General features: G+C 43.2%; 1 protein-coding gene across 1 annotated transcript; it reads right to left on the bottom strand.

The window, feature by feature from the left end:
• Window positions 1-1,598: 1,598 nt before the first annotated feature.
• Window positions 1,599-34,669, bottom strand: TBX20 (T-box transcription factor 20). Its single transcript, XM_065752359.1, is given in 9 exon segments — window positions 1,599-2,849; window positions 6,694-6,803; window positions 18,257-18,333; window positions 21,827-21,985; window positions 26,611-26,719; window positions 31,628-31,792; window positions 32,944-33,067; window positions 33,070-33,177; window positions 34,467-34,669. Coding segments are annotated over 9 exon segments (1,320 nt in total). The 5' UTR covers window positions 34,594-34,669; the 3' UTR covers window positions 1,599-2,508.
• Window positions 34,670-72,089: the final 37,420 nt, after the last annotated feature.

Raw genomic sequence — 72,089 nt, forward strand, 5'->3', positions numbered from 1 at the left:
ATAACTTGAACAGCTTGTCTAAAGCAGACTACCTGTAGCAAATTTATTTCTGAAGCCAGGTGAAAGCTGCCTTCCTACTTGACTACTTTCTAGTGTAACAGCATTAAAACTACTGGCTTGATTTCTGGATCTAACCATATTCCCTGCAGCTTCAGATAAGTTAATGGAGCTGTAGAAGGAAATAGATGTGAGAAACACAACTTCCCCATAGGCTGTAGTGAACTTCACCACAGGACCTTCATACATCTGGGCATACCTTTTTACAGAAGTCAAGCAATTGAAGAAGAGACATATAGATTTCCTTCCAAATCTCCCCTAAAATTCTCATGTATGTAGAATTGGATATGTACTTGAAGAGGTATTTTCTTGCAGCGCTTTTCTAGTATCATCTAGATTTTTCTAGTATCACATAATTTCTTCAAAAATAGTATTTTTATATTAGAACAGGTCGTGAGTATGCACAACCTTGCACTGTGCACTTTCCAGGTGAATTGGTAGCCCAGAGCAAAATTTAATGTTCAGATATATCAAGATAGGGTCTGATTCTAAACTGCTTAAATACTGCAGAGTGTGTGTCACTTTATGTTTTTACAGAACTGCTTGTAGTAGCACTAAACTCAGAGACTGCAAATAGAAGTTTGGTTTCATTCACGTGCAGAGCACAGACATTGCTGATTTTGCCAGGTCATTTTTTATTAGCATGCCCAACTATGAGTAAAGGGAAATTAGGATGATACTGCAGATAAATAAGGTGAGTGTAGTGGCCAATTTGCAAGATCTTAAATTCAACCACTAGAAAATACACGGGTGGTCTTTGTCTTCGAATGCATGCATTGGTCTATAATAGAAGCCAGAAGAAGTCGGGGATGTTCTCACTGCTCTCTGGGACTGGGCTGGTTTGGTGAGGCACTGGGACAACAAAAGCTGGTGACTCACCCTGCACTTCCCTCAGTGTACTGCACTGTACTTCTCATCTTAAGTCGCCAACACCCTTTGGTCAAGAGTAGAGTAGAAGAGTGCCAAAATGTCTCTTTTTCCATCTGTTCCAGCTCTACACAAATCTTTTAATATATAAGATTGGATTGCAAGTACTTTTTTTACTAATAGATGCTTTACCACCTATAACTTGAATGCAGCGAAACAGAAAATCTGTGTTGACTTCTTATTTACAGTGAAATCCTATTTCCCACCAGGCAGTCAACCAGCATAACACCAGTTTTCTTTTCAACAGTGCAAAGGAGTCATAATAGCTCTCTACAGAGTTCAGTTTTTCCTATGAATTCTCAGATCCTCTGCTGCATCAGACACGACATGCTAGAAAAAGTAGACATTATTTTCAATCAGAACTCTAATTACTAGCTAAAATAAGGCAAATATGAATTAAAAAAAAATTATGGGCAAATTTTGGCATTGATATTTTCCCAAAGAAACTGGAACTTGAAAAACCAAACAGTACAACTCTTGTTTTCTGGCCAAACAGATTGTCTAGTAACAGCTATGACCAAACCCAAGAAAACAGACTAAGTAGAAAGATACTCCAAGATACTGCTGATTTTATATGAATCTATTGATTATAGTTTGATCTAGAGTCTAGGTATAGACTGTTCTAGCGTGAAATTCTGCTAATTAATGGTACCCATTTGCAGCTGGAAACAGATGGCAAGGACAGCAGCAAACAGAAGGTTTGGTTTAAAAATTTAGTATCTTAAGTTTCTAAGTTTAAAAGCAACAGATTTTCTAAAACTCAACATTTTTCTTCATTGTATCTTAATGGACTGCTAAATTGCTCCTCCTAGGATATGAGACAAGCAGGACAGAGTACATCATTACAGCTACCATCCAGTAACACAGTTCTTCTTGGAGCTGTTAAGCTTTTTGTGAAGGAAACAAAGATAAAAGAAAGAAAGAAATACTTGCTAATGATTTTCTCTATGAGATTACAGTAGCAATTATGAAATACTGCTCTTGGTGAGTATAAGCCAGACGTTTTAAAAAGGACAGTGGCCCTCTCCATTTTGTCCCGTTCCCAGCAAATGCATACTGAGATAGCCTGAAACATGCTCAAAATTACAGTGATACATTTTTCTGTTTAGATGCTCATTAGTCACAAGAAGAGATGAGGATGAATAAGAGTATTGCCTTTTTCAGAATCCTTCTACCATATGGAAAAAGACTTATACACAATTAATTTGTACGCTGCTCCATAAGCATAGTATCTTTCCGCTAGGCGTTAACGAACCTTTGGAACAACCTGCACATGACCAGAAATCCTGGGAACTTTGGGATATGTTTTGACTGTGTTACACGTAGGTCTGTGAGCAGCTCCAAGCTGCATGCTCTCTTCTTGTGATCCCTCAACGGAGGAATCTATCTCCACAATGCATTTTCTTGGCTGGTCTGTTATGAGATCGGCAGTCTCCCACCACAGGCCTTTTAGGAAGGTCCCTTGTGTTTTTTCATACCAAGGTTGCACATTTAAAATCTTACGTTTCTGTCACCTTACATCAGTCATACAAATGGTGTCATCACTGCGGAGGAGTGACGTAGTCCCTGGATGGCTGCATAAGGACCCTGCTGAAAATAATGGTGGTACCTTGGCATGTGGAAAGATGGGAAAGTAGGGCCACTACCTTGCATGGAGCTGGCGATCGCAGAGGGCGTAAGAGGCATTCCCAAGCGGCTGTACGGAGGCAGGGATCCTTGGATTGGGTGAGGAATAGGTGTAGCAATGGATGAAGTGCTGGTACCCAGGGCACTCAAAGACTGGGGATGTTGAAATCCAGGAAAACTGGTTGAGGAAGATACCCAGGAGCTGAGGGACAGGTTATCAGATGCTGTAAAAGCTGATCCTGCAAATGAAGAGAAAGAACGATGACGTTTGCGCTGCAACGTACAAAGCTGGTGGAAGAGCAAAAAGAGGAAAATAATTTTTCACAGTAAGGCTGAATTTAATTACAAGTTGGCACTGGAAATATTTCCCAAATATTTCTATCTCTTCATCACATCTTTCTTTAGATAATTATTTGACAGTTGGTCTTCTTTATCCCTAAATCTTAGACGAACTTAAGCTACAGGGAGCTTGTAGTTGGCTTGAACAGTAAAATCAGTTTTACATCTTGGACAATTTTCATATTAGACACCTTGCAAAGCTGACATGAATAAACACTGACCCATCTACTCTGATGTGGAATTACACTGCAAGTTGCCTGTGGTGAAATGCTTTTTTCAACACACCTTCAGTAGAATTGATGAAGTTTTTCTAAAATTTCAGTCTGGTAAAAGTGAAAGGAAAAATCATTTGCACTGCAAGTTTTTGGGCTTTGTTTTGTTTGTTTTAGTGGCTCTTCTTTTTTCCTTTAGCACCAGGAAAGCGTGTCGACACTGCATCTTTTCACTCAAATTTACATTTTCCAAAAAGCTCTAAAGTACCAAAACGTTGTTTTTCCAACCACGTATAGTGCTCTAAGAAACAGCAGCAGTACTGAATTGTATTAAGAGATGCTGTTTTTAAAGTGAAGTACATAAAAATATGATAAACTTATTCCCAAGTTAAATATCTACTTTTGATCCAGTGAATGTGGTTTCTTTGATATTTTTTCCATCAAAAAAGTTCCAAAATTTTCTGTTTTCACAAATTTTTCCCCTCTAAAACTTTTTTCTTCAAAAGATGGCAGAATCTTATTTATTTTGACAGTATATTATTTTTTCTGGGAGGGCATGGGGGGGTGATTCAGTGGATAATTTGTTTTGATGATTATACATGGTCATTTTCAAATACTCTGATGAAGATATTGCCCCTCACTTCTGCAGTTCTTCTGAGCATCTGGTTATCATCAGATGTCTGGCTTCTAGAGATGGGGGGATAAAACAAAATCCTATAAATACGCTCTTATTTTTATTCCTATTCAAACAAAAGTTCAACTTCTGTCCCTTCTGTATTTTATTTCTTGTCCAACTGCATCCGTTGAGAAAACGTTTCTTACTTTAAAAAAATAAAAAATTGCCAGTACATTGACTTTTTTTTTTTTCTTTGCCAAAACATAATTTCAAGCCAGTAATGCAAAACGTCCAGAGACAAGAATTTTTGCAGTTGTTATTACAGGTATTAGTTTCATAAATCTGATTTTTAGAAGACAGGTTCATCCAAAGAGTAAAAAGAAAGACTACGAAGACATCCATTTTTAAGATGCCTGTCTACCAATCATGTACTCAAAATCATAGCAAACAACAATAGAAAGAAGAAACGTAATACCGTGTTGAAAAATAAAAATCTCTTCCTAAATCAATTCTCAAATCAGAGAGTGCTGCTTGTGATTAATTCCTTCTCTGCTTAATGGAACAAGTGAAATGGTGCAGTAACAGGAAGAAGAAATTGTGTCAGTTCAGCAATAGGAATGGATTTGAACCAGATCCTGAACCCACCACAGAACCAAATTTAACTGCTGGGTAATTAGAATCCAGAGCCAAACTGTACAGATAACAATGCACTCACAGGCCAGAGCAAAACCCTTTACAAAACAAAGAGTATCTGAGCAGTATTGCACTATTGAGAAAGCTGGCTGCAAATCCAGATTTCAGCAGAAGTTGTACATCTGGCTCTGGTTCAGGTGGCTACCATCAACCCTGAGTGTGAATGCTGGAGTCCAGGCACCAAGACACTGTGTACTGAAGAGTTTTAATTTGATTTATTTCATATCTGTTAATTCCTTTGGAAACAGACTTTGTGTGATAAATATACTACTGAAGGATAGCCATTTCTATTTTTAGACAGCTGCAGTGGGCTGAGATGAGAAAGCTATGGAAGGGTGTTGAAGTAATTAGAAATAAATAGCAGTGATAAACTTTCTTCTTTCTATAGAGAATGAAGTGTATGATTGCTTCTCCTGAGAAATATCCAGAAGTGCCCTTTCCTTCTCCAACTACAATGGTCCCCAACTGCAATTTAGTATTCCAGAAAGTCTCACATATCACATCTGCTGTCACTGAAGAAATGTTTTCCAATAACTCTGCAGAGAGCTACTTACACGCACCACCCAGCAGCGTGCATGTATTTAGCTGTCAAATCTCACATGTCTGGAAGGACACACCTCCATTTTTCATCCCAGGTAGTTTTAAGCTGCATCAGAAGAAATAAAAATGTCTGAAGAGTTTCAGTGAAATAATTATTTCTCTCTTTTCATCTTGGAGGACTTTTCATTTTTAAGGATACCAGACCAAAACAAAGAGTGAAGGCAGTACAAGTTAATTGGCTAATTGTTTGCAAAAGCAGCATTGAGTAACCGTTCCAGTTGCCCCAGAAGAGTCAGGCCCTAGCATATGGGTACCACATTAGAAAAAAGTTGCTTGCCACAACTCATCGTCTTCCTCACATATCTGTCATGCAAGCAAATGAAGTGTACCCTGCATATATTTTACATAAAATAAATATTAATTAACTATTCTTTCCTCCTGTTATACCTTCCCTCACAATTCTCTTCAGAATAGAAAGGCTTGGACTGCCAGCTCTCACACTAACACTCACCTTTCTCACTTTGTCAGTCGCAAAGATATCAAACTAGGGAGGAACAGTTCTTGGAGGGAAGATGCCTTGTTCTGCACTGTAGGCCAGGGAAAATTTAACTGTTTTCAACAATAACTGTTTTAGGATCTAAGCTGACAAGGTAATCCCCAAAAAGTATCTGGGAGGATGGCAGAGTACCAGCTAAGGAGTTGCTCTAGGAACTCCATAATCTATGGAACTACACTCAGAATAGATGTGTGTGAACACACCCAACTAATCACATTTCGTTGAAGAGTGAGTTGTAGTTAAAAATAAGTGTGTTTTCCCTGCACAGGTCTAAATAGCTTATGCCCAGAAATAATGCTCTTATCTTAGCAACTCTTTATGAAGTTAGAGGACAAGACAAGGGCACAGCCAGTCAGAAGGCAAATAGAACTGCTTTACCTCAAGTGGCTGTTGCATATCAGACAGGTCACAAAGTCAACATGCAAAACATTGTAGCACAAGTTTATGCTAGTCAGCAATCTCACGGGATGGATCTGTTTCCAGTGGCAAATTATGGCAGATGCAATTTGTCCAGCATGTAACCTCACAAAGAACAACTTTGTGTTACTACTACTTTTGTGACTGGTAAAAGTGAAAGTATTTGAGGTGAAACGCCCAAGCAGTAAGGACACATTTTAGAGATCACTGGACAAATAATTACATGGCAGTTCTCCAGGCAGCTATGGACTTCTCTCCCTGAGGAGACAAAGGAAACTAACCACAAGCTGGTTGGAAGTGATCTGAACCAAGTCTTGTGTTGGCAGCAAAGGGCACATTCACATGGCACTTTACAGCTGATGGTGAGCCACAGCTTATAAATCCTATCAAGGGATGGAAATCTGAGATTGCACTCAGCACCACAGCAATGAAATTGCCTGTTTTTCAGCTGTCTTGAAATGGAAACAGCAACAGTTTTCTTCTGCTGGCAATTTAGATATATATGCATTTCTAGAGTTGTCTCCTGAGTGAGCCACCCACTCCAGTGCCATAGGCATATAAATGTCCAGTAGAGCAATAAGGGAATAAGTGTTCTTCTTTGTGGATTTATAGCAGAGACAGACACCAGAGAAATGCTTCCGAGTACCACAGCACTGGCTGTGATCCTCCTTTTCTTAAGCACAGTTTACCTCGTGAGTAGATTTTCCTACCTCTGCTTTGCGTTGCCTGACTGTCATCTCCCAGATCATCTTCTCCACCATAGGTTCGGATTGGGGATCGGGCGTAGGAATGCTTTTGGATAAGGCTCTCCACACTTTCTCTGTGAAAGGAAACAATGTACTATATCAATAACATCCTAAACAGCTTCTTATCTGTTTTGCAGGACATCCCAAGTAGTCAGCCTCTGTTTGGTAGTGGAAGTTTAACCCTTGGAATATGAAAATAATTAATTAGCTTAAAAACAGTGATCTTGCTGCCTTTTTCCTGCCCAAGTCACACCTTTCTCACACAAACTCTCAGAAATAATTTACCTAAAAGGTTACCTCACAGCATGCTTCTGGAAGCACCATAGGTGGCCTGTGGTGTTTTAGCATTACTGATCACCCATTACTGCGTGGTGCTGCTACTTCAGCAGCCAAACTGGAGTAAACTTCTTGCTACAGTACCAGAGGAAGGTCTCAGATAGCAAATACAAGATCAGAACACCTCACTAGTGTGAAAATTCAAGCAAGAAAACCTGTGCCCTGGAGGTAATAAAGCCCAGTGATCAGTCAGAGTTCAAACACACGACTCAGTTCCTTTCACAAACAAGTGTTTGTGTAACATGTGGCCACTTCATCTGACATCCATTTTTTCTGAAATTAGGAACACAAAACAGATGTGTCCAGAGACAGCTCACCTCTGAACATGTTCTCTGCACATCAGGACCCAGGCCAATTTGCAGCAGGAAGCCTACAGACACCACCGATCTCGTGCAGCATCTATTCTGGGAGGGTAGAAATGTCTGCCAGGTCCATGCCTTGCCAATGGCACAACACACTGAAGTCACCCACACAATTTTTTAAATAGAAGGAAGGCATATCTGGCTGATAAGCCATAGCAGTTTGTAAGGAAGATCCAATCACATTCCCAGCATGTTTCCGTGTAAGTAGGTGGCATTCTACCAAAGACAAATCTAACCAAGGCACATTCTAAAAACGTGTCTGACTTTCTGTTCCCCTGTAAGAAATATAAGTAGTGACAGCTGGTTAAAAATGCTGCTCCATGAAGATCTGGTTGAACTCACCATTTGTTTGGTCATATTTGTTAATGCCCTTCACTATGAGAGAGTGGCTGCCACAGAAATTCCAAGGAAAAACATTTTCCAAGTAACAGGGTAAATCACAATGGCACATGTTTTTCTCTCCTGCAAAAAGCCCATTATAGTCATTTTGTCCTTGGTCTATCACTGCTATCATTACTTATGCTAGTCTCCACGGAAAAAATATAAATAAAAAGTGGATCTTATCAAAGTGATTTACTTGTGTCAGGACTGGAAGGGGACTGAAAGCAATGGCAGTTCCTACATAGAGGATGATATAATTAAATTACTGCCTTTTAAGTGATTGAAAACAGTAGGCATATCAGGGCTATCTCAAAGAAGATTTTACAAAGAAAAAGACAGATGGTATTGTTTACATTATGTACCAAATGCCTCTTGAAACTTTTTTTGCAGCACAATGTGAAATGCAACGAATTTTAATTAACTAAAAAGACTATCTCCGATGAATACAGTATTAATGAATAACGAATCATAGACCAGTATCTAGATCAATTAGAAAACACTGGTCTAAGCGTATTCAGAACCCAATAATTACTGATCTTTAAAGATCTGAAAAATAACTGTACTCAGGTGATTGTCTGTATTGTCTCTATTGTCTTTATTTCTAGTAAGGGTTTGCTTATAATGACAGGCATTACAGCAATATTCAGCTGCAATGGAAAGACTTCATACTCTATTTTAAGTGCAGTGGGCCAAGTTCATCTCTAACTTCATTGGATCCAAAAGCAGTTGGGGGATAAATTCACCCCAATAAATTTATGTTTGAATTACCTACAGGGATTTAGAGGTAAATCAAATGCCCATGATTATTGCAGACTAAATTCTTTCCAGATGAGTCTGTATGTTAGACAGAGAATTCTATTATTCTATATGGTTGTCTTGTTTTAAAGGAAGGAGGTGACTTCTTAGTGAACCCTGTATCTGCGAAGTCTGAAAACAAAGACGTATATGGTTTGTTTATTTATTTATTTTTAGTGTTGTAATGTTGCAGGTAATATGCTAGAAGTTTTAGAAGATTAATGGCATTCATTGGCACAAGAAGCTAGGATATTTATGGCAGAAGGAATGGTTTGAAGATCTTGGACAAAGGAAAGGAATTCACTTCACAAAGGCAGCTCCCTTTGTGCATGTGGGGTTTAAAGATTTAAACATTTAATACGCTTATCTAGCCTAACTATGCTGGTGCCTTAAGCTATAACCTCATCACACCTAGTAATTTTTCATTTTGGAAGTTGAGACTTTGATTTACGTCATGGGTGCATGAGATTCACACAAGGATTTAGGTACCTGGCCTCCACAGCCTTCAATTAGACATTCTCCTTTTGCACACACGCCTGCTGCATTTACAACTCTAAATAGACCTACAGAATACAAACATATGAGCCAGAGAAGCAAGAAGTGGTGTATATTTCCACACACGAAGCTTATCTCTGAGTTCTCCAATCTATCAAAACAAGAGCTAAAATGTGCACTCATGTTTCCTCATCTTGCACAAGTGACCTAACTGCCAAGTCAAGGGATAACCTGTGCATTTCTCTGTGTTTCAAAGGAAAGAGGTGGTTATATTTGCACAGGGCTCAACTATTTCATGTTCGGAGACCACCACTCAAAGATGAAGCGTTGCCAGAAAAGAAAATGGTTGGAACTCACGTAACCTGAGGAAATATGTAAAGTTTCCCACTTTGGGAAAAGTGGGATTGGAAAGAGGAGATTGAACTTTTCAGCTCATTTAAGACAGAGGTACTTTTAAACTTGCTCTGAAATAGATGTGTAAGAGAATGCAAAACTTAAACAGCAGGTTTTAAGTGGCTGTGAAATCTTGTTCAGAATGCACCCAAACAAACAAACAAACAAACAAACAAAACCCTGACAATGTGAACTACAGATTCCTACTTATACCGCTTTGTCAGCCTGGACCAAAAGGACTGAAATCTCAAAATTTTCCTAAGTATTCTTTTTATGAAAGTTTGTACTGCTTAAAATATCTAGAAAATTGTGGCTTTCCAGTACTTGAAGGGATAGTATCAACATGAAGGGGATGACTGTTTACATGGGTTGATAGTGAAGGGACAAGGGGGAATGGTTTTAAACTAAGATAGGGGAGATTTGGGTTAGGTGTCAGGAAGAATGTTTTCACTCAGAAGATGGTGATGCACTGGAACAGATTGCCCAGAGAGATTGTGGCTGCCCCACCCCTGGAGGCATTCAAGGCAAGGCTGGGTGTGGCTCTGGACAACCTGCTCTAGAGGTTGGCAACCCTGCCCACACAGCGGGGTTGAAACAAGATGATTTTTGAGGTCCTTTTCAACCCAGGCCATTCTATGATCCTACAAATATGATGCCCTATAGAATTAGTAAATAAAAAAATATTTAGAAGTCCCAAGATATAATAAGAATAATATGGAAAGACCTATTTGTTTAAACCTACGGCTTTATAGTTCCCTATGCAACATCTTCAGATATTTCAGCACATTTCAAAGGATTTATGTAAATAATTTAACGAGCAATAAATCAGTATATGCCATTATGGGTCTGCAAGGAAAAGAAAGGGAAAGGGAAAGGGAAAGGGAAAGGGAAAGGGAAAGGGAAAGGGAAAGGGAAAGGGAAAGGGAAAGGGAAAGGGAAAGGGAAAGGGAAAGGGAAAGGGAAAGGGAAAGGGAAAGGGAAAGGGAAGGATATAAACAAAAATGAGATTTGGTGGAGATTTCCAGAGCTCTCCTTTGTTTCTTCAGACCTGATCCACACTAATCTGCCTGATGGAGAAAGTGATTTCCAGTTGCTCAATGGTCCATTTCTTTACCTGGACTATTCAATTTGTGATCCCTTGTTATCTAATACTTAGATCTAACAATCTGCATATTTTAATGTAACTTAAAATGATACTGTTTCTTCTATGAACAATGATCTTGATTTTTGAGCAACCCAAAGCTACCAGCTGATAACAGAAGGATGTTTTCTTTCTGTCAAACACTTTTGTGTGATCTACCAACAATTTTCATTCTTCCAGAATCCTCTTCAACTCAGAGTTCCTTCATGAATACTCGAGGGAGGTAAAAAAATAATATGCAGGCATAATATACTGCTATGATTTTAGCTACATTACATGTGCAGTTGGATAATAGTAGCAGATGACAAACTGGAGAAGAGCAAGTTAGGAGCTGAAGGTGTTCAAGAAAAAAAGAAGAAAACCGTGTGCCAAACAGAGAGGAAAAGAACAAGCGCTTATTAGTAAGTAAAAATCCAAGTAAATACTGAGGCATGATAAATATGAGGAGAGGTAATAAGGAAAAGGAGTTTAGGCTGATTCAGATGATCTGCTTTCTGACAGAATCACACCTTGAGCCCAGTACTCTTAACAAGCCCGAGCTTACTAGCAAGAAAATGAGAAGGAAACCAGGAAGTTCTGGACCAGAAATCTAAGGAAGTAAAGAACTGGGAGAAGCTATAAGTTGGCACAGTTTTAGGGTACGTAGGCAGGACATTTTGCATCTTGTAAATACTTGCAGAGTCTTTGCCTACACCTAGTTAGCATTGCACTTTACATACAAAGTATTCTGAGAGGGTCAAAAGTAGAGAGGAATGCCTTGATCTGCCTGATAAATAATTCACTAACTCTTCACAGATTAAACCCAATATCTTGCCATGGTGCTGGATACTCACTGAGAGACTGCAGGAAGCATACTTGGAGAGCAGCAGAGGAGCAAGGCCCTGTGTAAGGAGGCTCACACCCTAGTGCTGTCAAATCCAGATCACAGAAGTTCTCTGGAGCTCATAGAGACCAAGATCACACTGAGCAGGATCTTTAATCAAGACAAAAGAATACTGTTTCTCTGTAGATGGAAGCAGGTATTTGTTTGGTGCTTTTTCAGTATCATTTTTCTGTTGCTTTTGCTGTTGATCTGCTTCAGCTGTACATTCACAACAGCCCACTGATTACCATGACCCTGATCCTGAGGTGTGTGATCATGAGCCCTGCTGTTATCAGTGAAGGCTCACTTGGCCACAGTGCCCCATAAACACAACACCCCTATAAACACTTGCCACATGTGCCTGAAGTTATGGATTTTCCTCAGTTTGGCACAGATAGCTCCAAAGAAATGGAGACAGGAAGTCTACCTTTTCCTTTTGGGATGAGGGGGCTTAAGGCAATATATTTGGTTTTGGCAGAAGGTGTTAGAAAATCTAATCCAGCGTGAGTTTGCTGGAGACAGGCCAGGGTTGTTATCCATCTTAAATCTATACCATGGATTCAGAAAGGATGGAGTTGATATAATATTCAGGTACCATTCCACCACAAGCCAGCTTCAACACCCACTGAAGACAAAATGCAAAAATGATAAACAGCAGGTGGTAGATCCAGGGACTCCAGACTCATATCCTCTTCAAAAGTCATTGTCTCAGTTATGTATGGCTAAAAGGACATCCAATTTCAGAGTACAGCAACCTGTTAGCCTTTCCTCTATTCGTCCTTACTATCCAAGTGATAGGTAAGCAAAATATAAGGACATCCTCAAAATCTGCTCCCTATTCCCGGTGTCATGGTTTTTGTCTCATTCTTTGCAAGAAAAGCAATGCTGAAGAAAATTAATAAAAAATAAAATAAAGTAAAACTGACAACTATGTTTTGCTTGGCCATTCCATTCAGCGCTAAGAAAAATACAGAACAGGATATAAAGTGTATGAATTATCAGTTTGTGGCCTGAATGACTTCTTTAGTTCTGCATTTCAAAGGTTTCCTTTTTTTTTTTTTTTTTTGTAGCTGCCAGTTAGGATGTTTGGAAGAAAGCCCAGATAACAGAAGACATCAGAAGTGAGGTGAGGTGAAGACAGATGGGATAAATGGACTGAGAAGGCATAAAAATAAACTTGTCGGAAGTCGCACTGTAGTAGACTTCTTTTTGTAAAGGAAAATATGACTAATTTGTCCAAGATGCAAGTGCAAAAAGCAAGTACCAAAAAAATTAAACAAAACAGAAAAAAAAAGATAACAGCAGGAGGAACAAATACATTTCTATAACAGCAGCTAAGGGTGAACAATAAAAACTGTCAGAAGCACTGTTCAGTTATCACTCAGCATTCGTGTTTCCGTGTCTTATAGCTGTTACTTTATGCATGTACAAACATACAGACACAGATTAATTTTTTTGTTCTACTGATAGATTAATACTGCAGTTAGACCTTACAACCTAACTCAGCTCCAACAGGGTATGGACAACCAGAACAGAGCAGCACCGTTACACTGCTTGTGTCAGTTGAACCAACTCTAACCAGGTAAGAACCAGGGGCTCATCAAGCTACATTGGCTCATGTGTACTGAAGTATAATTTGGCCCAAAATGTAGCACAGAAGCATAACCACTACAAATGCCTATCACATATCAGAGCTCCTTCTCTGTATCTTTTTCCCTGCAAAATATGATGACACTTAACAGCAAATTAGCAGCCTCACAAAGCTCCATTTCACCCAGTGAGCGCTACCAGATCTTTGCAACTGTCAGGCAGAGGATGCAAAGTAAAGACAGAGCAGCACCGTGGCATTGGAGTATGGGGAAATCTGGAAAATTTTTCCTGGGATAGAAATAGTGGATCTGATTTGACATCATCCCATCTGCTTAGCATACACTGCATCTGTGTGAGGTAAGTGGAAAACACTAGCGAATTAAAATGTTTTATACAATTTTGTACAAGAAGGAGATAACAGAAAAGCAAGCCTAACTGAAAAATAAGTTAGGATATGAGTGCTTAAAATCTGAAACTGAAGAGGTTTTAGCTGGCAAGGAAGGGTTTCTGCTGGAGAAAAGGAAGAGCTGACTGCCAGCAGGAAGTAGAGTTGGAGGAACCAGATTTGAAGGGAATATTTCTGGTTTCAACTATTCCAGGTGCCTATATGTAGGCAGGTAATGCTCACTACATGTCCCAAACCATTCAAGCCTCCAGAAAGATCTGTAAATGTTGATACAGAAGCTACGAATAATCAATCCATCCTTCTGCAGCAGCAGTTGCTGGAGTAACCTCAGCACATCTCTGACAGTATGACACACCAGACATTTAGGCACTGCTGTACGCATTCCCTCCTTAAGCTCAAAACATCACTTCTCGCCACTTAAACAACAGCTGTGGGAAAGCCCTCCTCAACCATGGACAAAGGGTACACATTTCTGGCAGCAGATTGGAGCCTTTCTTCTGGACTAGAAGTAACCAGTGGGAGCAGGGAGGAAGGTAGGCTATGTAGGGTGAACAAGGATGGGATGGGAGCAAAGACAGCTTCTGAAAGCACATTTAGTACATGGTTTGTCTGCTACTTCAGCAAGGCAGTACCTGCATCTGAGCATTAGCAACCATTTCACTTGCAGCCTTGTAAGACAGTACGATGTATCTCTACGTTTCAGACATGAAGCTCCTCAGGGGAAAATTCAGAATCTGATTACTATGCAAATCTAGCTTGTATGCTGGGTTGCGGCTCTCTTACTTCCCCCAGCCCCCAGTCCTTGCTTTCTCCGCCTAGAAATCAATTGGCTGTGCAGCCAGACTTTCCCATTAGCTCCTTAAAGCATGTATCTATCTCCCAGAAAGGCTTGTGTGTATGAGTACACTCCCTTAGTTGTCTTTAACAGTTTCAAGTTCACAACCTGAATTTGCCTACCATATACTGGAGAAAATAGGCCAGCAGTGTTCAAGTCATAATTACACTCCGTCAATTCTTGTTTGATCATTAGGTTGGAATTCAGTAGTTCAGTTGACAGTTCAATCACCCATTTTATTGGACTGTTTGAATGACACCTAACTGTAATAGCTTTATTTAATTACTTACTTATTTTTGAAAGGCTACCTTCCTCGTCGTAACTCAGAAGACAAATTCTGAATCTATTGTATCGAGTTTTGATTTTGCACCCGTTATGAGTTTGGCAATTTTACTTAAGCAGTAGCATAAAGACATTCTTATCTGCTGAGTGAACTACTCATAAAACCTGCATTAGTTTTTTGTTTGTTTGTTTGTTTGTTTTTGTTTTGTTGTTTGAGTGTTTTTGGTTTTTAATTATTATTATACAGAGATTGCAATTAAAAAAGATTTCTCATCATCTGCACCTTGCAGTCAACACCACAGAACATCAAGTTGCACAATCTGGTAATTGCAGCTCAGTGTTTAGTTTTTCAATCACAACCACTGCAGGAGCTTTTTTATAATAGAAGAAAAGTAAATACCACATAAAAAGATCAAAAGGTGAGTCAGAACTTATCTAAATCTCAGTAGCCATAGATAAAGCCTGTCCTGTTGCCATAAATAGCTTGCCACAAGTAACGTATGGAAAGAGTTGATTGTAGAAGGAAGGAATCTCACATCCTACTGAAAATTCAATATGTGCCAAACTAACATAAGATTTTTTCTATAGTTAAAAGCTTTGTATAGATAGCTATGAGTACCAGTAAATGTTTGTAAGGCAATTAGACAACAAAAGAAAATGTAGGAACTTGAATAGCTTCACAAGTGTCGAGCTCCTTTACCATTTTGCAAACCTGACTACCTTTACATACTTTAACTCCAACACGTATAAGGCAAACAAATTTAATCCTAAAGCCATTTGCAGCTTGAATTTCCTACATAGGGATCGTAAATCTAGAATGGGAAGCTTGAAATCGTTAAAGTCACATATTTATAAAATCATATTCAATTAGGTTAAAAAAGTGCAATTTCTGTCATCATGTCATAAAAAGATGTGTTTTTCTCTCAGATCTACTATAAAGAAAAGCTCCCTATATTGTTACAGATAGGGGCTGTTTTCAATCAGTTACAAGGAGCAATCCAATTACCGGATGGTTTAGTGCAGTAACTGACTCCAGACTAATTTAATTTCTTTAGGTCTCTAAAGATCAATTGATCTGATTTGTTTCCCTCCCCAAAGGCTGTTTAGGAAAAAGCAGGCTTAAATACCTGGAAATGAAATACAAAGCTCTGTACACTTTCACACTACTTAGGTCATTCTGAGAAGCTGGAACTTGTGATAAATTAGTGTTCTCTTGGCCCTAACATTACAGGCTGCTTTACAGGAGACTGTTAAGATCACCTGACAACACTGCAGATTATGCATGCACACGCTGTACACAAGCTGTGTTAGGAGGAACTGCATGGAAGATAGGTTCACAGCTTCTGGGTAAAAATTTGTTTTTCAAGACCTGGATAAATGTGCAGTTCAACAACACAGTCTTTTCCATGGCATATATATATTTATATATGGTGTATATGGTATGTATCTACAAGTATTTTTTGTCAGACAGTCGTCTTACCAAACATAATACATTTCCAGCTCGACTGAGTGAGAGTCACACTGCTCTATCCAGCATATCCCCTGCATCTTGTAATGCTCACCTCATTGGACGTAAGCCCGGAAACCCTTCCTGTGTCATACCTCACATTGCTATCTCTCCTGCTTCACATCAGATTTATTTAAGTAATATTGCTGGTGCTAAGATGAAAGCTGTAGAAGAGTGGGCACTTTGAAAATGACATTCTTATGTGCCTGATTATTTAATGCTGGAAATGAATAAAACCTTTGGTATGTCTGGACTGTATCTGATAACTTAGGAAATTCTCAACCTCCTATTAGCTAGTCCCCTTGGGTATCATGCATTTACTGTCCTATTACTTGATAAACAGTGCAGCAGTTCATTTTTCTTAAACACCATTGTACCCTAATCAGAGCTAAATGATCCCATTTAAGTGAAAATAAGGCTTTATACAAACCTAGACTCTCAAATACAGAGTTTTAATGGGATTTCAATACTTTTCCACAGTCTGTTTTTGTATTTATTGTAGGTTTCACATTTGGATACCTTATCTTTCATGGCAACATTCATGCCTGGGCTAGGCTGCCTGTCTCAGGCTCTATTCTTATCAATAAACAAAAGGGCACTGCGGTTTATGCTCAGCATTTCTGACTTCGTGCCATGTGCTGTTATAATAAGATGTCCTCTGGAAAAATTCCCTTCATACCCAGCACCACGACAGTCAGTTCATCAGCACAGAGGTAACTCAGTTTTTCTTCCAGCTTATCTGTTCAGGCTCTCTCAGCCCTTGCAAAGCTGTGTCATTAGATGTTGCCTATCTGTAAAACAAGGAAACTGAAATGTGAAGATCAAGGTCTCTTCCTACAGCTCCTGTCTTGACTATTTACTGCATTCAGGACTGAGCTTTGGACATTGTTTGCTTTCTAGTGCTCTGTTCAGAAACCGGGCTATGCTATTTTAGTTACGTTTAAGTTAGTTCTCACCATTTTCATCTGAGACCTTCATCTAGAAAGATTTTTTATTATCTTTGCAAGCAGGGATTATTGTTCACAGGCTTTTTTTTGTTTGTTTGTTTGTTTCTCAGAATTACTTAATTTCACCCAGCTACTTAACAGATCCCTAATGTTCCAGTCACTAGTAAGGTGTAAGTTAAATCGACATTTTCCAGCCATAGTTCTGTTGGGCTTTATGTGCTTTTGCAGTACTGTAAGGAGGTTTTCTAGCTATATGCTCAATAAAGTCATATTCCATTTGTCCCCTATATGCACCCATGGAAAATGAATCACAGATACATCTGGATATCCCCACGTAGGAGCCTGGAGGGTTTTGGCCTTTCCCAATTTACTTTCACGATCATATACTCATAGGAAAAATTGGATGTGCTATATCCATCTCCATCAAGTTCTCTTCCAGCCTACAGGACACGGGCTGCTTAATTTACTTCATTTGCCAAACCATTCAATACGATATCATAAAAATGTGATGCACTGGAGAGCTACCAAGAGATCGAAGTTTATTTCCTACTCAGCTGTGGGTTAATGCTTCCGTCCCTATGGCAGCAGTTGCTTATAATGAGCTGTACACACAAAACTCCACAGTTTGCAGATAAAGCTCTCCCCCAATGAAGCCTGCAGTACAGTTTTGGTGAAACAAAAATGGCATCTTTGTCGTCAGAGTGGGAGTTATGGGATTTGTCCCGATGGCAATAATTGCTGACTTCAGTGTCTGGGACTGCTGAAGTGTATTTTGGGAAGCTCCCCTCTCTCTTTTTCACTGTGTGAAGCAGTGAGGAGCTATAAAGATGTTTTTCACAGGACCACTGCCCTTGTTTCCCAGTGACCCAATTCACAGCCCTCAATAGGATTAAATGGCACGATAAGAAAAAAGCTTTTCATTCTAAAGTTTTAAAACCAACTGTCTCCCCCTTCAAGAAGTCCCATCAGGAAGATGAATATATCATCCCCAACTGTAACAGATGTCAAAACTCAAAACAGCTCTTTCTTCATAAAGTTTGTAAGTATTTTTAGAGGAGGTGCAGGAGGCTTACTATATGCAACAAGATAACTTTAAAATGCACAGCTTCTCAAGAGTTGAAAGGATGCTTTTCCTACAAACTCTCCCTTCTCTTTATCTTATCTGCATGGAAAGTAAACAGAAAGTCCCCATTACCTCTCGATATCAGTGAGTCTGGAAGAGTCGCGGAATCCTTTGGCAAAAGGGTTGCTGTCAATTTTCAACTTGGTTATCTGGAAACACAGAAAAAAAGCAATGCAACATGAAAATAGTGTTGAAGTATGGCACTGCACAAAGTGTTTGCCTATCCGTTCTCTTGAGTTCACCACTAATTTTACCCGTGTTCTTTGCATGTATGCACCACTCTTGAGGTGCTTCAAAGCTGCGTATATTATCTATACAGGAATAGAAAGACCAAAGGGCACAGCAGGCTCAGACTATGCATTACCCAGAGAAGGAGAAACCCACCCACGTGAGACATTATTGCTTCCAGACAACACAAATCAGGTAGGTTTTTTTTGTTGTTTTTTTTTTTTTTCCATGAGAAAGTACAGCACCCTACGAATATCTGAGCCTCTCAAGTAGAGCTGCACATCAGCTGTATTTAAACCATAGAGGAGTGCCTGCAAACTTCAGCACCATTTTTTTTTCCTTTTTTTCTTTTTTTTTTTAACTGTCATGTAAATATTCTCAGCCAGATTTACCTCCCATCGCTAAGGGGCATTTTAACTGTTTTTGCATGAAAAGATGAAGGGAAGGGAAGGGGAAGGGGAAGGGGAAGGGGAAGGGGAAGGGGAAGGGGAAGGGGAAGGGGAAGGGGAAGGGGAAGGGGAAGGGGAAGGGGAAGGGGAAGGGGAAGGGGAAGGGGAAGGGGAAGGGGAAGGGGAAGGGGAAGGGGAAGGGGAAGGGGAAGGGGAAGGGGAAGGGGAAGGGGAAGGGGAAGGGGAAGGGGAAGGGGAAGGGGAAGGGGAAGGGGAAGGGGAAGGGGAAGGGAAGGGAAGGGAAGGGAAGGGAAGGGAAGGGAAGGGAAGGGAAGGGTTAAAATAGTAATCCTGTTAAAACAAGCAAGTCCTATAAAGCCAGATCTCTTCTAAGAAAAACATCTTCAAATGCAGCCCTACAACCCTGTACAGTGCACTTTGTCAGCATTTACTTTCTGACAGAGTAACTGCAGACCAGGACACCCTGTGGCTCCAGGGATGCACTGAACTTTGCAGTGAAACTTCCCTGGAAGAGAAGGGGGCTTCCACTATGTGTTTGGGAGTGGTAAAACACACTATTGCACCTGGTAGTTTTCTAGCTGTCCAATCAAATGAGGTTTGGTGAGTAACACCTGAGACATCCAAACAATATTTGGATTTACCAACTTTACTAAACAGCAGGTGGGAGTTTTTCTTGGAAAAAAAGGACAACATGGGGTCTGTTCTGAAAAGCCAGCAAATGCCACCAACTTCAGCTACAATTGATGAAAATCAACATTGACTACTGAGCAGTGGTTTCAGCCTGACTTCCCTTACAAAAATAAAAAAAACCCTGTATCACAGGAGCCTCATTTTTTTTTTCAGAAGATGGCCCTCCAGACTCAGAAAGGAAAAGGATCTTTTCCAAGTCCTGAGACAATCACGTTGTCATCAAGCAAATGTACTCCAATTTTGGTGGCCTTTTCTCTGAGGCACTGCTCAAGAGATACCACAGCCTACCAGTTGTCACTGCAGGCTGATCAAACAGCACAGGACCTCAGAATTGGCTGAAGTTTTGGGGCTGTCCTGCCTTGCAAGCACACACAGTGACAACTATCCTCAACACTAGCTTTGTCACAGGGTCCCACAGCAGCTCAGAAAGCCAGGTGCAGTCTCCTCCAACTTCTGAGAAGTCTATGTCCCAGATTTGCAACAATTTTGGGAAGAGCAGCAGGTTGGTGCCTCACGAACAGGGAACATTTTTGTGGCAGCACTTGAAAGCTACCTTGCAAAAAGACAAGCTCTAACTAGTTCGATTGACTTAGATCACCAACACACTGAGCCAAGTGTACTGCGGAATCATAGGGATTTCTATTCATCTCTTGAGTGCATTTTCACCAATCAAACTTCCATTTTCCTAATATTAGAGATTTGTATGACATCACAAGAGAAACTTTTTGTATTCACCGAAGCCAGATGAGACTCACAATCATTTATGGCCATATTTTTCCTGAGAGACTGTCTCACAAACAATCAGAGAACATCTGCTAGAAAGCATTTTAAAATGAAATTTGACCTACAATTCAACTCTGTGGCAGTGGTTTGACTGTTTAAATAAATGCATGCCCTTTAAATCTTAAATTATGAGATAGTTTGTTGAAAGTGTAATGTATTTAGCTTTTATCTAATAACCTCCAGAAATGTAATCAACCCCTCCTTAAAACAGTTCTGAAAGAAATGGCAAAAATGAAAAAAGGCTCCATTTTCATTAGTCATAAATAAAATGACAGCATCAACCTCTAGGGGTTCCGGAGATGTTCCATTGAGAAATTTTCCAGGACTCAATGCATGTGCTTTGGGAAGGTTAGTTTGGAAACATCTCTGATATAAATATCATCAGTAAACATAAATCCATCCTACAGAAATAAATGCCAGGTTTCGCTGGTTTTGTGCCTCCGGTGTTCTGCTGATTTCTACAGAAAGTTAAAAGGAAAAATCTAATCCAGTCTTCAAACTTTATATTCTCAAGATTGTCATGTGCTGAACCTGAATGTACAGTCAAGACATCAGCCTTGAAGCTGGATGTGGGGTCTTGTCACAAGAACTAACTTAACAATACTACTGCTGCATCCACAGCTTATTTGAACCCTTATGCTGCAGTTTCATTTTGTCTATGGCATTTGGAAATGAGATAGTTTTGCTTTGTATTAAGAAATGCAGGCTTCTTTAAGAAAACAGTGGGTTCTTTGACTTTAGGATGCTGCCTGCCCACATGTTTGGACAGTACTTGTTGCATTTTTCTTAACTTGGGGGAATTAGAGGTGGAAAAGGTTGTCTTTTTGAAATGGAGTAGACATTAATCCTTTTAAATACACTTTGAATCACACTGAAGCCAACGACATATTTCTACTGACTTAAATATTAAAGCTCTACCCACTGTTAAGCAAAGCCTCTGCTTTGCAATTGTTTATATACTTCCTAAAATTACTCATTAGCAATCCATTGTTTTGATCTCCTCCATTTTGTATACATTATTCACTGGCATGCAAATTGAAATTCAAACATCTGGATGTAATCTGGGCAGCCTCTGAAAAGTGTATCTCTGGGTGATTTCCCTTACATTTGAGCCTTGCAGCTTAATCAGTCAACTTTTTGAACCCACGAATTCATGATGTGCAAACCAGTGTATTGTGCAGCTAATTGCTCATGGCATGAAAGATCACTTCGAATAAGAACGGTTTCTTAATGAACTATAATTAGAAAAGGACAAAATGATAATATGCAAACTGTCTCGATAGAAAGGGGGAAGAAAAATGAAAGCCCCTTTCATGCCATCTTTATTCCCATGAATAATCCTTATGATCCTTTGAAGTTAGCAGAACTATCCATACACATGACTTCCGAATATGAATTAAGCCAGCCAAAACCACTACAAACATTGGAATGGAAAGGTAGGTTGTGTCAGAAATTTTCCTAGATTAGACTGGGGAAAAAAATTGAATTTTTAGCAGGGTGAAAGTTAACTATATCTGTGCACCATACTCACCAATTGATTCTGGTAGGCTGTGACAGCAGTAAAAACTGTCTCTGGAAATATAAACGTCCTGAACTCTTCAGATTTCAGATTTAACAAAGAAGCAGTATGGTCTTTCTTCTTAATGATGTGGACTCTTGGCTGGTACTTGTGCATGGAGTTTAAAATGATCTGCAAGAAAAAGTTACATGGCACTGTCCTGAGGGGAATATTAACAAGACCCTTAAAGACTATAAAATTGGTCAGGGGCTGATTCTGGAAGTGAGCTCTTCAGATCCTTTGCAAAGGTCCTGACTTCAGAAAATGAAGCTGTAGAAGAAGTCAGTCCAAGAGCTGGTTTCCTCTGCCTCCACTGGTAAGCATCCATTTTTGAAGCATAGGTGCCTATTCCTACAGATGAGGTGTGTTACGTATGTGGCATTATTGCTTGTATAGGAACCAGTTTGCAGGTTGCACCTGCAAATGTAGGTATTTTATTCTTGAAAGTACATGACCAAGACTTAACATTTACAAAATAGTGCAGGTGCAAAATGAAGAAAACCAAGAATCAGCCCCCTCCAAAAAAATTAAAACCCACCAGCACCAGCAAAAAGTGTCTGACCAAAAAATAAAACTTCCCAGATCTTTATATTGTAGCAAGCTTTTAAAGCAACCTACATGATAGATGTTCTTTACCATAAACTACCAAAAATGAAAGGAGGGAAACTGGTACAGAAACATCAAATGACCAAGTTTTTCCATTTTGTCTCCTTAACTCTTGTTCATGGGCCCCCAAAATAATTCTAAATTTAACGTACCAACTAACCAATTCCAATGTTCACTGGCGTCAAACAGCGATTCCATTTGCTTCAATTACCATGGGATGGAGGCCTTTTTGGCTGCCTCTAACCACAGCATTACAATATAAGAATTAAATACAGAGTTCGGCTTGCACCAGTCCTTGTTTTGGATATAATCACAGTCACAAGACTAAATTGGCAAAGGAGTGGGTGGTTCTATTTTACAGGGGCCATAACAACACTGCAGCCAGCTCTGTACATCTGGAATAGCTAATGTGCATTCCTCGGGAAGCGTTAACTTCAGCTGAAACACAGCAGAAACAGGGCAGTACGTTGTGCTAGCTCGGTAAATAGGAAAGGTTGCACGTCTTTGTTTTTCCTTCGGGGCCAAATATTGCTACGACATGCACTGTGACTTCAGGGGTAAGGAGTGTACATCACAAAAGTCACTAATGGAGCCACTGTCCTTTAAAGTGTTTCATGTCAGCCCCTACCACCTCAGATCCTTTTTCAGATCACTTCACTGTTTTATGCACACAAATGCAGACAGTGGTCACTGACTTTGCTGCTAATATCCTCAGCAGGTTTCTGTTTCTCTGTAAAATTTTGTCTTACCAGCCTGGTCTCAGACTGTTGTAGGCAGCTGGAAGAGACATTTGGAAGGATGGTGTGTAGATGGTGTGAGCTCACCAAGGGCTCGGCCCACGGACCATGGTTTATTATCATGGCCACAATACCCAGGCTCCAGCACTGCATCTCGGCAGCAGGCCGCGGCACAGCAGCCCCACACGTGCATCTTCCCCTCATTCCTCTGTGACCATCAGTTGTGACAAAGAAACTCTGTTTCCCATACAACATCATGTAATTCTGCGTGAGAGCTTTACACATCCAAAAGCACACAAGTAACAACCTCTGCAACCGTTTTCAATACCCGCAGAGGCAAATCAGGTCCGAAACAACCGAATGCAGACAGAAGGTGACAGGAGACCCACGGCCAAGGTGAAGGTCACTATTTTCTCTTTGTTATAGGCTCTGCATGCAGTGCTCCACCTGCACTCCTGCACAGGCAGCTCTCACTGCAGACTGAACGAAGGTACCATCTTAATGCATTGTTGAGTGTCAGGGCCATACAAACAGCCTCGAGGAGCTGGCTACATCAGGAGTTTACTGGTCATTCAGCATGACCACAGGCTGCCAGCCATGCCATCTGCCCCTATGCTGACTCCTCAGCCAGAGAGTTGGCCAAGACAGGTATTTTTTTTAGTTTGCTGCAGGGCCAGGTGGGCCTTGTGGACAACTGGCTCCCACCTATGGCAGACTGGTCACCAGAGGCAATCTGGAAGCCAGATAAGAAATCACTGAGGTGGCTTAGAATTTGAGAACTGTGCTGGGAATTCAGCTTCCACATTTGCTCAGAAAGAGAGTTGCTGAGCAAGGTTAACTTTTTAAAGCCTATAGGTTCCTAGCATCTGCCAGGTTAACTTTAAGAAACACCTAGGCGTAACTGCCTGTGGCTATTCTGAAATCCCAGCTTTCACAGTTGCCTGTGTTCACACCTCCATGTTTGCTTTTGCAAACATTCATCTGTTTAAGTTTTCCTATCATAAATGCCAGAAAAGCAATTATGATAATGCATACACTCGTGATTCACCTCACCATAAACCAGAAATAATGCCACCACAACTGAGTGCAACCAAAAGTCCCAGAAAAAGCAGCCAGAGTGAAAAACATCATCAGAAATCTGAAAAATATTATGCTCATCTGTGTATCACAGCAGAAAAAAAAAGGAGGAATTACTTGCTCGGCTGCAGAAATCCAGAGGGGAGAGCCATTTCCTTTCTCTGGTAAGGATATCTGCAAGTGTTTCCATGGTGCAAACTGTATGTCATGCACACAGAGATAAGACTTCTGCCTGATGCTTGGGGAGAAAATGTACATAGCTATGGGGTTATGTGTGCTGCTGAAGATACACAGCAGAGGTGCTTGCCAACTGCAGAAGTCTCAGAATAAGAGAAAACAAACAAATGCTAAGGCAAACAAATGCTTCACTTTTCTTCAAATTCCTTTTCAGGAAATGAACCACTCTACAAATAAAACACCACAATTACCTTAACAACCAAAACTGTCTTGTGGATGATGGAGAAAGCAAGCCACTGGAACAAAATGGGATTGGGCTGGTTTCAACTGCATAACTAGTATTTAAAGACAGGTTTTAGGTCATTAAAGCTTCCTCAGGAAGTAACACACCTTATCAAACATAATAAATGTTTTAGCAGGTCAATTAAAAATATCTCATCAGCAATGCACAGTTCTTTGGAACAGAAAGGGAAATTTTGAGAGGCATTTCCATTCCTCCCTTCTCTCGGACCTCAGCAGCTCCACTGGCCATGCCACAGCAAACGTCCTTTAAAGGCTTCAGAAGAGGATTGTGCTCCTTCATTCTATAGAGCATCCAGAGATGATATTTACACAGCTTCATAAGGCAGCACGTACAACCTGGCACCCTCATTTTGCCACATAAAATGTGGCAAAACACTGAAGAGGGAGTGCTCCGTGATAGCATATCTGTCAGGCAAATCTCAACACAGGATCAAGCCTTCCAGGCTTATTCTTAACCAAATGTGCAAAACTTTCCATTGACTTCAGCCATCCAAAGACTTCGTGTAAAGAAAGTGTTCCACCTCCGCCACTTGGAAAGTGAACCAGCAGCCACACCTCACCCGCTGCAGGCCATGTTCCCCCGCTGCCTGCCTGTGAAACACTGACATCTTGCTCTGTTACGTGTCCCTGTTCCCGACAGCTTTGCAGACCGACTTCTTTTTTATACTCATCTGTGCTTCTGGGAACTGCACAGCTCCTAACTAGTGTGCGATATACTGCTGCAAGCCCTTTATTAGAGGCACACATGGCCCCTGTTATGATGAAAAATGCTTCTTTTTAAATGCGCACGTATACTGCTCTATCATCACTCGGTGAAAGAGCTCACAAATCTTCAGCTTTGCCCTTCTACAGATTATGAAATAAGAGGGGGAAAAAAATAAGATAGCCTCTGCTAGTCAGGAAGGGAGCAGTGCTGGGAACTGGATTAAAAATATATATATCCACACACAGAGCTTTACAGAGAACATCTAGCTGAGCATTTAAAAAAATAACAAATAAACTTTTTTTTTTAATTGTTTGTTTCCAGGAGGTATTTTAAATACAAATGACTGTGGTTCAATTTTTTGAAATGATCACAAATCCTCTGTCAGATGAGAAGTATTAGCACCAAGAGCATCTCAGGTAGTCGGCTGCCACCTCAGCCAGCCTGAGAAGCAACAGGCAGCACAGTGTGGGGGCCTTGCTGACACCACGGGCACCACTGTTGCTCTGCTTTGCAGGTCAGCTACCCCCTGGCGCATGTCAGAGCTCAAAATGAGCCCCCTCATCCTGACACCTCATTTACTGACCCTGCATTTAGGCTCTTTCCTTTTAACTCCTCTGTTCCCAGGCAATAAGCCTGTCCACCAGGCTCCAGCTAGGTCTCATGAGACCAGCCTGGTACCAGCAAGACCAAGTTTCTTTTGGGGCCAATTTCCTTCAGAGCCCCAAGCAAATGCCATGGTACACTGACTTTCAGACATCCCACAGTTATTTCAAGAGCTATTAAGGCACATTTCTTTTTAAAATCCCAGATCCCTTCTTGTGGCGTCTTTTCTGCTAACTCCACACCCAACTTCTGTTAAGTCTGGAGGTAATAAGAGCTCCTGTGGAAGGTCCCAACCCTAAGAGATGGCCTGCAATGAGGAGCATCTTCCAACCACACAGAGACAAACATACAAGCCTTCAAGCCAGTGCGGGTGGCTAAGCCTGCTGCCAAGTCACAGCAAGGCAAAGGCAGGATCACAGCACAAAGCCGTCCTCCCTTCTCTCCCTCACTGAAATGCTCAGATCCACCCTGAGTGTTCTCCCATCCCTAATGGATGTGGTGGCAGAGTGCTGTTTCTGCTAGTTCTTCCCCCTAGAAGGGCTACTCACGTGGCCATGCTGATCCAGCTCGTTGTTTGTGAGCTTCACTTTCTCGAATGACACCATCTGCTTCAGCAACTGCTCACCCGTGAATGGGGAGTCAGGGTGCACATACAGCCTAAAAGACACAGGGAAAAGGCCTCTGCGTGAAAAGTCAACCCAAATAGGTTCCATCTCCACAAGAAAATGCAGAGCAAAATTTTGCTTTCAGGATATGCCATATTTTCACAGCAGTGGGTTTCCTGAGAGCTCTTGGCAATACAGATCTGCTAGTCTAGCAAGAGGCATGCAATCCGCCCAAATGAATGAATGCCATTAATGAAAGACAGTAAAGCAGATGACTGAAGTTGTTTAGTTCACAGGAACATAATGAAGAATTCTGCGACCAAGTGCTAGATTGCTCTCTGGCCATAGCTATTATTTTATCTAGTTATCTAAAATGGAGACATTAACTAACAGTCACTGTTGCGTCTTTTCCCAAATGAAAAATTGATCGTCTTTCCCCACAGCTGTACTAACAAGCACTTAAAATAACAATGACTACAGCTCCAAGAGAAAAAACACAGTGTCATTAGAGAGATAATGGGGGAATGCAGATAAAAATGCATTTTTCTTTATATGTAACATTAAGCCGTGATAATGATTTTAACCTGCATTCGATCACACGTTGGCTGTGGTGACGTGTGTTTATAAGAGGTTGAGGGCTGCAGTCCAGGACAGTGGTCGGACATGAAAGAAATTAATTACAACTCTGTAATTAACAACCCATAACTTGGGAAATTAAGCAGAAGCAAAGGAAGTAAGGAAGACATGTAGATAGAATGGCATACATTATGACTAGACACAATGCAAGTGCCAGGCTATTTAAAAACAATAATTTTGTTGATAAAAAATGATTTAACTTGAAAGTGCTTTTGAGATAGCAAATTAAGCACCAAATTAGAGCTTCAGCATGTGCAAACTGGGCTGGTTCTGCTGCTGTCGGTGCACGTTATCACTTGCAGAGGGCCTGGCTCTCTACAGGCAATGTGTTTGGCCACAGTTAAGAGATACCCTCCATCCAGCAGGGTTGAGATGCTGGCTGAGAGAAAGAATTTGTTTGCTTTTTTTTTTTTTTTAAGTTGAGCCATGGTTCTATTTAAGCAAAAGGAGAATGGAAAACCCACAAAACGATGAGGCGTAACTGCCTGATGGACCACGCAGGTCCCTAATCAACGAGTGGCTGTGCTAAAGCCCCCTGAGGCACCGCTCTAGTGCTCCAAGAGGAAAGAGATGTGATTCCAGGCTCTCTGTTTTGCCAACAGAATCCACAAGGCACAGTCCTGCTGGTGAAACTGAAGCTTTACTGGCGTGGCTCGCTCCAGGCGGGCAGGATGTTTTCCTTCTCTTGATCCACAGCACTGCTTGGCTGGCGCGGTTGCACCCATGGGAGGGATGCTGTGCCAGCAAGCCCAACGCACAGGGTCCTCTCTGCTTCAAGCTCCCTGACTGTAGAGTGAGGCTCGTGAGGAAATAAGTGTGTCTGAAAACCTAATATCTTTTATGAAAATCCACTTCGCTTTCCTGTTTAAAACAGTAAAAACGTGAATTTTCAAAGCCTCAAATTACAGAATGCAAAGAAAAAAACAATCCTGATCATATCGCTTCCAGCCCCTCTATCTATGCAGCCAGTCTCATGATTTTTTTCGGAGCCTGACTCCTAATTTTGCATGTCTGGATAGCTAACACTGTTTACTGTGATCACAGAGCATCAGGCTCAGCAAGGTTTGGCTAATTGGGACCAAAAAGCCAAACTATTTCAAATATGCACTTGGGGAGCGAGTAAGGATCTTTGTGTGCCTACAAGCTGAGCACCATTGTTTTATGCCATATGCAGTTAATGGCTGGCACAATGCTCATGCTGTGAATTGCCGGGATGTTAGCAGCGAGCTAGCAGGGAAGATGCAGAAGGATTGGCACTCAAATAGTGGTCAGGCACACATGCATTAGACCTGGTTTTCCATGCTGATGTGCCGCATGCCTCCAAGCCCGCTGCACGCGTGGCTCGACCTGGCTGACAGCACCTCCCTGCACGCTTCTCCTGCAGCCCGACCCTGCAGCAGAGGGCTCAGAGCTAAATGCATTGCCCTCTGAGGCAGGGAAAGCCGATGCGAGTGGATTAGGGAAATAAACGCACGCATTCCAGCGCCGCACGCAAAACAGCCCCAGAGCCGCGCGAGCTCTGCTGCCCACGGCCGGATGCGGGGATCGTTCACACGAGCTCACTGCAGCTTCAGGAGCCTTATTTGGTTGCGAGTTTGCTCCAAGATGTTTCATGATACAGCCCAGGTTTGGGTACGGCTTCCTTCTTGCATAGTTGGGAGTGCTGCAGTGCTCTGCTTCTGTTTAGTTTAGCAGCTGCTCTGGTCCTACAAGCCCTAATGCTTCTACACATGCTGCTTTTCATTACCTTCATATCCCAAGCAGATAATTTTCAAAATACGATGCCTTTAAAAAGTTTCCTCCGTAAGTGTGCAAACACTGCAATTCTATTAAATATACGGTGATGGGCAGCTTACTGCAGCCAAATAAAATGTGTATGTGGAGGGGAGAAGGCGGGGGGACAGAAGAACTTTATGAGTGAAAGAAAGGAGATGAAAAAGGAAGAGGGGCAAACAAATGTACGTGCTGAAACTTATGAAACTGATGATTCTTTCTCACAGCCTTAGCAATTTGGAAGAACAAACATAAAGCATCACACAGGAATTCTATTTCCAGTTAGCACTCTAGCAGATTTACAAAGGACTCTCTGAAAAGTAGTTTTATTCAAGTGTTCGTTGCAACACAAACTTGTCTGACAGCAGGAAGACAGGGATATAACTGCTTCTCACAGCAAGTTCCCTGAAGGGCTCATCTTTCAGAGAGAATCACAGCTTACCGTTCAATTCTGAAAGTTAGTTTTATAATCAGAAAGAGCAGAACAGCTCACGGGTTTGATTCTGCAAAGCCTTACGTGTACACGTAAAGGGACTCCTAAGCAACCCTTGGATTGCAGTGGTATCCATACAGGTACAGGCAGTGAGGTGCACAGGGAAGCAGCACCTCGGGACCTACTCAGGTAAGGAGAGCCACGGCCGTGTGCTTGGGGCACAGGAGGCGTGAGAGAGCGCTGCTGGAAGGGCTTCTCTCACCAGAGCAGGAACAGACCCATTCAGGATGGGAACAACGCTGCTTTCTGCCTGAGTAAGAATGAGGCCTCCCACCCCAAAACTTGTACCAACACTCTGCAGACAGCACGCTCTACCTCTTGCCAAGCTTTCCTTACCAAATAATTAAAGGAGCGGAAAGTGCATGTACATGTATGCAGTACCGTGCACGCAGTGGAGAAGTAACCTGTGTCTGTGACTGGGCTGCTGGTTGAACATCCCGAAAAAGAAATGGGATGTGCAGCAGAGGTGCACGTTTGTGCAGAGAAGCACTGACCCAAAGAGAATGTTACAGAGCTGCCACCACACGGTGGTAATTAACATTAAATTCCAGCAAGGTTTGACCCCAGCTGTACAGCAGCTTCCAGGAAAGTTGCTCGCTATTTCAAAGGATCGATCTCTTCTCTTATGCTCTTGTGAATATTTCCTCATTGAGCTAGCTGATGTGCAGGTTAGCAGCCTATGTAGGGGTACCCCCAAAAGGTGCATGAACAAATGCTAAAGGGAGAAGCCTGCCCTGAAACTATTTCTGTCCTTCCCCTATTTTTTTTTCTTTTGGTGCTGACTCCTTTGGAGCAGGACCCATCTATTTTCTGTGGGGTTTGATCAGTGCCCATTACGATACCCCAAATGAAGCCCTCTGACGCCAACCACGCTACAGGAAGGAGCTTTTGGCCACGAAAACAAAGCTGCCATAACTCCTGGGTTGCTGCTTTAATAACAGCTTCTCCGTGCACGCCTCCTGCGTACTTCCCCGAGCCTCCTTCAGAGACGAGCAGTCAGCAGGATTTCAGCGGAGCTGCTCCGACGAGGAAATCGCTCAGCGTTCGGTCCCCAAACAAACCCATCAAAACAAAGCGCTGCCACTCCTCGCTTCACTCCTAACGTCTCTCTAATAAGCAAGATCTCAGCCCCGGGCTAAAGCACCTGGCGCTGCCCACGGTTCCTGCGCGGAGCTCTCCGCCGGCGTTACCCCCGTACCCCCGCGGCTCCGGTCGCGTTGTGTCCCCGTCCTCGGAGCTCGGGGACCGCAGCGCGGTGCTGTGCCGAGGAACTGCCGCGCTCCACACGGAGCATCGGCTTCCCCGTGCCGGGAGGAGTCACACTCATCAGCAGCAACAAGGGAATGGTCACTGAGATTCGTTTCCTACTGCATTCCACTTTTGTACAGAAGAGGTGTTGCTGCAGAGAAAATAGCTTTGCTTGCTGGAGGGTTTTCTTATTCCCCTTAAGATCTGCCACAGTTCCTCAGCAATAAACTCCCTGTGCCATGGGACTGTGCTCGTTGCATAACGGGCAACAGGAATCGAAGTATTGGTCAGTAAGCGCTGGACATGTTTTTAAGAAATAATATAATGTTAAGCATAAGCAGCGCTGCACTGTAACGTGGCATTTCTGCCGGATTTGGATTGCATTAAATTATAAGGTCAGACGTAGCGGGGAGGGCAGAACAAACTCAGGGACAAAGCAATGGGTTTTTTAATTTTTTTCTGATCTGAATTGAGGTAAACTTCATTTAAAAATACACACACATGAAAGAGCCTTCAGCCAGCAACTTCCTTTAGAAACGCACGCGTATACATAAGAGCCTTTGGCCAAACCCCACACGCCCTCGAACACTCGGTATAAATCAGCCCTCGAGCAGAGATCTGAGGCCCCACTCTGCACCACAGAAATTAATCAGAGTTCCGAGATCGAGTTTGTTGGGCACGGACTCGAGATCTCAGAGCAGTGTTTGCAAACAGCATCGAAGATTAATAGCAGGTATTTCAGGAAGAAGGAAAGATAAATAAATAAATGGAAGGGAAGGGAAGAAATCTAGTTTTTCAGAGCCCACAAACCTTGCTGGGAGAGGAGGGTCGGCTTTCCCAGCCACCAGCCAGGAGGAGCGGTGATAGGCGTATCTGTATCTCTTATTGTCCACCGGAACGATATCCATCAGCACAATGTATTTGGCTTCAGGATCCACTCCCGAGAAAGAAACCCTGATAGTGGGAAACATCCTCCTGGAACAGAAGAAATCAGGAAATAAATATGGGGACGGGAGGCAGAAAGAAAAGCTCCAGAAAAGCTGTTACAAAGGAAATTTCTATCCAAATCCCCTGGAAAAATAAATGAAAGCATCAACCGATGCTGCTTCGGCATGACAGAAATTGCATCCTGTGCACCTCTACAGTACGCACAGGAGAGCTGCTTGAAGTTCAAACGATTTCTTTCAAGCCAAAGGAGAAATGGCAAAAGTGAAAAAGTAAAGGAGAAAACTATTTTTGCCCGGTTATTAGCAACATGCAGTGTTGTCAGAAAATCAGGACAACAAGTAGATGTGTATTTTAATGGGATACGTCCTGGAGCTAGAGCAATAACACAGCAGTTAATTCAGTGAACGTGCTCACCGATCTCAGATAAATTCCTACAGTATTTCTGAGAGGTATTTTGAGAATTGGGCTCTCCCTTCAGCGCTAGCATGTTGATAAACTTCGCAGTTTAAAAATGCAAGCTTGTTTTGTTGTAGACCAGAAATAGCTTTAAACAACTTCAAACAGATTATTATTTTTTTTTTATGAGCTTCAAATTCCAGATTTTAGACATTCGTTGGGGTTATTTATTTATTATTATTCTAACAGATACTGACGGAGCCGCTCTTTAGAAAAACCATCAGCAAACTGCGTTCCGAGCGAGTCGCTTCGGGACAAACTCCGAGCAGACTCCCGGCTCCTCCGGGCTGTCGCGACCCAAACCCAAAAACCACCCTGGAAAAACGGAACGGTTTGAGACGACGGCAAAGCCTGGAGTCCTTCTGCGCGCTATTTACAAACGAGAGAGGGGATAATCCCCGCTTCCCTCACCGTATCCGTGCCGGCACAGCCCTGGCTCACAGCCGGGAGCCCGGCCTCGCTGCGTACGGGCATCTCCGAGCGCAATCACAGCTCCGCCGCACTGCTCTCCCCTGCGCGCCCCGCGCAGCGCAGCGCGCACCGTGAGCGAGCTGCTCCCACCCCTGTTTGCGCTGCGCTCTCGGGTCACAGCCGGGAACTGGGACTTTTTAATCTCTGTTTACCCCCAGCCCTTATATGTTTTTTTATTTCTCTTCTTGTTTCCACCGCTGTAACTCCCTCTTCCCCCCCCCCCCCCCCACCGCAACGGTCGCCTGGCGTACCTGCCGGATTTGGTGATGATCATCTCGGTGCCCAGCTCGTGAAACTTGTCCCACAGCTCCTTGGTTTCCAGGCTGCAGGAGATTTTGGCCATCTCCTCGCTGGGGATGATGGGGGTGGTGGGATGAGGGGCTCGGTACACAGGGCTGAGGGGCTGCCGCTGAAGTCCCCGTGGGGCTCCAGGCCGGACAGATCGCTCAGTGGCTGCGCGCAGGAGGACTTCTCGACGAATTGCTCTGCGAGGTTTGGGGAAGAGCAGACAGAGAGGGGACGTTGAGCCGGGGCGGTCTGATGGCAAAAAAAACGCTTCCCAAAAATGAAGCATTTCTCGCTCGGCCGGGCCCCTCCTTCCAGCGCTCCCGCAGATCCGCGCTGCTCCTCGGGCCGGTGATTTGAGCGAGAATGTGGGGAGGTTGGCTCCAGCCCTTCATCCACCCCAAAAGAAGGGAGTGTGGTCGGAGCCGACCCCGGCTGCGGGGCGCGGCGGCTGCGGGCTGGAGGCGGCCTCGGGGAGAGACTGGAAAAGGGATTTCCCCCAAATCTCTGGGTAATAGAAGCTGCGTTACAGGCAGTCGTTTCGCTTGGATTTTTAAATGAACCGCGCGGGGAAACAGGTTTAAGAAATGGAAAATTGATTAAGCCAGCGTCTCTAAAATTAAATAATAGTAATCGTAAAAAAAAAAGAGAGAGAGAGAGAAAAATAGCCACATTTAGCCGCTTAAATATCCCCAACAGGCGCACTGTGATACATCCGGCCTGCACTGTGCCTCAGCAAAGAAATAAAGTTCGCGATGGATCCCCGGAATACGCGAGGTCCGTAGAGCGGGGACTCGGGGGCAATGCTCAGAGAGCAGCCTTTCCCGGCCCCCCAGCACAGGGTCACGTCGGGCAGTGTCCCCGAGAGCGCAATGCTGATTTCTTGTAGCGTTCTGCACTCTCTTGGATACACACAACGAGTGCAAGGCGTACAGATTGGAGAGGGGAGATCGGGCGTCTTTATAATATCCTTCGGGAACGGGATGCAGGCGACCGTAAAGAAGCCAAATCGCTCGCCCAAAAGTCACCCGGAATGGCCAGCACCAACATCCTCCCCAAAGCCCTCCCGCCCCGGATGCCGCAGCCTGACGCTGCCGCTCGGGAGCCGAGGGGCTTTGAGGCTGCGGACAGTTTTGTCCTCCCCTGCGAAGCCCGGGGCTTCTTTTCTTGGACTTTGTGAACCGTGGGTGATTCGCACTGAATATTTAAACTCTTTATAACGCAGCAGAAGAGAGAAACGCAGCTACCTCGAGGCGTGAGGTTATTCTACGAATGGAGAAGCCCGATAGAGAAACAGCGGAATGTAACCCGGAGAGACCCACAAAAGGAGTTACGCTCTGAGCAGTCTCTCCCGAAAGCGACTAAAAAAAAAGCCTGAAGCGGCTTTTGCGGAGCCGGGAAGAGACAGAGCCGGACCGGAGCGTGGCCAGACCCCGTACCCCCCGCCGTCCCCGCCGCCCACCTGCGCCCGCCGCCCGCCCGCTCTCACCCAGCGGCTTGATGGTGCTCTCGGCGGCCTCCTTGTCCTTGGAGCTGCCGCTCGACATTAGGGCGGCGATGGAGAAGGCGTTGGCCCGCGACGAGAGCTGCGGCTTCGGGGGAGGTGTGTACTCCATGGCGAGCCCCGCCGGGGCGGCGCGGCTCGGCTCGGCTCGGCTCGGCTCGGCTCGGCTCCGCTCTGTCCTGTCCCGCCCCGTCCCGTCCCGTTCTGTCCCGTCCCGTCGCGACGGCTCTCTGCGGCCGGGCCCGCGCTCTCCCCCGCCTTAACGCGCGGCCGCCGAGATGCTATCGGCCGGCGGCCAATCGGCGGCGGGACACGTCAAGGGCCCCGGCTCGGCGCGGCCGCGGAGGAGGGGGCGGAGGCGGGAGGAGGAGGAGGAGGATGGAGCCGGAGGAGGATGCGGGAGGAGGAGGAGGGGTGGGCAGAGGGCAGCCTCCCCCACGCGCCTTCCGCGGACGCTGAGCTCCCCCGGGCCGCTCCGCGCTCGGCGTGGGTTTTCTCGCAGCGTTTTGCGCCGGTCCCGCTCAGCCCCAGCGCGGCCGCAGCTCCCGGCGCACCGAGTGCTGCTGATAGCGCACAGCGCAGAGATCCAGAAGGGGCACAGCTGAGGGCTGATCCACGGCGACGGTGGGAACGGACTGTGCCCCGTGCTCCCTTCAGAGTCACAGCCACAGAGACACAGAGCCACAGGATGTCCCGGGTTGGAAGGGGCCCACGAGGACCGCGGAGCTCAACACAGCACCACACAACCGTGTGAGCGTTTGTCCGTAAATAGGGGATTGTTAACCGAAGTATATCGAATAAAAGAAACGGAACGGCTTCGGTCCCCGAAACGACCCAAGAGTAGGCGTGAGTTTGTCGCTAAGTGCCACTTTCTGAACCCAAAACTGGGTCCGGGACAGTTGCAGGGGCGGCCGCGCTCTGCTGGGATCAGTGAGGAGCACTCGTGGAGCTGCCCTCGCATCAGCGAAACTCCCTCAATGCACGAACACACACTTTCTGACAAATGCGTATTCAACACCAAAAAGAAAATAAAAAGGAAAACGTGTATGGAGGAGATCTCGCTTTGCCTCGAAGGAGATCCGGCAGCTCCCCGGGCCGCCGCCAGCACGGAGCGGTTCTAGGGGCTGTGAGCTGCCCCGGGCAGCGCAGCACGGATGGGGGGAGCAGCACTGCCGTCCGTCCGCTCCGCTCCGCCCCGGGCAGCCCGGCGGGGGCTGCCGTGCAGGTGCGATGCTGCCCGCAGCTCACGGTGCGGGGTCGATCGTCGGCCCTACCCGCGCTGTCCCGTGGATCTGGAGCCGGGACCCCGCCGGTACAATGCGCGGCGTGCGCGGAGAGTGGGGCTTCGTTTTGTTTCAAACCGGGTCTGTCCCCGAGGGAGAGAGAGAGGTTCTGCGAGCCGGGCAAGGTTTCGCTCCGTCCCGCGAGATCCTTGAATTTCTCGGTTTTGATAAGGATAAGGGAAAGAGGCCAGTTTGGACAGCCCCTCCCCGAGACAACGGACGGCCCCACCTAGGCCTAGCGGAGACGCGCGTGGAGCGGGGCCGCGAGTGGGGACCCCGGGACTGGGGCTGGGGGTGTAGGGGTCAGCGCTGCCCGCCGCGCCCCGACCCAGGAGGATGTCACTACTCGTTGCCGCTGCCCCTCTCGCAGTGCCGCTCCGTCCGAGCGGGACGGAGCGCTTCGCCTTCTGCGAACCCGTTTGAACGAAATCCTTGGGTGCCGCAAAGAGCACGGAAACGAGCACTGCAGCCCTTTCTGTCTGGCACATGCAGGGGCTTCGCTTCTGACGCCCCTCGGGTACACGGCAGAACCGTTTCACTATACTTCCCCCCCCCCCCCTCACCCCCGAAGTTTTACAACGCTTCCCCTTCCACATCCGCCCCCTGAACACGAAGACCCTCCACTGCCTTTTGCCGTGGAAAACACGGCCGCCACCGAGAGAGGCGGCCGGTACCTATTCAGTATCTCCTCGATGCAAATCCAGGGCTGGAAAGAGAAAGCCTTTATTAAGACCCGAGGGCTGGCAATGAGATTAGAGCCCAATAGCCGGCGGATAATGTGCTAAAAGCTTTCCCGCTCCGTGTTACTCCGCGACGAAAATTATTCGCACTTCGCAAGCGGCAGACGGGAACGACTTTGCGCGCGGGGAGCGGGCACGGGCACGCAAATGTTCGAGGTCTCCCAGGAGGGTAGACCACCAAAATGCCTCCAACCCCGACCCCGACCCTGACCCACGCATCAGACCCTCTCCCGGATCAGCCCCACGCGTGGGTACGCTCCGTGCCTCCCGCGGCCGCACAGCGCTCGCTCCTAAGGAGAGGGATGACACTTTGACGAAGGGTTAAACCTCCGTCCGCGTGCAGCTCCCGTTTGTTTCAGATCGGGGCGAAGCAGTCGCTGCACACCGTGCGGACGCGCACCCGGCGTTGCCCTCGCAGCGCTCCGCCGCCGTAACCCCGAGCAGCGGCGGCCGGCGTGGGGGCACGGGCACCCTCGTTTAATTCAGTTCTGACACTGCGGGATCATTTTGCGTTGCTAGAGTCGCGAGGAACGGCTGCAAACCCCTTTTCCCGGCCCGAGCGCGGCAGCACCCACGCTGCACCCGTGGGAACCGCATCTCCCCTGGCCCCGCGTCGCTCCCACCCCCCCGCTCCCGGGACGCACCGCGCTCCAAAAGAGCTCAGTGAGCGTTAAAGAGACGCATTTTCTGTGCGCTGTCCCAACTGCTTCGGGGGCAGGCTGTGGTATTCTCCGAGAGGATGTTCGCGTGATTTCTTTGAACAAAATAAAGCATTTTCCATTTCTTGACACAGAAAAAAAAAAAAAAAAGGCGTTGAGAAATGTCTTTCAAAATCACAAAACGCGGCTCGTTCACTTAGCGGGTGGGAATAGTATTCAACGTGAAAAAAAAATCAACAAAAAACACAACTATATGCATAACTATACATACATCTCTGTCCATCTACGGATACATCCGTCCACCCGTATGCATCCGTATGCACATCATAGCTGCTCCCCACAACCGAGCTTCCCAGAAGCTCTCTTAGTTGCGTCCCGCGGAGCGCAGCCCCTGCGCGCTGGAGCCGCTCCTTCGCACCATTGTTTTCCTGCAAAACAGACAACACTCATTCCAGCGCTCATCTTAGAGACATAAAAACGGGGCAGCTCCCCCTGCCCCGGCCGTGTCTCGATCCTGCGGCGGGGATGGAGAGGGCCGGCATCGCGCTGCTGCGCGCCGCGGGGCTGCCTGAGCGGGGCTCCAGTGCCCGCAACAGACACCGCTTCTTTGGGCTTGTTCTTATTTTCTGCTGATAGTAACAGCTATTTGACGGGGAGCTTCGGAAACTTGCTTTTCAAGCTCCCTTGACTATTTCGTATTTTCATAGCGTCATATTTTCGTAGTTGCGTATTTTCCTATCTTCACACTTTCGTATCCTCCTGCCTTCATACCTTCATATTTAATTTTAAACTTAAGAATTATTTAACAGATGCTTTAAAACTGCGTTACATAACCGGCATAGAAAACTTCTGTTTCCTTTGTTGTTTTGTGTTGTGGTTTTTCTTTTTAATAGATTGCATATTTTAAAAATACCAAGCAACGTGTTGCCAATTGAAAGTATCCAGAACAAATTCAGCTTGATGCCATCTCGAGGAGCGTGTTTAATTCTTTAGAACCAGCATCAGCCTTTGCTCAGAGCCACTCCTGTGATGGTCCCTAGCGCACTCAGAGAAGCGGCGAATTTTCTCCCCTGACTTCTGCAGGCCGTGGATTGGTTGCTGAATGTCAGTGCTGTGAGCGACGGTGATACGAAAATAGGAATAGCGGGAAGTGTGGGGAAGGACAGAAACCTCAGGAACTAAGAAAAACAGCGTCTGGCAAATGCTAAAACTCTTTTTTTTTTCTTTTTTTTTTCTCTTCTAAATAGAAGCGTCTCTGGTTTTAGGTCTTCAGCTCGCAAGGTGCTGGGTGTTGCTCACTTCATCCAGATTTATGGCTCCTCAACACTTCTTCTGCTGTGTCCCAAGTTCCGTCCCAAAATATCCGAAGCTGAGAACCTAAAATTAGAGCCTGCCTCTGAAACTGCTGACCCCTGCACATTTTCCCTCTGCAAACGCACAGCAGCAGGAGCACACCCAAAGACAACGGGTTTGCTTTGGGGCTGGCAGTAGGAAGAATTAAGAAAAGACTATCGTCTGTTTCTTGAAAACTTTCTGTTTTTACACAGTGATGCACTACGCTCACTTTGCATCCCCAATCTCATCCGAGTGAGGCAAAAGGAAATGTTTGTTTCCAAAAATTAAGGAGTGAGAAAGCACAGAGATGCAGAGAGCAGCCCCATCTGCTGCCCGAAGTACCACGGTGGTGACTGCAGCCCCAGCACAGAGGGCACGACCAGAGCACGGCCAGGCACAGCTGGTGTGATTCCACCTGGGAACATGGGGAGAGCATTCCCGCAGCACAGCGAGAGGCAGCACTGCTGCTCTGTTAACAGTATGGGGAACTCCAATGGGGTGTTCTGGCATGAAAATGATTTTGTTTAAAGTGTGCAGTGCTAAGGCCTGCTGTTTCAAAAAATATTCGGGATTAGGGCTTGGAAAACATATTTCAGTACCCATAACATACTGCTGATTTATCTGGCAATGGCTGAGCTTGTTGGGTGAAACAGGGCTTATTTGGAATAAGCTGGTCATAAATAATGCTGGGGGAAAGCAGTTCCCAAGTTCGTGCAGCTCTCTGCACAAGCTCTGCTGGCAGCTTGGCACCCGCACCGTTTTCATTTCAGCGGTGTGAAGACAAGTGTACAAGCTGTGTGCTTCCTGCCCCGGCTGCCGGCTCTGCAGCACAGCACAGCCTGCTCCCATTGCTTCCAGCAGAGCACGGAAACCAGCCCACCTGGAACCACGGCTGTAACACATTCCCCAGAGCCATGCTGGTCACTGCTGGCGCAGAGGTGAAAATCCGGCCCTGCTCACATTAACAGTTCGCTTAGTGTGGATAGAGGAAGAACACAAACCTCTACTCCAGTGGGTTTCTGGGACTTGTTGATGGTAATGCAATATTGTGGTCTATACGAGAGCTCTTAGCAAGAACGAAAATGAGACTTCTGGGTGAGACTGAAACTAACACAACAATTATAATGGTTTATATGTTATATATATATGAATGTGGTTTTTGTTAAGGAAGAATATGTGCAGCCTTGTGGTGCCTGAACTTGTTAGTTGGAAGTCTGTCTAATCAGTGAGGAGTTATTGGCCTCAAGTCTTCTCATGGAACGCAAAGTTGAGGCTTGTTTTTTCCTGAGATTCAGAGATATCTGCAACATTTGACAAAATTGCGACTGGTGTTGCATTTATGTAACACATGAATGAAGCAAAAGTAAATCAGGGCATAGAACCTTGGCTTACTGTACATAACCAATACATACAACCATCATTTATGGAAGCATATGCAAGTCGGATATTTTAGGGATCGAACCAGTAGGAAGTATAAAGATGTGAAAATGGCTCTTTTCCAGCAAAAGAAAGAGGTCATTTATCACAAATCAGAGAAATCAGTGTTGCTGGACTCACTCTGGGACCCTGTTGTGCAGGGATGGCACTGCATTAGTTGCCCATCTCTCTCTTTTAGAACTGTGCAGCCCAAGGAATTCCTCCTGTGCAAGGCAATATAAGGGACAAAAGCCATGTCACTGAGCCCCCACTGATATTCCTGCCTCCAGCAGAACTGCAAGCATCCCTGTGCTCTCATAATCACCTGTCCCAGCCAGATCCCAGTGCCGCAGAGCTGGTGGTCAATAGAAGCAAGAGCAGCCCTGACCTTTGCTCACTGTCACTTACATTCTCTGTCTGCCAGTCAAGAGAGCACAGGGTGTGCTTTCACCATCACCCATTGCTCATACCTGTGCTGAGTGTGGCCTAGGGACTCACTAATTTTATTCCACAGTATCCAATTAGATGTAGGGTTAGGTACTTTCTCTTGTCTGTTTTTTTCCCCTCTCTATTCTTGGAGAGATCTTTCTGTGATGGAGGGATTAATGAAAATCAGCACAAAGCTGTGTACTGTAATGTCACATGTATGTGAAAATCAAAGTAAAAATTATTTGTCAAATCACAGACCTCTTTCATTAATTGAAATGTTTTCCTCTAATGGAAATAATGTTTAAAATGTGTTGATATAATATATCTCAAGTTAAAAACTCACTTTATGTTGCCACTTTTCAGCAAGCAACAGCATAAAGGATTTGACTAAGAGCTAAAGTCTAGCACAAGCTGGCATGACTAAGTGTTGCTCAGAAAACCATGGCACAGCCCCTCTTATATACATGCCCACATGTCCTCTTTCTTTTGAAGAAGTCCTTGAGCAGGTATGGAAAACAGAACTTTGTTTTACGTCTTTCAATTTTAAATACAGCAGTCAAAGCATAGCACAAGAAAAACTACTTTGGTATCTCTTTTTGGAAACAGAAGCACGATGAGTACAGACGCTAAAGCAAACCTGCTCTACCAGGATTGAAACGCTTGGACATAAGTGATTCTATGGGAAGTGCTGTTTATCCAGTACACAGAGAACTGGAGCTGTTCTCCATGATTAGCATGGATAGCCTAAAAAGGACCAGAATAAATGAGACTTGAGAGGAAAATTCCCTTTAGCATACCAGGATAAATTAGGAGGATTTACTAAGAAGAGAGCAAATCCGAGACTGGCACTGCAAGAAAGATAACAGAGAAAAGTAGGCTGTAACAGTGAGGGAAACCTGGAGCTGAACTCAGTGTGCATTTGGAAACAGGTATGTTATATCAAATAGGGAAACAAAGGTCTAGTTATGAGAAAGAAGGAAGAGAGGAAGAGAGGAGAGGAGAAGGAGAAAGAGAAGGAGAAGGAGAAGGAGAAGGAGAAAGAGAAGGAGAAGGAGAAGGAGAAGGAGAAGGAGAAGGAGAAGGAGAAGGAGAAGGAGAAGGAGAAGGAGAAGGAGAAGGAGAAGGAGAAGGAGAAGGAGAAGGAGAAGGAGAAGGAGAAGGAGAAGGAGAAGGAGAAGGGGAAGGGGAAGGGGAAGGGGAAGGGGAAAGAGAAGGGGAAGGGGAAGGAGGAGAAGGAGAAGGAGAAGGAGAAGGAGAAGGAGAAGGAGAAGGAGAAGGAGAAGGAGAAGGAGAAGGAGAAGGAGAAGGAGAAGGAGAAGGAGAAGGAGAAGGAGAAGGAGAAGGAGAAGGAGAAGGAGAAGGAGAAGGAGAAGGAGAAGGAGAAGGAGAAGGAGAGGAGAAGGAGAAGGAGAGGAGGAGAAGGAAGGAGAGGAGAAGGAAAAGGAGGGGAGGAGAAGGAAGGAGAGGAGAGGAGAAGGAGAGGGAGGAGAGGGGAGGAGAGGGGAGGGGAGAGAAAGAAAAGGAAGGAAAAGGAAGGAAAAGGAAGGAAAAGAGAAAAGAGAGTTAGATATACTTGGCCTTCACAATGGAAAAAAAAATTAAGAACAGTGACTGAGAGCAAGGAAGCTGGAACCATGTGCTGGGAGAACAGTGTCTTGAGACAGTGAGCTTTTATGGCCATCCTAGTGGTTTTGTATTTCCACCCCTCATTGGCAGTGCAGTCCTTACCACGTGAAATGGGACCACAACACGAGTGGGATTTAGCCTTTGGTTGAAGCCCAGTATTGCAACTGCTCCCATGCTTCAGCCCATTGCCAAAAATGTGTGCAATGCCACCAGCCTGATGAGTGAGGGCTTTGTATTGGAAGTGCCATATGGAGAGCTGGAATTAACACTACTCACTAACTGGGACCTTTGGAAGACAAATGATCTCTGGGCTCCGTATGGGCTTTTACAAAGGAAAAGATAGAGTCTCTTCCTAAAGCTGATGTGGGTGCTCCCTACAAGCTTATGACACTCTCATATTCAATCAGGTCAGATTTAAGAGAGCTTTTAAAATATTTTTGTTATCAAAGCAGCCAAAACTTGAACCCTTTCTGAGTTCATTTCACAAGACACTGAGCCTTCCACACTGATGTGTTTCTGAAGACTGGGAAGTACATTTATACTTTTAACATGCACTCAGGTTTTCAGCAAAAGAAATGCCATATGAAATCAGTCACTTAATATTTGCAACCTGCGTGGCAGCCTTTTCTTCAGTTTGACAGGGGAGATTATGCCCACAAATAAACATTCCCAATAGTATATTTGGGCTCTTACCATGTGGCATCTGTCAAACAACTTGCCATCAGCTTTCTAAAATTGACAGTTTCAGTAGATTTCTACTAAACACTGAAAAATAGTTTTTCTGACCTCTTCTCCATTGAAGATTCAGACACCAGCTGAGGCAGCTGTCCAGTTTGCAGCATGATATAAGAGGAGAGGAATTAACCGAACAGCAATTGAATTTGGGAATGTCTTTAGAGAAGCCACTGACTGATGCAGGAAAGGGAGTATTACTTAGTTCTGCTGTCACGAAAATGGATGACGTGCTAATCTGCAGTGACTGATTCCTCTCTAATGTGTGACCTCAGCACTGGGAGACTGAATGGGAACAGCCTGTACTCACATGTGACACAATGGTCACCTTCATTTTGCTGAGCTTCTCCGCTAGAACCTGAATATATTTAGCTTTGAATAACACATAGCTTTGTTATTTCTCGTCTCAAAACGATCTTCTTTTATCTGAAAATCTGTATCTGTCATGGGTTGGCATTTCAATATCAATGACAGTGGAATTATGGTAGTGTTGCGCATGTGCCCCATTGATAGCAGTGTAGATAGTGAAGATGGGGCTGGAGAAGCAGGCATTGCAGGGCGAGATTTCTTCTGTACCTCTCTCCTACCTTTTTTTTTTTTTTAACTCTTATTTTGGAAGAATATGTGCTGTGAAAGTTGTGCTATGTTGAATGCTGGAGAACCAATTGTATTGTCATGGGAATGGGAGAGCTTTGTCAGCAAACTGGGAACAAAAATACAGGACCTTTGAGTGTATCTGAGACATAAATGGGAGTTACATGCGTACAGGGATGGAGAAGAGGGGTCATACATGCAACCACAGAGGGGAAGTGTTAGCCCTTGAGAAAGCCATCTCTCTCTTTCTAAACAAGATAGTCTTCAGTTGGCTTAAAATGACTGCATAGATTATCTAAAATTATTGTATAAATCATGAGTGCTATTTCACAGCCATCACTGGAAGCCTGCAGTCCTTGACATCTGTAACTTACTTTTGCTTCTCACTTCCTTCTTTAAATTTAACATTTTTTAAAAGAAAAACTATTATTTCTTCTATGACATTTCATGTCTCTCTTGGAGCATGTAAGCTTTAGGGCAAATCTGAAACATCCCCACTTCCAATCTCATCTCCAGAGGACTTAATATGCGGTGATCATCCTGAAGTGCTCTTCTCATGGCATGATACAGAATCATAGAATGGCTTGGGTTGGAAGGGACCTCAAAGATCATCTAGTTCCAACCCCCTTGCTGTGGGCAGGGTTGAGCTGCCCATAACTCTGTGACATTTTTTTTTTTCACCAACCCATATAGCTGACAGCAGAAGCCGTGGTGTAGTGTACACAGCTTAGTGTACCTGGGTCCTTTGAGAGCGCCCATTGCTTCTGTCCCTGAGCCTCCCTGTTACCAGGTAGAGTGGATGTGAAACCTTCATGCTATTGTCTGTCCCTGGTGAGGAGGAGGCAGCAGGACAAAGAGTGGGTACTGCTCCTGGGGGAGGAGGGGACATGAGAGGCATAACAGAATTCATAAAGCTTGAGGACACTGATGCAGGCTTTTCCTGTGAAAGGAAAGACTTCATAGTTGGCTCTGCATATGGAACCCAGATTTTACAAAAGCTGGGTTCCCTTCTTCAGAAGAAAGACAGAAACCAGACTTACGGTCTGCTGAGCAGACTGTATTGGTGTGCCACACAGACACCACACTGCCTCAGACACAGCTAGGTGTGGACCTGTGCAGAGGGTGATGGGGAGCTCCTAGCAGGCCGTGGTCATCCAACAGCCAGGGTCTGCAAGAGCTTTGGACTATTACTGTTTTGTGAGATAGCAACACATGCAACGCAGCTACCATCAATTTCTCCTCCTCTGGTATGATTCACTTTTTATAAAACTGGAGCTTATGACAGATGAAACAATTGCATAAACCCCTCTAATCAAAGCAAGGAAGAACAAGCCAGATCTCACAGAACTCTCTGTGCAGGGAGATTAGCTTCACTTCCTGGGCTCAAGGAACATGCTAATACATCCATCCCGCACCGGCTGTACTGAGAGCAGGCTGCTACCTCATGACACAACGATGCATGCAGTGTGAGTGTATTTTGGTACAGCTTCTTCAGAGCATGTATTGAGGGGGTATCTAAAAGAAATACTTTATCTAAGCAGCAGAATCAGTGAAAGCAGTACCATGCCTCAAGATAAAGTTTTCTGTATCAATAACTCTTCCACAAAGAGTCTCTCCTCCTAGGCTTCCTGTATACAAAACACATAATCATTTAATATCATTAACATCCTGTCCTTACTTTCACATTTATTTGAAAATAGCCATGTAGTTCAGACTGATTTCTGGAAGAGGGGCAGACAGAATAGTTTCAGCCTTGTTTCCGTAGTAAGCCAGCTTTAAAAAAACAGGCAATAAGCATATTTCCTTCATGGTAATATCACAGCCACCAAGCATATCTGCTTTGTGTTATGTAAACAAATACATGACTCTGGGGTCACAAGCCCTGGGAGAGGCATGAAGATGTTTTCCTAACAGCCCATGTGCTCAGTGTGGAAGATGAGGATCCCACAGGTGACTCATCGGGATAGACCTCCCCAAATAAAAGAGGTACTGAAAGCAAATTGCATAATGTCCATGTCTGATGGATGCAGAAAACAGCAAAAAGCAAAAGGCCCCTTGGGCAGACCAAGTGGAGAAATTCTAACTGCTATTTCCCTATCATTTCATATCCTATAGTGCTGGGGAAAAGAAAGGACAGCATTAATGAGGTAAGAGCACAATACCCTGGGAGCTTGTCTTGCTTTTTGCAGCTTGACCAGCATCTGGTTAAAAAAAAAAAAAAAAAGGAGGGAGAAAGAAAAAAAGATAATGAAATACTGTAGATGTGGGAATATTTTGCCCTTGGCAGCAGTGAAGAAACCCATATAACTTATCTAATATGTCAGCAGATTGTTAGGAGCCGACGTGACCCTGGTTGGGTGGGTACCACGTCTATGAAGAAGTATAATGGTACAGAGAGGAACATAATGAGAACCAGGCCAAGCTCCAGCATGGCTCACATGGAGAAAGGCTTTCTTTGCAGTCACTGCTATGTGTCAAGGAAGTGGAGCCTTTTGTGAGTAAGCAGCAGCAGCACCAGTGTTCCCTCAGAGGGACACTGCAGAAATGGCTAACAGACCTGACCCAGAGATACAAAGACTTGAAATAAGCTATCGTAGCATATGGAACCTTCCCATGTGAATGACGGGAAGGCTTTACTTGCTCTCTGTTTTCATAGAAAGTTTTAGATTATTTGGGAATGAAATCTGCTCCTTCTTTTTCTCCTGAATGAAGTCCTCAGAGCTTTGCAGAGCAGCAAATGCTGTAAGCAGAGAAGTAAAAATGGCTTGGGACTACTAGTCTGTTAATTCAAGTACTGCTAGCAGGACAAGGGGAACTGTAGGAAAAGCACCAGGGAATCAGGTATGAGTTCATCATCATATGATGCACTGCTTTGACATGTAACATACAACTAACTGTTTAACTTCTCCTGTTCCTCAGTTCCTGTCCAAGGCTAACTATGTGAAATATTTGGCACTGCAGCCATTTCTATACAATTGTACTTCCATGGTGGTGGATTTTAGCAGAGAGATTTCAGTAATTTCAGTAGTAGCCCTGTGCCAAATCCTGACAACTCCATTGCACTGATAAAGTACCAACCAGGAGAAAAGTGAGTAGAAAAGGTGATTAGAGCTGCAGGCCAATTAGACATTTAGTACTGCACATATGTTGACTGCATATCAACCAGTATCTTCAGCCAGCTCAAAAAGCCAACAGAGTGCATTGGGCCAATAGTAAAACTTTCACACAATTCTTCTTTTAATGACTCATTAATACAGATTCTAAAAGACGGTGCTGGTATTAGGCAGCTCACTCCACTGAACTCTGCTGGAAGTAAATGTAAGCTTTATGGTTGAGCAATGTTATTAGGCAAGTGTTCCTGTAACAAGGGCAGTAAAGTAAATACTATTCATGAGCCATGAACATTAACCTGAGGAGCAAAAAAGCACATCTTCCTACTGCATGCACAAATACTACTTCCCACTCTCCTAAATAACATAGGGCTGAGCATGACAGAAATACATATCCTCAGGATGCAAAAGCTGATTGTTGCTTGGTTGAGGGTGCAGAGATCAAGAAAGCAGCCATACAGGAGTAGGTAGGCAGTCCTGAGGAGCTCATGAGAGAAAGATCTGTGGACTCCCAGCACCAGAAGAACACAGTGAAATTCAGCTGAGCTCAGACCACACAGCTGGCCAGTGACATCTGCAGAATGCTGTAGCTGCCAAATTTCCTTCTTGGGACATATCAGTGGGGAAGTACTTTGCTTGTTCGTTAAAACATCTCCCCGTTCTCAGCAGGTAAGCTGCAAGAGCTAGAGAATGAATACTGTGGGGACAAGGGGAGATAGCATAAAGGGACTGTAGCAAAACATGTCCTTTATCCCACAGCCCTCTTCAGAGAAAGTGTGCCACCAAGTGTCTGCTAACATACCAGCTGCTGAAAGTACTGCACATTTAATTTCCATTAATTAATGCACAGCTAATCTGCAATAATGAAGCCGAGAGTGCTCATTTAATTACTGGAGAGACCCATCTTCACTGGCAAGCATGTGGTATTGCATCCATATCATTCTGAATACTGGAGAAGTCATTGTCCTTCTCTCTCTCTGGTATGTAAGAAACAAAGAGCTTGGTTGCAGTCTCAGTTCCTGGACACTGCCTGGGCACAATAGTGTTTCTCATGAATATGTCTTTAGTTTAAGTATAACCCTAATAACAATAAATAATGATGAAAAGGCCTATCATACCACTTCCCAGTGATACAACTTGAGTGCTTTGGAAATAAGGAAAATGATTGTGGTAGGCAGGAAAAAAACCTACACGGGTTAGTTTCCAGTATTGCCTTCCAGAAGGAGGATGCCATGTGTGTTTACCTCTCATGAGGCTCAGACCAGCACTGTATAAATCAGAAAACAGCAGTGATCCTTCTCAGTATGCCACCAAAGGGAGCTATCTGAATACAGAGGTGTTCTACTGCCATGCCAGGAACCCTCATCTGGAGACACGGCCAACAGAGGGGGGTACCTTGCAGGAGCAAGGCAGTTTGGCAGCCCCTAGAGAAGGAGCAGAGTTTCTGTCTGATGTGGCAGTGATAGATGTGGCAGAGAAATCAAGGCACACTGCACTTTGACTACTACAACACGACAACCAATCTTGGCTAAGATCTGCAGTGAAACCAGTGCTGAGGGATGTGCTGCGACATGTCACTATCATGAATACGCAGAATGTACACTAAGAAAACTGCTACTGCAGTGGAGGTGGTTTATTGTTGTTTTTCTTACTTTACTTACTATATGCATGCAGTCTCTATGCAGAGTATTTTGCATCCCACATTTCAGTGCAGGTTTAAAGTTTACTGCACCAGCAAACAAGGATATAGCTGAGCGCTTAAACTTATATACTCCAGCACCTGAACTGTGTTTGCATGACATCTTTGGTGTTTAGACAAGTACCACCACCGTGCTGGTCCCAAAGATATGTTTGAAAAACTGGGACTGAAGATATACTCAGGAATATTAATCTGAATGAAATTTTCAAGCAGATTAATTAGACCACATTCAATTTCCATGTGAAATCTTGCTAAAACCAAGGTTGCTTTTATTTGATCTCATTTGCTTCACTTCCAAAGTAAATTCAACAGAACCTAACAAAAGATAAATTGGACTAGGAGTTTGACTCAAGAATTGAAATGGACCTTAGCAAATAAAACATACACTTTTCATTCGTTTGGCTGCTTTTTCTGCCTGTCTCCACGCACACAAGCCATTAAAATTCACGAGCTTTTGTCTTCTCTTACATTCATAGACTGAATCTACCACGGTTCCAACTTCAGCTCAATTTTGAGCCACTAACCAGACACTAAGGCAAAATTAAAAGTAATCAAACTTTACTGCTATGTATTTTGTCTTGCAGACTGCAGGAGACAAATAAAGTTCATAAAGTAAACTTCAAAAAAAAAAAAAAGAAAAAAAATGTCATGCACAGAGTCTCTCAAACAGTACAATTCTCTGGGATTAGGAGACTGTCACTCAGCTTTCATCTCTCATTTTTCCCTTTGCTCATTTTTCCATCTAAACAAGAAGTGTTATTAAATCGAGAGGATTAGCAACAAGATCAATGCCATTTTTGGGTGCGTTTTACAAGGAAAAGAAGCATCCTGCAACCACTTGTTTGTGAAGATGCTGCAGGAATGGACATGCACATAAAGCTAAAGGCTGCAGCTGAGCTCCCGTTGCTTACACAAGCCCTTCAGATGGGCTACCTGTCCTCAACCTAATTTTGGTATTATGTTAGGGAGAGAAGTCTCTCGATATAAGATCTGACAGGCATGTGTTCTTGAGGAAGTGGAGGGGAAGCCCTCCGTTCATATGACTAATTAGACAGGCTTCATGCTGGGTTGCTCTTTTTTGATGCTGATCCCTGTACTAATTGTCAGTTTGTTCCTCGGGAAAGCAAGGTTGAGTTCAAATGCTGCAGCGCCTTGTTCCCGGTTAGCTTTCCTGACCTGAAAATGATGCGAGTTGACAAGCAGCAGACTGGGAGAGCACACAGCTCATTCTGCTTGCAGAGAGCACATTTCGGAGCCGAGTCACAGGAGGAAACGGGAGCACAATTAGCAGGGAGCAGTCACCACGCAGATAAAGTGGTGGCTGGACCCTGAAGTGACAAAAAGAGGGATTTGAAGAGAAAGAGGCAAAATAATGGATGAGCAGCTGCTACTATTTGAGATCTCACAGCCCCCTCGTAGAAGTGGAGATGGTTTCATTTTTGACCAGATCTCTGCTCAGACTTTTTGCTCTGGTTTTCTTCTGGTTAGATCTGCAACAATTTAAGCCCAAGCTACCACAGCTGAGCCAGTCACTTCCCACCAGCTGCCTTTTTCTTTCTGAGGCTGTTTCAGCTCTGATCAGGCTTTCATGGTAGGAGAGGAGGGGGAAGAGGGGGAGCATTTAATCAAATCTGACATTCAGGAGCTCAATCCTGCAAGGTACTGAGCTCATTGACCTCAGTCCACCAAAACAATATACATAGGACTTCAAAGGGGATACTCACATGCTTAAAGTTAAGCAGATGTCTAAGTGGTGTATTGGATCCAGGCCAGAGAAAGCAGGGCCATCCAAAAAGCTAAGGCGCTCCGGCGCGCTCAGGTCTGCAAAGCACTACCTTTATCGGCTCCACTCCCCATGCAGCTCCAGAGCAGGTGTTACCATGCAGCAGGGGCGGAGATGAAAGGGGCCCAAGAGCTGGGCTGCTCAGGCAGAAGAGAACTAGTAGATTTCTGGGCAGCAGTCCCCACCCCGTTCCTCGCGAAGTAAGTGCTCTCCTGTGCTGTTCCTGATCTAGCATGAAATGAGGCAGCCAAATGCTCCATTCTCATCTAACGTCCTAAAATTTTAATTTACAACTGAGTCATGACAACTCTACAAAAGGGGGGGGAAAGATTTGAACTGATGTTTGGGCTTTTTCCCCCCTTTCTGATGCTTTTAATTTCAGTAAAAGAGTTCAGGAGTGCAAGGTCGTAGCTTTCTGATTTCAATGGAAGACAGCTTGGAAATTACTGTGTGCATAAGAACATCCTCAGAACACAACTTGAAAAAGTTGGCGTTTTGCAATGTGAACAGGCTTTCCTCCATGCTGTGCACAGTCCTCTGAGGGAGACAGTAAAGTTTTCAGCTGAACAAAGACTCTTTAGGACTGATTTCAGACATGGTCTCAGGAGGACTATCCAGCGGAGGTAAAGAAAGAGCAAACAGCCCAAATTTGTGATGTTATCAACAAGAAAAACAAAACAAAACAAAACAAAACAATACAAGCAATGAACTCCAAAGGAAACAATGAGGAAGATCTGCCCAGCTCTCACTTTTTTGTCCAGTGTTTGTCAGTTGGATATGTTTCACACAAGTACATATGCATACAACCATATATCTCCCAGTTCTTTGCAACACAGAATCCGGACAACTGAAAAGCTTATTTGTGAAGGCAGCACAGAAAATATTTCAGTTCAAAAAAGAAAATATTTCACAGAAAATGTTTCAGGAAATATAAGCAGGTAGGAGGGATATAGATAAAATACTTCTAACTCTGAAAAAATTAATTCTGCAGACATCAAATTGGCTAGACAAGAGCTAGGCAATTACCAAAGATCTGTGAAATTCCAGCCTTTGAAATGTCTTTGAATATGCAGGGAACATGTACTAATCAGTATGGTATGGTCAATGTCAGCTTTCTGATAAAAGTCACTACTAAATTGCAAGTGTTTTGGGCTTTACACTGCACCCCATGTGATTTTCAGATTTTCTTTCTAGATATGTCATTTAACAAATATTCATACTTAGGATATGCTTCCATTTTCAGTAAGAATTTAAAGTAAGAGTGTGTTTCACAGGCAGGAGAAATCAGAGAAAGGTGAAAACAGAGAAAATTATGTGAGTCCAGGCAAGCTTTTGCTGTCATGGTTCCAGTCCGATTTAAGAACTATGACAGAGTGGAGGCTAAAATATATTGAAAATATATATATAAACAAGTGTTCTTAATACTTATCCAAAACAATTCAAAATAATTCTGCATTGCTGTGTCACTTTACAAGCCCATATGCACCTACCAGTGTTGGTAAGAGGTCCAGTCCAAATTTACTAGAAGTTAAAGCATTAGAAAGAAAAGACAAAAAGATGACATGAGATTTATTGATGTCACAAGAGAAAATATTCTGTCTTCCAACCCTTGAGGATTCAAGGGAACTGCAGACTCTTCCAGACTTACTAAAAGCCTACAGTTTAAGGGCTGCCACTTAACAGACCATGTAGTCTTTACCATCACTAGCTCTGCTGTAGATGGCTGCCTAGACTGGAACTAACAAGTAATCAAAGTGTACAAGTCTGCACTCAGGTCAAAGACCTCACTCCAAAGCCTGCTGCATGGAGCCTTTATGCAGCCTTGAATTAGGCACCTCTCCTTTTTCTTGTAAATACAGAAGGGGGTATTTTTGTTGTTGCTGTTGTTTGTTTTCTTCTTCCAGTTTCCTGAAAAAGTTTTAAGAGTCAGCAGCAATGTTCTACCCATCTGTAAAAGAATAGTTATTTGCATCCTATTCCCATATGTTTGGAAAATGTTCAGACAGCAGCTCTGAGTATTGAGAAGTAAAGCTGACTTGAGTACAGCTGCAGTTGTGTGGTTGTAAAAGCTCTTGTTGCATCAAGCTCAGAAAAACACATACACACACATGCAAAAAAACACAATGCCAGCTGCTGCTATCCTCCCATCCTAGAGCTCCTATAACTGTAATAACAATTCTCCATGCAGAGATGGTGTGGTACTTTTTTTTTCCTTTTTTTTTTTTTTTTCCTTCTCCTCATTCATGGACATCAAACAAAACAAGGTGAGGGGAAATAAAATGCAATTCTGATGACAATTTATGAAGAACTCTTTAGGTCCTATTCTTAGGACTGCATCAGAATGCATTCATCAAACAAATTTTCCTGAAGATCATTGCAAAGGAAAGTTTTTCAGTGTTGTTACATGAGAAGCAGACCAAAAAAGAAGACAAAGAAGACAAAAGAGAAAAAAAAATCTAAGACAAAAAAGAAGAGTGGAGTATCCCAGCTGCAGTTCGAGGACATTTGCAAACACCTATTTGAAGAGATCTCATGAAAATATGTTCTTGGTATTCCAGAGATCATCTGTGGAAAAGTTAGTTTCTCAATGTGACAATAACAAACTTAAGCACAACAGCTGGGACAGAACATTAGGGTGGTAAAGACTCCAACCTTCGTTTTTCAATGTCAGCCTGCCTGTGCTGGGAGGAGACAGCAGTGTGTGGTATAGCTTCTGACCGAGGTACAAGGTCACTGAAAGCAAAAACATACCACTTGGTGAAATAGAAGTTTAGACTACATAGTAGGTGTCCCTGTTGACACTTGAACACGTGAAGGAAACTTTCATCACCAGATCGCTTTTTACCAGATGTTCACAAGTACACACACCCAACTCTCAATCTCTTGTCTGCTGGAAGGAATTTGTGTAGTTTCCCTTTGTTCATTAGAACAGGGTCCTATTTTGATGAGGTTTATAGGAACATTTCAACATATAACAGCTCCCATTGTAGACAGCTGGGAGTGAATACTTGAAAATCTAGTCATCAGATGTAATCGCTGGGGAGGGAGGGAAGGAGACAAGGAGAGCTGGCCAAGCAGACCGCTACTGGAACTTTTATTGAAAGGTTATTGCAACTCATAACGGGCAGGGCCAGGAAAGAGGGCTGGGAGGACTGTGAGTTCTTTGGGTAGACGATGATGAAAAGTTGTAGTTCTGAGGAGAAGAACAGAAAACTCTGAATAGGAACTGTTTGGGGAAGGGGGAGGAACTTGAAGAATGGGTGCGATGTGTTGGAAAAGTGTCAGAACATAGAAGGACTGGGGGTACTTGAACTCTAGGACAGGAGGGTTGAGAAGTAGAGTATTATGAATTCCCATCATCCAGCTTCTCATGCTAAATCAGGAGGAGATGGGATTATCTTTAGCTAGACATAAGCATACCCTCATTAGGAGTCCAGGACACACAGAACAGTCCATTTTTTTATTGAACTGGACTGTTAGGGCACTCACTCTAATAAGCTGGAAATATCCTAGTCTTTCCAGTCTCTTTTGGTCATAGGGTAGACATATCAGAATTTCCTAAATAGTTCCAGGTATCTTTGATGTACACCTGAATAGTTTCAGGTATCTCTGCTCTCATGTAAAGAAGCTTTTTTTCCATTATCCAAGAAATTCTAACACTCTAACTCAGATGATACACATGCTTCAGCTATAGAAAAACAACAGCTTGCAAAAATCCAAGGAAAGACAGCAATCCAACCAGTCAGTTTATGCATTTACTCCTCTTTGCCAACTTAGTTACTGCTCAGGTGTTCTGGCTTATTCAGAGAAAGCTGGGCAGTCCCAAACACAAGGATGAAGCAGCAGTAAAAAGCTTGGAAGCATTCAATATCAGATCACAACAGTAAAATTGCTGCTAATCAATAAGCACAACTTCTGAGAGGCCAAAGAGTGATGTGAAGTGCAAGTCATTAGAAGATGTTATAATTTCACTTTCAATTTTGTAGTAGAGCATGTTGAATAATAAATAATTTGTGTGCTACATAGGAAACAGTGGAAAGCATATATTTAACTTCTGAGGTATTCAGATTTGTTGTACACAGCAAATCAAGCAGCAGTAGCAAAATGTTTTCTGTTCAAACTGGAGATGTTTTAAGATGAGAAGCTCTTATATTTAAAGAGGTTAACCTTCCCCACACACAATCGTGGGAACTGCAAACTGAAATCTGGGTTGTGAATGGATTTCTATAATTATGTTATTTCAAAATGATGCAAAAGCATTTTAGTGGTCTCTGTGTAAGAACCTCGACAAAGAACATTTCCCAAAATTTAATATTTCTTTTAACAAATGGACCTTAAAGAAAGTTTGACTATACTGTATTGAAGAATAATTAATTAGTCTGAAAATAATGCTGGATGTTATCAAACCAATTTATATTTTGCACTATTATTTATTTATTATTTTTTCCATTTAGCTTGTTGTTAGTTTCTTTCTCTCAGTCTTTCCACAGCTCTAGGTTAACTCAAGTAGACTACAACTGGCTATGGAGAATGTTCTGGTAGAGGGGCACCTTTCAGCGAGAGAACAAAACCAATCTCCGTGGTGTCTTGCTGTTGTTTTGACCATGCAAGAACAATGAGGGGAGTAGGTTTCCCAACCTTGGCCTCTCCTGTAATGCCAGTTAGTGAAGGAGCCTCAGAGGGGCCGAGATTAGCTCACTCTCCACCATTAAACCCAGCACTACAGTTTTATGTGAGCTTATGTTTGACAAGGACCAAATGAGTCAAAGGATCCAAATGAACTCTCTTGTAAAAACTTGTTTGAGGTACAACGTGCTACACACCCTTTGTATACATTGCTGCCCCAGAGAAGCAGCAGACTGAGAACAAGTATTCATTGAATATAATTTATTGTGGGGCCCACGTAAGAAAAAGATTTAAAAGCAGATTTATTTACATGGGTAGCTGGGATATTTCATTTTCACTAGTGCAAGAGCTAGATTTCAGTAGCTTTTAAACAGTCTTTCTCCCAGAGATAGAGTACTGGAAACCAGATTATTTTTTAGTGCAAGGACTACTGAAAATAATGCCTACTATTTTATTATGTTGGTCCACAATGTCAGAAGTGGATGCTGGTAGTATGACAGTACAGGTTGAGACTTCCTGCCAATATTCCATTACATTCTGTTGCCATGAGATAGATGGCAGCAGAAGTATAGTCTGACCAAATGGTGTCAGACATGGAAGTGTCTATGAAGTAAAGGTATAGAACTGGATTCCTCCATGCAGAAATTAATGGCACCTGTTAACATTCACTGATGCTTTCCAAGAACTGATGGGGACCAAACAGAGGGTGTGAACACAGTGAGGTGGTGGGTGATACATTTCAGCAGTGACAACAGCAACAGTAGGTCACCTTTTCTGGTGCAGATTTTTCAAATGCAACATGGAGGTTCTTGTTCATTGCTAGTGAAAATGTATAGCTAATGCTGATACCAGTGTTGAAAAATACTGTTTTGTAACTGAGAATGTGCTCTGTCAAACAGTGTTATCATACTCTTTGTATCTGTTGTAGTTTCCACAGAAATAAACAGAAGGCATTACTTTCAAGTGACCTATGTGTAATCTACAATAATTTTATATTCAGCCTCAATGAGTCAGACCTCTCATGGTTATACAAAGATGTCCTAAGACAAAGGACACCACACAGTTGTCTCGTTCTTCATAGGTGCAAAAAAATAATACAGAAAACAAGTTTCAAAACCAGGGGTAAAGATGAAGAGCACAGTATCAGCAGAAAACTAAGTTCAAAAAAATAGCAAAGTTTTTGTGGAGAAAAGTGGCAGAATTTAATAGCAAATTTAGTTGTAATTTAACTTTAAGTACCTACAAAATAGGTAAAACTAAGGTGTTCTTTGTATTTTTAATACTCATTGGTGATGTATTACAAAATTATTATGTAAAGAGGAAATTTAAATAGAATTCAAAAATCACCTGAAAATACTGGCTGATATAACAAAAAAAAGTGAGGAAATAAACAGCATCGCTAACAAAACAACCCCAGACAGAGGCACCCACATAAAAATTAACCTCACAAGGAAAGGAAGGGAAGCACTTTCCACACAAATAGATAAATTCCGGGACCAGTTGCCACAGAAGCCTGTGAAGGCTGTGAGGAAGAAAACAGGTCCAGAGAAGAATTAGGTAAATCCACACAGGATGTATCCATTGATGCATGTTAAAGAAGCAGCAACCCTTAAAACATTCATGTTCATAAGTCAGGAAAATATACTTCAAAAATGATTCCCTCTTTCTTTGTCCAGCTAGCTTGTGTCTGCTGCATACAAGTCTACATGGTTATTCTGGTCTGATTCAACATAGGGGTTCTTAGGCTTGTGGGAGCCTCAAAAATTTTTTCATACCTCTTACCAATATATTTTTCCATCTTCTATACTGCCTCCTTGCTGTTTAAACGTAAAGCTATGAAAGTCTGTTGATAGTGTCCTACTGTCAATATTTGTGATTACTGAACATGTGAATAGTAGGCATGAAACTGGTTGTAAATAAAGCAGTCATAATCTTCAAAAGTAGGTATGTGGTGTAAATCTATTCATTCCATATCTATTCAGCCACAGTCCTTTAGAGTTTTTGTTTGTCATTGTCTGTTTTGGTAATCCTTTCTGAGAATAACTTAATCCTACTAGTAGCTTTAGGCTTTAATTATTATTAATTTTTTAATTAGGTCTTAACATCTATAAATAAGGCCAAAACCCAAGAATAATGTTTTAAGAGTATCTTCAGTAGTGTTTCTTTCAGCTAAAAAACATATTAAATATATATATATATAACAAAGACAGAGAAGGAGGCCAGCTGCCACCAACACCCTGAGGCACCTCAAATGGGACACAATCTTATCATCATGTTAAAGTTCTAACTTTGAGGTCTGGAAAAACAGTCTTCCAGTTCATGGCAAACTCTTAAACCTCACCGCTGTACTCAATTCACTGTAAGTAATGGGAGTCTATGTTAAAACATCCAGCATCAACTCGAATTGTTACCAGCAATTCTCAGGAGTGCAGGATGGCCTGATAACTACAGCTATAAAAGCCATAACCTCACCATCTGCAGGCACCCCGCGTGATAGAAGGACTGTGCAGCACCAGCTTGACTAAACACATAGCAGAGGGAGGTTACGTGCTTGCAATTGTCCTTGGAGTTGCTTTGCACAGACATTTGCACTGTGGCAGTATGTGTGCACAGGTTGCATACAAGAAGCATAAGGATAGCATTCCCTGTTGTTTTTAGCAAGGCTAATGCCTGCCCTAGAAGGAAGCTTAGAAGGAAGCACCTGAGTCCAGGAGGAGGTTGCTCACCCTCCATGCAGCTCTCTTACATAAGGAGGTCTTCACCACATTTCCTTATCTGGAAGAGCTGCACCAGCACTGCAGGTGTTCAGTATTTTCATTAGAGGCAGAGGAGAAAGCTTTTTGTCATCTACAACTGGGCTACTTGGTAAACTGTGGTCAAGATGCAGACCACTCGGTGGATCTTACAAGCTGGAAGAACAAGTCCTGTTAAGAACTGATCTGAAAAGACCACCTGGTTCAACCATTTATAGAAAACGCGCTCAGGTGAGATTATTTAGCTCTCAGTTCAGTTGTGTCTTGAGCCATCAACAGGGCCTGGGACCTGGGTACTTCCTTCAGCTGTGCACAGCTCAGTTAAACTGACTGGGAGTCTTCAGTACAAACTAATTTAGTAACTGTGTCTTCAAGCTTTACACTTCAAGAATTGCATATTCACAGAGATAAGCTGTTTTGTAATCACCACAAACAAAGAGTTTATATAAGCCAATATGCTACATGACACCTTCTTAGCAACCAGTTCAACACCACCTGTTCTCACTTCACTAAATTAAAGCTTCTTAAAGTGGTATCTAGAGATGGCTGAGAAACGTATTTCCACTCTACACTTCTCTAGATGATTTTTGTGATTTTATGAGAAGTCTTCCCAGTAACATCAGATAAATACCTAGATAAATAAATCGGGTTTGCTTGAGAAATGAAAAGCCCAGAGAATTGGGCTAATCACGAGACTGCATTTGAGAATCCATCCATTTGAAAAGACATTTTTTAAAACAGACTTTTCTTTCTACAGTAGCTTGTTTTATTAGGTTACCAACACTAGATCTATTGCGGCACACCGTATAATCAGAAGTTTAGCAGTACTTGGGGTGGGACCCACTATTTTACAGTATTAGACACATCCCCTTCATGGGGACGCTATTCACTTCTCTCAACTGTGGTATCATTTGTGGTTCATTTTCTTTAAGGCAGCGAGTTACTGATAGAGAAAGAAGTGAGATTTTTTGCAGAAAAACAAAATCAAGGTCTTAGTGAACCGACTATGATTTTTTACTGTATGGTAAACAAGTTCATCTACTCTCTTGAGCAGTATCCAAAACCTGCTGAAGGTTATGAAGCCTCCCTGTTGATTTAAGTGAGCTTTGGAACTTCTCTAATTCCCTCCTCACAGTTTTATCTTGTTTCTAAAAGGCCAGATGCTGGGTTCATATCTGCTCAAATCTATATTTTGCTAATGGAGCTCAGGTTTCCGTAGAAAGAAATATAACCAACTTCCCCTAATACCCACTGCTGGGCGACTCTAAAAGAAAGATTTAGTCCATCCTGTAGTGGAGAGATAAGAATCATATTTTAAACCACCTTATTTTAAATGAAATTAAATAGCTGTCAGTGTTAATTGAGGACACTTGTCCATGGAACTGAAAAATCAGGCTTTATTTCTTCCTTCTAAAGGATCTGCACTTATTTCACCTCTCCAAACAGTGAGATAGGGATGACCTCCCAGGGAACTGAGGAGATATACGTTTGTGCAAATTGCTTTCAGGGAGAGAGGGAATCTTCACTAAGTTTCTGTATAATTTATATTTCACTCACCCTCAGATAAAATGACAAATTGTACATATGTGGGTTAAACCTTTTAATAATAACTTTCAGCTGCTTGTGAGTGATGAATTATCTTACCTGTGCAATGTCAGACTCAAATTAAATAAAATAATAATTTTGGATAGCGTATACAAAAAATGGCTGCAGCTGAGTTCCCTGTGCCATGATCTCCTGCACACGACATGGCATATAACATGTGAGGCAATGGTGCAGCAAGATCACAGAGCAGTGAAAGGGCTGTTCTGTGCTTTTATCTATAGGTGGTATTATAGACCACTATATTCTTCGATGTTCTTTCTTTAAAACATCATACAGATTAACAGGGAACTAAATCCCAGTGAAATAAACAAGGAGCAAAGAATTTAATGTTGCCTGTGATTTATCTTTTCCTTCAAAATATATGTTCTTTTAAAAATCTAACTATCATCTGTGTTGCTGCCTTTATATCCAGGTGGTTAACACAAAGTCCACAGCCACTGTTTGACATTCAGGGGTAGTGACTTGTCGATCTTCAGACAAGAAGGTACTATACATTATCAGACCCCAAAAAGCAGAAGAAACAACAAGCTTTTGGGTTCACCTGTTCAGGCATGTCACCCAACACCATCTTTTCTTATTGAAACAACAAATATGCGGGCATTTCATACAATTCCAATGTAAGGGATTTTCCCTTTGCTCATGTCAAAGTCATTCATAGATTGCCTTCATTAAATACACATACCAATAAATCTCCACCACACAAACATTTGCAAGAAGCTATCCAGAAAGGAACTAACATAGAAGGAGATAACTCACTGAAAGAAAGACACAAAACTTCACAGTCTCTCTTTTTTGCACTCTCTGATCATAACCGCAAAGGCTATTTTCTTGAAATACTACGAGGAACTTTTTTCATCTGCTGCCCTTAGGACTGCAAAACTTGTTGCCAGCATCACAATTTCCTCTTCACTTGGAGCTTATCCCTTTCTGCTTGAGCTAGCTCCTGAAATGCATCCTTCTGTTTGCATTTCACTCCAGCTAGCAGAGCTAACGGCAAAGCAGTGATCCAGATCCTGCCACTGCTTATGTTAGCAAAGTTCAGAACTTTATACAGGTGTTATTTTAATTAACATATCATAATTAAGATTTAATTAGCATACTCATATATATGTGCATTTTAATAAATAAATAAATATTTGTTTGTTTGTATGTGTATGCATATGTATATGTTTATTAAAATACCCCATTATCTTGCAGCTAAACTGCATCCCTTCCAAACACACTGAATAAGACTCAAGGATTGAAGCTTTATTTGACAGTGATGATGAACTAAGGAACAAATGGTCTAAAACTAAACAGAGGCAAAAATTAACCTGGGTACAAGTAAAGTGAAAAATCTGATGAAAGAATAAAACCAGAGTGATCTCATTCCATTATATTTAAAGGAGTCAAATCCACTTCATCCTCTGGTACTTTAGGGAACAGAAGGACTGCAGTTTGGTTTTTTTTTTGTTTTCACACATGGAATGAAAAGCAGAATAAAGGCTGAATACTCAGAGGAATATTTTGTTTTTCAGCATGGACTCTACTTTCTTCTTTCTGCTTTTCCCACCTCTTCTCACCCGCTCCCAGTTCCTTTATTCAGAAAAGACAGCGTGAATAAATTACACTTCTAATAAGAATATGCAGTTATTAATGGAAGATGCTTGTCGTATTTTTTTACTTTAGTCCCATATAGAACTTGGTTAAAAACAAATACATGGCACATTAGACTTTATTAACACCCTCCTCCCACTTTCAGTTCTTCCATTTGATTTTATCCATTCCAGGCTTTTATCACCAGAGTGGATTGATAAAAGTCTAGATTAGTTATGTGACACTGCAAAAAGGGTAATACACTCAAAAACATTCTCACCATTTCTGAGGTATCCAATTTTTGTCTCACTTGTACTGAAGAATACTTGTCCCTCGGGGTGTTTTTTACTCCACTTAAGTGCTGTGATTTTTACATTTTTACATTTATCCCATCTATGTCTTTAAGTTAATATTTAATGGATGGCATTTTTCATCACCTACCTGGGGTTAAGTTTGGATGAAGTCCTGATTGAGTACCAAGTAATGAAAGTTGTTCATATTGATTGCTACCACCAAAGAACACAAATACCTGAATGATTTACAGTACTTAGAGTATCTCTGGGGTTTAGGATTGCAAGCATCCACCTGTAGCTTTAAAGGGTGAATATACCTTTGATAGCACCATGGGTGAATCACCCCACCCTAGCAGTGTAGCCCTAAGAAACCTGCACAAGCTTCCCCTACACTGCTGAGCTGCACTGAGGCTTGGGCTACCACCCCTGGTCTCTGCCTGAGCTACACTACACCTGTATTTATCAAAGATACACAGAATGGCTTAGGTTGGAGGGGAACCTTAAAGGCTCCTCAGTTCCATCCTCCATGTTATGGGGAAGGTTTCCATCCACTAGATAAGGTTGCCATTCAACCCAACCTTGAACATCTCCAGGGATGGAGTACCCACATACTCTTCAGGGCAACGTGTTCCAGTGCCTCAGCATCCTCTGGATAAAGGATTTCTACTTAACATCTAACATAAATCTCCCCACTTTTAGTTAAAAACCATTCTCCCTTGTCCTATCACAATCAGACTGTGTAATAAGCAGATCTCCCTCCTGATTATAAGCTCTCCTTAAGCACTGAAAGGTCACAATGGGGTATCCTGAGAACCTTATCTTCTTCAGGTTAATAAGTTCAGCTCCCTCAATCTTTCTTTATAGGAGAAGTGCTGCAGTTCTCTGATCATCATTGTGGCCTTACTCTGGACTCACTCCAGCATCTCTGCAGCATTCTTGTGCTGGGGTCCCCAGGCTTGAACACAGTACTCCAAAAGGTGTCTAACAAGAATAGAGAAGACAATCACCTCCCTCTCCCTGATGATCACTCCTTTTTTGATGCAGCCCAGGTCACGGTTGGCCTTCAGGGCTGCAAGCACACACTGCTGGATTATGTACAGCTTTTCATTCATCAGAATCCCCATGTCCTTCTCAGCAGGGCTGCTATCAGTGAGTTCTTCCAGTCTGTACAGAAATTTTGGACTGCTTTGGTTGCACTTGGTCTTGTTGAACCTCATCATGTTCCTATGGCACCACTTTTCAAGCCTGTCCTTTGGATGATATCCCTTCCTTCTGTTGTATCAACTGTACCACTCAGCTTGGTGTAATCAGCAAACTTGTTGAGAGTATGTACATTTCATCTTAATGTTTATGACACTGATGAAGATGTTAAAGAGTATCAGTTCCAAGACAGACTTCACCTATGACCAGCCTCCACCTGGACAAAGATCTGTTCACCATGACCCTCTGACTGCAACCATCCAAATCACAGAATCACAGAATTGTAGGGATTGGAAGGGACCTCTAGAGACCATCGAGTCCAACCCCCCTGCCAAGGCAGCTCCCTAGACCAGGTTGCACAGGTAGGCATCCACGTGGGTCTTGAACATCTCCAGAGAAGGAGAGTCCACCACCTCTCTGTGCAGCCTTTGCCAGTGCTCTGTCACCCTCACTGTGAAGAAGTTTCCATGCACATTTGCGTGGAACTTCTATGCTTCAGTTTGTGGCCATTTCCCCTCATCCTATCTCCACACACTGCAGAGAAGAGTCCAGCCTCGTCCCTTGGCCTCTCGCTCCTTAGATATTTATAGACATGAATCAGATCCCCTCTGAGTCTTCTTTTTTCAAGGCTGAACAGACCAGATCTCTTAGCCTCTCCTCATAAGGGAGGCGTTCCATGTCCTTTATCATCTTTAATCCTTTATCCACATAATAGTCCACCCTTCAAATCCATATCTCTGCAATTTAGAGATAAGGATGTGATGTGAGATGAAGTCAAAGGCCTTCCACAATTCCAGGTTGATGACATCAGTTGCCCTTCCATTGCGTACTGATATCGTCATTCCATCAGTGAAAGCTGCCAGGTTGGTTCAGGCATAATCTGTCCTTGGCGAAGCCATGCTGGCTGCCTCAGATTGCTTCCTCTAATGTGCCTTGACATATCTCCCAGAAGGAACTGATCCACAATTTTCCCAGGAACAGAGGTAAGGCGCACTGGCTTGTAGATCCCCAGGTCTTCCTTTCTCCCCTTCTTGAATGTGGTAGTGGTATTTCCCTTTTTCCAGTCACTGAAGCCTTTGCCTAGCTGCCAGAACTTTTCAGGCATGATGGGGTGTCACTCTGCAACCACATTAGCTAGTTCCTTCAGAACTCTGGGATGCACGACATCTGGTCCTATAGACTTGTTCGCATTCAGTCTTGTGAGGTGGTCTCAGACTTGCACTGCTCTTACAGTAAAAGGGACATTGCTTCCCCAGCCTAGAAGTTCAGGGGTTTGAGAGGTGTGGGAAGCCTGACTGCCAGCAAAGACTAATGCAAATAACTTGTTGAGTACCATGAGCTTCTCCATGTCTGTTGCAGTCAGTTCTCCTTTCTCATTTATCAGAGGGAGTACACTCTCCTTTGATTATCTCTTCTGTCCAATGTACCTGTACAATCCCTTCTTGCTATCTTTCTCACCCTTTGCCAAGTTTAGTTCCAACTGTGCCTTTTCTTTCCTGATTCAGTGCTTGGTCTTACAAACGTTGGCCTTGAGTTGTGTCCTGAAGTCCTCACTCAGCTGAGGTCCTGCCTCTAGTGACCTGGGTTCTCAGCTCAGCCTTTTGGGACAGACCCCAGAAAGTTTATTTATTATGGGCCTAGAAGCATTTTTAGAGTGAGAAATGATCAATGTGAAGAGAAGTTCTGCACTTCAGACCATTTGGAGATACAAATTCTGGTAAACAAAAAGAGAATGGAAATATTACTTCAATACTGTGTTATAAAAAACCTTCATTTTGGCTTCATCTAGAACCTTCAGATAAAAAGTCTTTCCTCCCCAAAATATTTAAGTCTTACGGATTTCTATCAGAAAGAGATTTCTATCAGAAACGAATGCTGAGTGGGGAGAAGTATTTGTCAAGAAAATGCTTGTGCCACAGAAGGTGACGGCCTTATAGAAAAAGAAGGCATGGTTGAAACCATAAGATTATGTTGTTAAGACCAGCACGTGAAATTGCATTAAACTTATATATTCTTTGTTTAACTGTTACTGGACAGCTAAAACATTAGCATTTTGGATATAATCTCCATATAGGTAATACTAGCCCTAGACCGTTTGGATGAGAAGAACACTTTTTGACCCAAGGAAACCATTTACCTAGAAAGTCAAGCAAATGCAGAAAACAAATGGCTGCAGTGGCAGCAGGAAATGGCAGTCAGGGAGAAGATCACCATTTTATTTCTTTCTGAGAAGCCCCTCTAGGATTTTAGAGAGGAAAAACAATGTGGAAGACCTAGAAGAAGTGATCCACATTTTCTACCAAGAGCAGATTTTGTGGGAGGTTTGAACCTAAAGTGCTTTACAACACTAGTCCATTAAAAGTGGCAGGAGGAGCAGACTTCAGTTCATCAAAGCCACAAAACAAATCCCAGCTTAAGCCATCAGGTTTCACGTAAAAAAAAAAAAAAAAAAAAAAAAGAGAGAACAGAAGCCAAAAACTCACCAGAAAACCACAAAGAGAATAAATCTGCTCCATTTCATGCAGAAATTTTACCTTTGAAATATTCTCTTGCAAATCTGCTCAGATTTGTCTCATGTTTGTAACAAAACCTGAAACCTGTGGGCTGTTAGATAGGCACAGCTATAGGGAAACACCACTCCAATGACTCAGGAAAAAAATAAAACATCTTAAAACATCTCTGCCACATCTTCCTCCCCAAGGCATGGTTACGTTCCAGTGCTTTCAGTAGGCAATGAACCTGCAGTGGGGAACAGGAGGGAAAGAGGTGCTGCCCACATTTCAGAGAGTTTTGGGGTTTAACTTCAGAACGTTGTGCCCAGAAGATGACAGCCAGCATCACTGGAGGACATGGTTCTTTCTGTCACCCAGCCTTTAACCACAAGGATGCTGAAGCAAAGCCTTCAGAGTGTTTCCTCATAGTGCCCTATGACCGATATAAAGACCCCAAACACCTTCATCTCCGCATCTACTTCTTCTCCAGCTAGGAAATTTAGTGAGCCAACAGAAAAGTGCCAAAATCACTACTTTCCTAGAGACAGTGAGTAAAGGGCAGGACTGCCCTGAAATTAGCAGATAAGAGCAGACCTTAACTGAAGGTTTTATCGGCTGTTTGTGTTCACCGAGGCCAGATGATTTTCAAGGAGCCGTTTAGAGATTTAAAGCGCTGATGTGACAGGAACTCTTTGATTTTGGTGTTCCTGCCCTCTTCTTGCAGCCAGTGTTTATGTAAACTTGAGAAAAACTGCCACTACTGTTCATCTTCCTCATTTTTCAGCCTTAATGGTAATTACATTCCATGCATGACAGGAGACTCAGCATTGCATTCAGGACCAGGGCTGTAATGCTGCCTTTGACATGCCATTACTATGCATTAAGTCACAGTTTCAGAGAGGGGAAAAAATAACATGTTGCACAGGCAAGCACATAACGAGCATTGCAAAAACACTGTTGATCTGTGGCAGGGGTTTCAGTAAAATGCTTTGGATTGAGATTTTCACGAGCATTCAACGTCCTGTTTTGCCGGACTCTTCCGAAATCCCAGCCTATCCATTTAAGCTACTGTGTATTTTCTTCCCAGTCTACTGGTGTGCAGCTGGGCTGTCCTCTGTATGTGTAAGAGGGGTTGTAGGTGGAATGTGTGCTTAAAGGGAGTTTATGTCTACAGTATGACACATAGCTCTTCCCCCAACACACCCGTCATTTCTAAGTTCCTCTTCCTGCATAAGTGCCTTAAGTTTTACACCCAATGCTTCAGAGTCCAGGCTTCTTTCAGAATCCTTTTTTTCCCTTCATTTAAGATCATATTTAGGGAAAACATCTCTACTTGTCTGTGTATGATCCCCCTTTTGCTTTCAGCTTTCCTCCCTTTATTGTTCTCCACATCTTGGAAAAATCCCAGGCAACTAAATCTTGGTTAATTCTGCTCAGACCTGCTTGCACTTTAAATCTTGAAAAAGGTTGGCTTTTGTCTACAGTAGTGAGGAAATATGTTTATTTAAGCATATCGCTCAGTCAGCAGATAAATTGCTCTCTGTCCTTCGTTTCATCTGCTTGAGGTTTGCTCTTCCAAATACAACCTGGTCAGCCAGTAGTATAGAGGGAGGAAGAAGGAATGGTTGTTAGTTCTCTTAGTTCTCTCCTGCAGATGCAATGCTATCCACGTGGAAACCTGTCTGATGAATGTGGATATCACAGCAAGAACAAACATTGCGTGAGACATCTCATTGCTGCAAGCAACGGGCAGCAGAGTATGGAGAAAACTTTTCTGGAAGCCAAGTTCATCCTCTAGCTCCCAAATATCATTACCCATTCAAACAGCACTCCTCCCAGCCACGGGCTAAAACAAATGGACCACAGTAAGTCTTGACACAAAAGCATTTTTGATTCCCAGTTGCTACCCTGAAATAGAGCCAAGTGCTCTGGGCAAGGATTATTCCCACAGTGCTCCAGTTTCAGCACTGACTCCCATTTCCTGGAGAGGAAAGACGTGGTTTCACCTTGGGTGAAATGCCAGCCAGCTGTGCTGGTTGCCAGCCTGTGCTTGAGCTCACATCTAGTGGGAGCAGCAAGGTGCCACCACTCAACAGGCAGACAGCTTTCAGACCGTAGCAACTTCTTACCCCCACTGAGTGACTTCTCTTCTTCACCCCAAAGAGTGAAATATATGGGTGTGTGTACGTAACAAGCCGAAACCTGCATCTGCTACTCTACAAATGCATAATCCCTAGGGAGGGGAATTACAGAAAAGAAAGCTGTTCACCTGTATGCTTAACTCAACCTACGTTGAGATGAAATGACTGAGTGGCATTCTACTTCTAATGGAAATGCACTGTGTACCAATTATATTACTTTTCATTTTTGAAATTACAGATTCAATTTTAAAATTCCACACTGCTTCCAAAGACCTTTTTAAAGCCCCTTTTCAGGGTTTTATCTCATGACCCTTACAGAACTTGCTTTAGATGGAAGAAAAAAAGAAAAAAAGAAAAAAAATTAAACCTCAATCGATTGCGCTGGTAATGGAAATGGAAACCCTGCTTGTCCTTATTATCATGAGCCTTATTACCCTTGTCATCACCACCACCATTATGCCATGAGGCTTTTATTCCGTAGGCACTGTGAGGAGGTTTAGCAGATGAAGGGGCAAGCACCCAACCCTCTCCCTGCTCAGAGCTGCAGAGACACACTCGCATCTGTCAGAGGGTCCCTAAGTGCCTCTTTATCTTTTCTTCCTAATGAGTTACACCTAATTGTGTCTGTCTCACAGTAATGCCCAGAGTTCTTTGTTAAAATCGGGAGCCCCTCCAAGTGAAGCCAGCTTCCAGTTCAGGAAATATGTTTCATCTGAAGTAGTACGTAGAGGATTACATTTCCTATAGATACCTAAGGTCAAATTCCATTATCTAGGCTAGGTGCAAGTCCAGGTCAGCTCCATCAACGTTAATGGAAATTACTGAATTTTATGAGGGTTAGTGAGAGTAGGATATAGCCCACAGCAAACATCTTGAAAAAAAAAAAATGCTACGCTAGTGACTTTCCTACTGACATACAAAAAAAAGGAGTTGCAAAAGGAGCATGTCAGTAAGCTTTCAGTTCCAGCAGAATTATACTACTGTAACTGGGTATTTCTGTAGGCATGAGAAGGCTGGAGTAAGTATGAATTTATTTCTTGAGTTACATCCAACAAACTGGAATTGGAGTAACCATAAAGGAAGTCTCAGACCTCACTGTGGCAATAGGATCAGACCAAAATATTTCCTTTCATCTAGTAATCTTGGCAGTATCAACAGTTCCCTCAGGTTCTCCAAATGACACTTTTCTCTGCAGATCTATATGTTTAACACAGAAAAAACCTCGGAATGTGTGTTTCAGAAAGAGGTCTTTTCCTGCTCTGAGGACTATCAGTGCTGCTGACATTAATGTGCAATAGGACACAAAATCCCCAAGTGTGATCCTTTGATCACACTTCATCCTTTGAAGGTGTTGGGAGTGGGCTCCTCTGGAACATGCTATTTTTCCCACTATATCCCCAAAGCAGCCAAGTCAAAATCTCCCTTTTATGCTGATGATCAAATGCCACTGGTGCACGAAGAAAATGGTGCTTCTGCTACTTTGTGGGAGAGCAGCAGGCCACAGCCAGCAGAGGAAGACTACTGCCCTCTTCAGAACTAGAGCAGTGGATTTGGGCAGGATGCTGCAGGCACCGGGCCACCACTTTGTCAGGACCAGAATTGACACCTCTGCCTCATGCCATGCTGCATCACAGAGATAGTGCCTGCCCAAGCGTTGCTGCAAAGATGCCATGTTGTGCCCAAAGAGAAGACTGTAGAGACAAGGAATTGAACCTCAACTTGAGCCATATGCTTACATCCTGAGCTCCAGATCCTTAATTCAGCTGGCAGCCACACCATATAGAACTCTCATATCTTTCTCTTTTCTTTGCCTTGTGCACCACTCGCTGTCTAATTAGCTGTTGTTATTATTGCTGCCTTCTTTCCATGATTGCCTTGTTCACTCCTAACAATAAGGAATGGGACTCCCTGGCAGTTATCTGCTAATTGGGGCTGTATAAGGTCACTGGCTAGGCATTATCCTGACCAAACCAAAATGTGCATTGACATTCAGTGCAAACATTATCCTCCGTGTGAAATATCCCAGCTCTAACCATGAGAATGCCTTCCAAATGCATCTGAAGCTGCTCTGCAAAAGCTCTGCTGTGTTTCTGTCACATCCGTGAGTGTAAGCTGCAAGAGAGAGCACACAGAGGGAAATGGTATTCCACACATTGTAAGCGATGGTTTTGGCTGCTTCATTCAATGAGGGATCCAGTGTAGTGGCTGTGGTTGAGAGTAGGATGATCCTTAGGCATGGTAATTGCAGAGATGATCTTCTCCATCCAGTCTGCCTCCCATAGCCATACATCACAAAAGTGGCCCCAGAAAGTCTTGCTGCAGGCTGGAGTTGGTGTTTCTTTTCTGGAGTCTAGTCACAAAATCTTGCTTTCAGACATTCATTTGATTCTTGAGCAGCTGTTCTCTTCAACCTTCTTTGCATCCTTGCCTTTATTTGCTAATGGTCTGTTTACATTTGTTGATATCTGTATTTGAAATGTATCTGTTAATCATCCTAATGCCTGCATTCATTAGCTTGTTCATGCATCACCATACCTTTCTTGTTATGCTTCATTCATTTTATAAATCTTACAATCATTCAATCTGTAAACAGAAATAATACCTTGTGATTAAGACAACAGACAATATGCTTAGGTGACACAGTGGCTGACTAAAATATTTGATGGACAAGAGGGCAAGAAGTCAGAAGAAGAAGAAAACACATTTGTGCTTCCTTTAATATCATGACTTCCTCTATTGGGAAGCAAGACTGACAGCATGGGTGATGACTACAGTACTTACTTTCTCTGGGAGTCCATCTGGATTGTTTTGAGAACAGGAGAAGCAGCAGCATGGCAGGGTAGGCAATGAGAGACCTTTCAGCTTGTGGACCCACCGAGCAACTTCTAGGACAGCAGTAGTGATGACTCTGCAGCCTGGAGAGGAGATCTCCTACCCACAGAGATGAGCAGTCACTTAGGAGCCTAGACCAGGTCCTGCCCACTAAGGGCCATGATTTAACCTTTGGAAAAGAAAGCCAGTTCTGTCACATAAGTAAAAAGTAGGAATTGCCCTTGGCTTTTGGGATTAAAGATGTTTTTTTCTTATGACAACATTTTCATTGACAAAGATGTCCAAATCTCAGGGTTGATACTTTCACACACCCAAGAAAGTCCACATTTTTCCTACTACTCGTTGTGGGTTAATGATAAATGCTCCCTGAGTAAAAAGCCTTGTCATGTGGTGGGGTTAGCTCTGCAAAGATATGCCTTCAGCCCAGGCTTACTGTACAGTCAGAAAACAGTGGAGTACAAACAACAGATTTGTTAGGAAGAAGGGGTCAAGAGGATGTTACCTCCCCTCACCAACAGAGGAAAGGGAGTGGGAAAGGGAAGGCATTCTTCTCTGCTGGAAAATCTTCATGTGCTGATTGTTGACACTCAGATTTTAGCTCTTCTGACAGAAAGCAAAGACTTAACCAATCAAGAAGATTAACAGTGATGAGGTTGAGGTTCAGCTCCGATATGAAGTGATTTAACACTTGGCTGTGCCAAACATTGGGTAAGAGAGTTTCCTTATGCCTTCATCCAAGCAGAAAACCTCAGCGAAATTGTCTAAAATAATGGCACCCTTCATAAGCTTTCATCCTTGAGCCGTGTGGTCACAGCCAACTGATGCTACTTCCATGCAGGACCCTGCACTTGGTGAACACATGCGCACAGAGTGATGTGAGGAGCATTTGGAGGTGGGGTTGCCCACTTTTCATATAGGCACTCATCACTTGCAATATACTGAAATATTCCAGGTCAAATTTCAAGTTCAGGATGACTGTTTTAAGTTTCACTTAAAGTCGTGTAGGAAGCCCGCTTCAATAGAGAGCCCATTTAATTTAATGGGAGTTTATAACTTCAGAATTCTCTGAAGCATTCAGAGAATAAAAGTGACCTCACAGTTAATTCTATGTCATTTACAATTATCACTCATTCAAAAATGAAGAGGACGGTGATTTCTGTCCATCAGTAATCCTTTCACTTGACTTCATGTTTTCTCCCTTCCCCTTCACAAAATAAAACGTGCTAGCTTTTGTTTCTAAAAGCAATGAGTGGAAAATGCATAGCAGTCCACTGTTGTGAAAATGAGTATTTTCTTTCTTAATTTTTCCCTTTAATTTCACAGAAGGCAGTAATTATATTTTCTCTGCATGTACTGCTTGATAAATGCTAGAAGCAGATATGCCCTACCTGGGCAGTAGGGCTCTATGCTATAGCCTGGTGGAAACATAAAGTAAATCTCTTACTTACAAAAAAGAATGGGGCAGTAAGCTTGACAATGTGCCAGTTTAATTAGCTAATTAATGCTACACCTAATTTGGCACTTAATTCAAGATATTTTTACTGTATTTCCCTCTTTGACATGTGGGGTTTTACTAGCTCTGATTTAGGTTGTAAGGATGCATACTGGTTTTATAAATGTATCTGTACAGTGCTATCAGTCTCCTCTGATTGTGTAGATGAGCTCCTCATCCAGCTGTCATCTCCCACCTGCCCAGTCTCAGGACAGACTGACCCATTTTTTTTTGCAGGACTGTTATGAGTTTTGACTAATCATCTCTTATCAGACAAAGCATTAGGGGTAATGCATTACATTATGCAAGAAGCCAGGAAGTGAACTGGCTCTTCCTATACTGCAGACATTTTGGGGAACAAAGATGACAAAGCAATACAGAAGCTAACTAGCTTTTAACAACAGAGACATCACTTTCATAATTCATTTTCCTCAATGTACACATTTAACAAGAAAGCCATCTTCCATCTTTTCAGCAGGGCCCCGCTCGGTTAAATGTGCAATGTAACATGGCACCAGCTGCACTGCTCCTGCAGGGACACAGTAGCTGTAGGTAGGGCTCCCTGACCAGATGCTCACTCTGGCAGGAGGTGGCATGTGAATTCTGGGATGGCACTTGTACTTTAGATGTCTCCAGCCAGAGCCACAGCCTTCTGTTGGTGCCCTCTCTCTTCACAAAACCCATCTGGGCTGATTAATGATGCCACTGTCCCTTTGACCTGCTCCCATTCCCTAGCAGACAGTGGGGATGGGAGTATTTGTCCCCATGTGGTTCCTCCCAGAGAGCAATGACCCCAGCAGATATCCTCCTTGCAGCGCCAAGGCTGTGGTTTGGCTTGCAGTGCCAAAACGTAGTTGTTGGCTACAGTCCCCAGATGTCTTTCTCTGTTTACATTTCCCCCTATCAAGGCTTCTTCTAACACCCGTAGTATCAGGGTTTTGGGCAGGCAGTGCTATGTCCTGGGACTACCTTGTACATCCATTTTCCAGCATTAGTGCAGGGGCCTTTTGATGCTAGACAGTGCTGAAGGATGCAGAGGTGATTTTCCTTCTGAATTGTCTCTCCCCACGTCTCCAGTTCAGTATCTTGAACTCAGCACCAAACTTTTTCCCTGATTGCTGTAATTAATGGCTTTTGGGGAGTGTTTTGGAGAGGATACAGCATAGTATCTTGCCAGTTCACAACTGTGGAGA

This window comes from Cyrtonyx montezumae, unplaced genomic scaffold (genome assembly GCF_038088225.1).
Source record: "Cyrtonyx montezumae isolate F1298 unplaced genomic scaffold, pur_monq_1.0 scaffold_8, whole genome shotgun sequence".
Lineage (NCBI taxonomy): Eukaryota > Metazoa > Chordata > Aves > Galliformes > Odontophoridae > Cyrtonyx > Cyrtonyx montezumae.